We start from the raw sequence: 72,089 nt of genomic DNA, 5'->3' as shown, positions 1-72,089 counted from the left end.
GCCCGGAGATGATGGGATTCATGAAGCTGGTGGACGCCCTGAAGTATTGGATCATCAAGCTTCGGCGTGGTGCGAGTTGTCGGAGCTCTAGCAACGTTCTTGAGGTATCATTCATTTTTTTCACTTCTACCATTTGTTTTATTTTGCATTGTTGACACCTTTTGATTTTGCATTTTTCAGGAGCGACGGAGGTCCCGCTCGCGCTCGAGGCCTAGAGGCTCGGACGAGGAGGAGCTTGGTCGTGGTAGACGATCTCCTGAGATTCGCCGGCGTTCTCATTCTCAGCGAGAGCCTCAGACTACTCAGCCATTTCAGGAGGCTCAGTGGCAGCAGCCTCAGTCCTCCCAGCGCTTTCCGGGCCAGAGTCAGGGGCAGCGACAGTCGTTTTCGCAGCCTCCGCAGCCTGAGTTTGGGTCTGTTTTGACTCCCTTGGATCCTGGTTCGTTTTCAGCTCCATTGTCCGGGATTCCTCCACCGGTGTCGGGCTTGTTCTCAGTTCCGCTGTATGGGACGATGCCTTCACCGACGATTCCAGTGTCTTTGGGCCAGTCTACATCGTTTTCCGGCTGGACGGGTCCTGCCTTGAGCTTGGCTACCGCTGGGGTTACAGGGACTAGTAGGGACACTACTCCCCGTACTCGGATGGTGGAGGGACTCTTCGGTTCGCCGTTCCCATATGCACAGGGTAGAGACGATACTGATTCTGGCTCTAGGGACTTTTGACCGAGGGATTTTATTTGTACATACTATACTCTTAACATATTTATGTATTATGACTCTTTGTACATTATTCACGGTTTATATATTTATTATTGTGTGTTAGTGTCTGTTTGAGACTTCTTGTGTGTGATTGTGTATTTATTAACGACGCGACGAAAAACATAAGTGGAGTAATGGAGGGTACCGACCTTCCCCTAAAGAAAAAGAAATAAAAAGAAAAACAAAAATAAAATTATTATCCCCAAAAGAAAAAGAAATAAAAATAAAAATATCTTCCCCACAATAAAAAGACAAGCGAAAATAAAAGAAATAAAATAAATAAATGAAATTACCTTCCCCCAAAAGAAAAAAGAAATAAAGTGATGAATAAATAAAGATAATAATAATAATATAGATAAAAAGGTGAGAAGTTTATTAGCAATAAAACTCTAAAAAAAACTGGAAAATAAACGGTGAAGGTAAAATACTATAAAAAATCCGGATAAATACGGGAAAAGAAGAAGAAAAAAAAAACGCGTGAAGTGCCGTGACACGACACTATACACCGTGTCACGGCAAAACTTGCCGTGTCACGGCAAAACTTGCCGTGTCACGGCAAAAGTTCCCGTGACACGGTGGAACTTCCCGTGTCACGGGACGCGTATTAGTCAGCGGTTTGTTTTACTTGTATGAAAAGATAAATTCTGGGCAGTTTCGAGCGCTTTTGCTATAAAATAAGACCATATTATTCATGATTTGCATAATTACGAAACACAAAATAATTTAGAATTTTATATTTCAATAATCATGTCTCGGAATTTTGATAATACATTGCGCGACTGGTCTTATTCTTTGACCAATGCTGAAAAAAGAGAGTTAGAATTATTTCATGTCAGGGGTCTGCTAGCCCTGCGACACGTAGCTATTGAACATGATTTTCTTAGGGCAGCATTAGATTATTGGAGTCTAGAAACGCACTGTTTCAAATTTGATTATGATGAAATCTGTCCTCTGTCGGAGGAATTTGGTGCAATTTTTGGATTTCCTGCTAGAAATCTTATTGCCATGCCTACCCTACGTGAATATTATTACCAAGATTTTGAACGCCATCTGAATCTAACAGATCCAGATTTGAATAGAATTGTTTGTGGTAATGAAGTAGACTTAGAAAAACTTGCTAATTTATATTTTAATCGCCCTATCTCTGAGTCTTATCATGTATATCGTAGAAGGGCATATTTTTTTTGCATGTTTAGCAAGCTCTTATTTGCAAACGGTAGGGTAGGACATGCTTGTCTAGCGTCTGTGCTTGAACATGTCGAATATGGAAGATCTCCTATGCCGACGTGCCTTGGAGAGATATTTCGTGGCCTCGACGAGGCAAAAGCTGACCGGAAAGCCATCAGGAAGGGCTCTCTGGTACTACTGCAGGTAAAAATACGCTCCGAGTAGCCCTCGTGACACAAAACAGGCACCGTATCACGGTGGGTGTCTGCCGTGACACGGCAAAACCTGCCGTGTCACGGGAATCTTTTTTTTTTTTTTTTTTTTGCTGCCGTGACACGGGAACTTCTCCCGTCAGACGGGATGAAATCCCGTATCACAGGAATATCTTACACTTTTTTTTTTTTTTTCTTTTGACTGATTTTTTCTTTCTTTCTTTCTTTCTTTTTTTTTTTTTTTTTTTTTTTTTTTTTTTTTTTGCAGATTTGGTTGATGGAGCGTTTGGAACTATTCGAAGCCCCCGACGATGTTGAAAAATATGGCCCTAACGACCTAGTCCGCAGGAAAAAGAATTACTCTGCGAACATGTCGTATGAAGATTGGAAAAATTTCTTTGCAAGGAGAGAATTTTCCATTCGTTGGGTGGTGCCTTGGTGGAGGCTTACTAGGATGGTTGGCACGAATGATACTCCATATTGCCGTGTTCCTAGTATCTCAAAACTGACCTTTTATTGCCCTTCTCGACTGATGCGGCAGTATGGACTTGAACAAGTAATTCCACGCTATAACGATAGTCCTCGTGAAGTATCGTTGCATGAAAGTAACGTTCACAAGTACGAGACTTATTGGATTGGAAGACCTTTGTGGACCGTTTCTGCAAGTGACCAAGATCCTCCTCCGTTATCTAGTGCATACAAGGCATGGTTGAACCCTAGAAGTAGGAGGGAACGATTCGGATCACGCAAGACTGATGTGAAGAGTCGTCTTGGAAATAAGAAAGCTCCTCCTAAAGATCGTCTAGGTCCGAGAACACAAGGGATTGAGTTTAAGACTCCTATAATGCCGAGAAAGAAGAATTATGTGAAAGGGAAGGGTAAAGAAAAGATGGTGTATAGGGAGAAACAACCGAAAAAGTTCAAGAAAGGTGAAAGGGGTGAAAGTTCGACTAGGGGTGTGACGGTTCGGGCTACAAAAGACACATTAATGGTGAAGGCCGACCTAATTGAGCAAGAGAAGGATGTTCCTAAAGAGAAGAGAGATTAGATCAATAGTGCTTTGCTTTTTATGATTTATAATTTTTATTTAAAATAAGGCATATGATGCCAATACTTGTAGTCGCATTTATTTTAATAATAGCACATTTATTTCAGCCTTAAAAATAAAAATTACAATGACTTTTATTTATTATTTATTTATCCGAGTCAAGGAGTCGGACGCAATGGAAGAACGAAAATTAAAAACTCGAACAATGAATTCGCAACGAATGCGCCAATATTCCAAAAATAAAACGGAAAAACTGAAATTCCACCGTGTCACGGTGAAAGGGTCCCGTGACACGGTAAAAATTCCCGCGTCACGACAATTTTTTTTTTTTTTTTTTTTTACCGAAAAGGTGTCGTGGCATGGGAGTTAATCCCGTCAGACGAGATACAATCCCGTGTCACGGTAATGTTCCTTCCTCTTTTTGGTCATTTAAGCCCACCGTGTCACGGTGGTGTTATTTTTCCAATGATGTCAATGCCCCAAGTGGAGAAAGGCCATGGAGAAGTATATGTGTAGAGAAGCGAAGGTGGAACATGCTGTAAGTTTGCATAGACTTGACACTTCATACATTTCTTGACGTATTCGTGACAATTTTTCTCCATAGTAGTCCAATAGTAACCTTGTCGTTGAATCTTTTGGACTAACATCTTTGCATTCATGTGTGTTCCACATATACCAGCATGAAGGTTTTCCATGGTTTTATGTGCTTCTTTCTTGGCTATGCATAAGAGATTTCTTCCCATTGCAGTTCTCTTGTGGAGTTCTCCCCTGATGAGCACATACTGTGAGGCCAGGAGCCTCAAAGCACGGCGTGCCCTTTTATCAGTATTAGGAGGGTATTCTCCTCTTGTCACATAATTAAGGATGTTCGTATACCATGGCTCTTCATCTTCTTCTTGTGGTTCTTGTTCATCGTCAAGTGCATGAACATAAGCCGGCTCATATCTTCTTTCTATGGTTAGTGGCATTCTGATTGTATCTGTTGGAATTCTCACCATTGATGCTAATTTAGCTAGTGCGTCGGCGAATTGGTTTTCTTCTCTTGGCAAATACGTATACTCCACTTCATCTAGTTGCTCCGTGAGAGTTTCTAAATGAGCTTGATACGTAGCGAGACTTTCACTTCTCATTTTCCATCTCTTGGAGATTTGGTTAATGATTAGTGAAGAATCACCTTAGATTCTGAGTTTCTTAATTCCCAAGGCGACAGCTGTTTCTAACCCCAAAATGCATGCTTCATATTCTGCGGCATTGTTGGTGACATCAAAGTCGAGCTTCATGGAAATTGGGATGTGCTCTTCATTGGGTGATACGAGCAAGACTCCTACACCACATCCCTTTTGGTTTGAAGCTCCATCGAAATAGAGTGTCCAGCTATCATCTTCGGTCATGAGTAAATCTTCGTCAGGGAAATCATACTCATCTTCTTCTTTTTCAGCTTCTTCTAGCGGAAAGTCTGCTAAGAAGTTAGAAACTGCAGAACCTTTGATGGCTTTTTGTGGCACAAATATCAAGTCAAATTGAGCCAGATTGACTATCCACCTTGATAATCTGCCGTTGAGTGTTGCTTTCTCGAACAAGTATTTGAGAGGGTCCATCTTGGACACGACATGCACTGTATGAGTGAGCATGTAATGTCTTAGTTTCTGTGCGGCCCATACAAGTGCAATACACAACTTCTCAAGTAGTGTGTATCGCGTCTCATATCCTTGGAGTTTCTTGCTCAAGTAATAAATTGCATTCTCCTTGCTTTCGATTTCTTATGCTAGCATTGCCCCCATCGTTTCTCTTGTGACCGTAAGGTAAAGTCGAAGAGGAAAGTCAGGTATTGCTGGCGCTAGCACGGGTGTGTTTGCCAAATACTCTTTGATTTTGTCGAAAGCCTTTTGGCAATCATCATCCCATGTGACTGGGAAATTCTTCTTAAGCTTCTTGAATATAGGTTCACATATCGCTGTGAGCTTTGATATGAACCTACTTATATACTGCAACCTTCCAATGAAGCCTCGAATCTCCTTCTCATTTTTGGGTGGTGGCATGGCCATGATCGCTTTTACTTTCGAAGGATCTATCTCAATCCGTCGAGAATTGATCACGTATCCAAGTAATTTGCCTGACGTGACTCCGAATGCACATTTTGCTGGATTTAATCTCATGTTGTACTTGCGGAGTCTTTCAAAGAACTTGCGAAGGGCAATAATATGGCCTGGGAGATCTTTAGACTTAACGATCATATCATCGACATAGACCTCCACCTCTTTGTTCATCATGTCATGTAATAATGCTGTAGCTGCTCTTTGGTGGGTGGCACCCGCGTTTTTCAACCCGAATGGCATTACCGTATAGCAATATGTACCCCATTGCGTGATGAATGTGGTTTTCTCCATGTCTTCTTCGGCCATCAATACCTGATTATATCCGGCGTAACCATCCATGAATGACAGGAGTGCATGGTTTGCTGTATTATCGACCAGAATGTCAATGTGAGGTAGAGGGAACCCATCTTTTGGGCTTGCTTTATTGAGATCCCTGTAATCAACACACATTCTGACCCTTCCATCCTTCTTTGGAACTAGAACCACATTTGCTATCCATTCCGGATACTTGGATACTCTGATGAAACCTGCGGCCAATTGCTTCCTGATTTCTTCCTTGATTTTGAGAGCCACATCTGGTTTCATTCGGCGCAGCTTATGTTTGACAGGCTTCATACCTGGAATGAGTGGTATTGTATGCTGAGCTATATCCCTGTCAATTCCTGGCATATCTTGGTATGACCAAGCAAATACATCAACAAATTCACTAAGCAAGTTAATTAGCTCTTTGCGTTCATCTTGACTTAGTGTTAATCCAATTTTTACTTCTTTAACAGTCGTATCATTGGAAATGTTAACTGTTTCTGTATCTTCAATAACTGCTATTTTATTTTCGTGTTCTTCCATTGCTTTTATTATTTCTTTGTCATTTTTATCATTAGCAAAGCAATATTGATCAGGGCTAGGGGAATGGCACGCATCGTAAGCAAAGGTATTCATTTTATTGAATTTACTGGCTAATACATCAAGAGAGGCGAGGTCGTCTGCGACCTCACCAGAATTATTAGGACTAGAAAGAGAGGACTCAACAAGAGACTTAGGGTTGAACTCTATAGCAGAAAGAGGGTCGGCCTCAGACTCTAAGGACTCGTCTACAGACTTAGACTCAGACTCGGACTCGGACCCAGACGACTCAGACTCATCAAACATAGGACCCTCGCCAGCGGTTATTTCCAACTTTTCTCCACTCGGCGTAGTGATCCTCAATGTCTTGCGCCATCCTCTTGAAATGTTGTCAGCTTGGACGATTAACTCAGAGGGGTCAAAATCCTTGTTCGCTATGACAGCTTGAACGAGCTCGGAGTTATCATTGCAGACCGACTTGGATTCATTTTTCTCCATTCTATAAAGAAGGTTGATTCCCAGATCATCAGAGTTCAGGCTAGCTGGCTTCTCGGCTGTGGAGAGCTCTTCGTCTTCATCGATGAAGTCAAAATCGAGAAACACCTCGAATCCCGGTTCACGGATCCCATTATGGACAAATGGTTCAGGGAATTCATAGCATGGGAAGTCTTCCCCTTCTTTGATGTACTGGCCATTGAGGGTGAACGGATATGGATCCATGGCCATTTCCGTCTTCGTGATTCGAGCGTTGTTGCGAGCCTTCATTTTCAATGCATCTTGTTTCAAATCTTCTTTTGTTGGCTTGAATCCCAAGCCGAAAGTATCCTTCTTAAGCGCACCAGGATGGCCCCAAGATTTAGCCATTTTCTTCTTGAGCCCAAGGGTCATTCCAGGGAAGTGACCTTGCTTCTTCAGAATGGCATTGATACTGGTGTTTGAATAGGGATCAAAGTCGAGATGGCACTTTTCCTCCTCTTCGATCACGAGAACATCATCTAGTGAAAACCCCTCAAAGATCTTCATCTTCTTCGTCATGTTCAACATGGACGATAGGAGTATCAATAACTTGAATGCGCATAAGGGAAGCATCGATAGTAATCGGAACCCCTCCAACTATGGCTTTCACTTTCTGGTGAAGCGATGACGGAATCGCCTTTAGCTCATGAAGCCAAGGGCGTCCTAACAACAGATTGAAAGAGGCCTTAATGTCCACCACCTGAAATTTGGTGCGACGTTCAATGGCCCCAGTAGTTATATTCAGTATGATAGTACCCACGGCTTGACGGCGAGTATTATCGTAAGCTCGAATCCCTTGAGTGGAGGGAGTCAATTCTTCATTCTTTATACCCAAATTCTTGCAGTACGGAGTGGGCACACATTGATTGCAGAGCCATTATCAACCAGGCTCATGGGAACATTCATCTGCCTACACACTACAGTGAGGTGTAAGGCCTTATTATGTTGGTCCCCTTCCGGGGGTAGATCCATATCAGAAAAGGAAATCAGATTGCTAGTACTCTACAGCTCAGTAGTGAGAAAGTTGACCAATCCTTGAGGAGTCATGTCATCATCAACTCGTATTTTCACTAGAGCATTCATCACAGCCTTTCGATGCTCGTGGGAAGTGGCCAAAAGCTTCCATACATTCATCTCCACCTTGGTCTTTTGCAGTTGTTTGACCACATCGCTGTTCACAGGGTCGATGGGATCAACTATCGGATGTGATTGTGGTGGAGGTGGAGGTGAAAGTGGGTTAGGTTGTTGCAACCATCCACTTCTGGTGAGAACCTTGACCTCAAAGTCCCCCCAAACATCTTTACTGGTGCCAAGAGATGAACAGGCTATGTCTTTGAGATAGACGTCTTCATCATCACTATCCCAGATCCCATTCACTTCTTCAGTACTTAAGATAAATACAACTTCCGGCAGAGGTTCATTCACAGGTTGAATGAGTATTGACGGATCAAAGGAGACTTCATCTCCCATGATAGCCAAAGCATCAGAAAGAGGACCTGTTTGAATGTTAGGCTTCTTGCCCCCTAGAGGGATAGGAAGTTGGTTAGCATCAATTAGGTCTTGGATTGCATCTTTCAGCCTCCAACACTTCTCAGTGTTATGACCCTTGCCTTGATGAAACTTGCAATAACCATTAGGGTCATAGCTAGCGGTACTATTCTCATGTCGAGGTTCCGGAAATGGTCCGATTGGCATAATCAGTCCCTGACCATGCAAACGGTCATAAGCAGCATCATAAGTCATCCCCAAAGGCGTATAAACCCTCCTTTGCCTTTGGAATCTTTGAGGAGGAGCATTAAGGGCCAGCACATCATTGATGTTGATATTGTTGGTAGCATTGTTGGGCTTAGAAGACGAAGAAGAAGGAGTGTCGTTCTTCTTGTTTTTCCAAGTGCTGTTGTTATTGTTGCTACCAACAGACTTCATCAGTTCATCTTCGATATTGATTCCAATATCGTATACAACTTCAAAGGTACTTAGGGGCAGAAACTTCAAGTGTTGCTTGTACTTATGAGTCAGATTGGCAATGAACAAGCGAACCATTTCCTTCTCCTTGGGAGGATCCACCAGGAGCGCAGCTGTTTCTCTCCACCTGCTTAAGTAAGTGGTGAAGCCTTCATTCTCTTTCTGTTTGAGAATGGAGAGTTCACGTTCAGAAGTCTTGGCCTGGATGTTACACTTGTACCGATTCATAAAGCTTTCAGCAACATCCTCCCAGGTCGCGACATGCTTGGATTCCAAAGAATAGAACCACTGTTGACAGGCATGCTCTAAGGAAAGAGGAAACACCGTAGGGAAGAGTGTCACATCTACTCCCTTAAGAGCCATAGTTGCAGAAAAAGCCTTCAAATGGAAAAGCGGATTATCAGTAGGCTTGAATTTGGGAATCTCGGCAGTGGAAAACTTCTCAGGAAGTTTCTCTCTTATGGACGAAGAGGTGACAGGCTGTTCCACATAAGTGAACTCTTCAGAAATCTTGCTCATCTGTTCCTTAATCTTGTCCATTGCAGCAGTAGTGAAATTGTTTTGATTGTCTTGCTCTACAGTGCTGACTCTAGTGGTGAGTGTCTGCATCATGTCAGACAATCTTTCGATTGTCCTGTTGAGGTTCTCAATGTCTTCATTAGTGGCCATTGGTTGAAAGTAGACTGGAGATGGATCTTGTGGAGATGATTGAGGTGGTTTCTTTGTACGCCTCTTTGGTATAAGAGGTTGTTGAGGTATGGACTCGAACCATAACAATCTACCCCTGCTTCTTGTCCAAGTGTTGTGACACCGAAACAAACACACCTTTAATGACCAAACTTAACCTTAACCTATCCGGATTAAAAAGAATTTTTTTTTTTTTTATATTAAAAATCTATAATTTTGAAACTCTACTTATTATTTTAAAAAAAAAAACATGGGAGGATACCATCCGACTTACTCCGAAAAAAAAAACGACACAAAAACGAGACTTCCCTAAAATACGGTCAAAAGGTGGTGCGCGACTTAAAAAAAGTGTGTGAACATAATGTGTGAGTGATTAAGTGAGGTTATAGACGCGTGTTTTGACCGTATAGCTAGACACGACACAAAACTGGACACAGCATTCGCACAAAAATCGAAAAAAAGACTGACAGGACACTTTCCTGGGCACCGTGTCACGGTACAGATTGTCGTGACACGGTGCAGTCTACCGTCAGACGGCAGGCAGCCCCGTGTCACGGCACTGTTCACCGTGGCACGGCAGAAAATATCGTGACACGGTGCGCAGTTTCAAGTCAGTTTTGTGATTTTTTCAGATTTTAAACGATTTTAGGTCCGTACTAATTACTATGTGAGAATAAAAACCCTCGGTCATGGGTTAAACAAAAGAGCAAACACATGAGGGTTAGCACCAAACAACCACATAGCATTTAGGCACGATGATGTAAAAAAAGTTCGCAACCTAGAGTCGAGATCTATGTTCAACTATTGGTCAAGCTTTGGGTGTCAAAAGGGTACCATGGTTAAGAGTTTGGACGCGTTAGCAAGGCAGCCACCCTTGAGGGTGTATGCCAACGGGCGGCTCCGCGAGTTCGTGATGAAATCGAACTCGACTCCATGGTTTGGGTGGATTTAATAACTCGGATGAACCCTTATTGCCATGAGCGTTTTTGGGTTGATAGAGCTTAAATCCCCCGGGGCTAAGACGCATGTAGAACACATACGTTTTTTCAGAAAAATCAAAGGAAGTCGACTGTGAGGAAAGAAAATAAGCCACCGGACTGATTTTAGGACTGCCGTGACACGGCAGAAATTCCCGTGTCACGGTACTGTGCTCCCTCAGCACATTTTCCCTATAAATACCGTGACGGTGCACAGTACCGTGACACGGCAGATTCTGCCGTGGCACGGCAGTCAGAAAATCTGACTGGTGCCCTGTTTTCCTTCGCGCGCAACCAAGTTATCCAATTTTTCCTACGGGACAGACCTGAACGCGACGTTAAAACGTCTATGCAGATGCAAAAATGCCAAATTAATCACAGGAATATTTTTTCAAGAATCTTTCAAGTCTCATCCACTCATCTTAATTAAATACCGATCACTCAAATCGATAAATAATTAAGAATCCTCCCCAGTGGAGTCGCCAAATTGTAGGCGTCGCTCGAAGTGCGCCTACATTAAAGCATGTTATGAATATGCTTGGCACTCATAGGAAATGGGAATTGACATATACGATAAGGGACACGATTAGGGACAAGGAAAGTAGGGAGTCGCCAACAAGTTTTTAAGGAACTTGTAAACCGTTCACGGATCATAAAAAGGCAACCACGATAAGGGACAACGATAGGCAACAACGATTGACCCGTGAAGGTTACACCCCATTCATAATCCATGAGATTACTAACTCCATATGGTTCGGAACCACGTAAGGAGGATCGGGGATGATGGTACGAAGTGAGTCATGGAGTCACATTCGCCCGTATTGGCCTCTACTCGATTCTTATATTGAAAAGCATTCCTGTGATCTCAAAGGCATACAAACAGTAATTCAATTCGCTCCAAACTATTATTTAACTAAATTGGTTTAAGATTAATGCACACATAATTCTAAAAATTTGGTGATCACTTCAATTAATAATAAGATTAAAAGGGATCCTAAACCGGTTGTCCAAATTATCTTATTAGTCGTGATTTTCAATTACATATTCCCTTTAACCATGCAATATAGTGATCAAAATAAATATAATAGAACAACATTAATATTAAAACCAATTTAATCACAATTCCAACAACATAAAATCGTTAGAGAAATAATAATAATAAAAAGAGCATGATCCTTACTTTGATTCTGTTTGTTTGCAACTTTCACGCCTTGGCTTAAGGACAGAACCTCGAGTAAAATATGGACTCCTTTGAGTGCTTGAAGAAGGAATTTTGAAGTGAAAAGGGTAGGCTAGTGTTAAGGCTAATAGCATAGAAGAGAGAAAATAAAATAATAAAATTCTCGGTGCCCCGTACATCAGAAATGAGGGGGTATTTATAGGGAAAATGTGCTGAGGGAGCACACGGAACCCTAAAATGATAAAAACCCTAAAAAAGTATCCCGTGACACGGTCAAACTGTATCGTGACACGGGAAGCCCCACCGTCAGACGGTACACTTTCCAGTGACACGGTACACTTTTGGAGTGACGCGGGAAATTTTCAGAAAACGAGATGAAAAACGCGTTAAGGGTTTACGCGGAAAGGACGCGGAATGTCCCGTGTCACGGCAGACCTCCCGTGTCACGGGAAGTCCCACCGTCAGACGGGAAGGATTCCCGTGACACGGTGGCAGTCTGCCGTGGCGCGGGAAATTCCAGTCCATTTTCCGTCTAAATTCATTTTTAACCCTAATTTCTTTCGGCTTTTTAAGTGCCGATTGATAATTTCGAGCCTTTTTTGACTTTTATTATTCGGGCTAAAATAAGAAAATAATTTAATAAAAAATAAATAAAGGGTTTGGGCCAAAAAATAAATAATAAAACAAAAGGTTTGGACTTAAAATAAGTTGGGCTGAAATTAAAACTATGCTTTTACCAAACATCAAGACTAATCCATAGACTGTTCAAAAATATGAATTTAATAAAATACAATTTTTTAAGCACTCTGGGGATTAAATATTAAACCCGACCAATAGTGACGGTGAAAGGTTATTTATCATCGGGTTTGGTTTTGGGGAGACATTTTTAGGTGTCTACATGAGGCTTTCTGTGAAAATTGTGGTATTGTAGGTCATTGGGAGCAGGATTGCAGGAGTTCCGTGGAGCAAGTTAATGCCTTCCAAGCTTATAGGCAGAATAACCCATACTCCAACACTTACAATCCTGGGTATCGGAATCATCCATACCTTTCCTACCGGAGCACTAATGTTCAAAATCCACCACCACAAGAACCACAGGCGCCACAGCAACAACAACAGAAATATTATCATCCCAATGCTAGCCAGAAGAATCAACCTCAACAACCCTCCTCATCTTCCAACCCTTCTCTGGCGGAAATTAGAGCAATGTTGGTCAATATGCAAAAGCACATGGAGAGCAGAGATGCGACAATTGATCAAATTCTAGCGCATAATAAAATTGTAGATAATCAAATTGCGCAACTCTCCGCTACTCTACAAGCACGCCAACAGGGAGCCTTGCCAGCACAGCCGACTAGGCCTACGGATCAAGCATTTGCAATTACTCTAAGGAGTGGTTCAAACTATGAAGGGCCCTCTATGCCCAGAGTTGATGAACCTGTTTTATCAAATAATGCTAATCTTGATTCCATTAAACCAAACAATGTAGTTGATAGCCCTGCAGGGCTAAAAGATAATACTAACATATCTAATTCTACATTGCAGGGTACAACTCCAGAGAAGGTGGCTACTCCAGACAAGAATAAGAATGCTCCAAAGCCAATCATCAAACTTCCTTTCCCCAATCGTCAATTGAAGACAAACTTGGATAAGCAGTTTGGTAAGTTCCTGGAGGTGGTTAAAGATTTGAAGGTAACAGTTCCCTTTACTGAATTGATCACAGAAATCCCCTCATATGCAAAATTTATGAAAGAAATTTTGACGAGAAAAAGGTCTATTAGTGAGGTAGAGACAGTAGCTTTCACTGCAGAGTGTAGTGTCGTACTTCAAAATAAGTCTCCACCTAAATTAAAAGATCCGGGTAGTTTTTTTATCCCTTGTCATATTGGAAATCTCTTGATTGATAATGAATTATGTGATTTGGGTGCTAGTGTTAGCGTCATGCCATTATCTGTGTGTTCCAAGTTGAATATGGGTAAGTTAAAAGCTACCAATATAACTCTACAAATGGTCGACCGTTCTTTCAAATACCCCTTAGGTGTTTTAGAGGATGTCCCCGTTAGAGTAGGTAAATTTTATATACCTGTGGATTTTGTTGTTCTTGATATGGCTGAGGATATGCAAACCCCAATTATTTTAGGTAGACCATTCCTTAACACTGCAGGAGCAGTCATAGATGTAAGAAGTGGTAAGTTAAAACTATCAGTAGGGGACGATAAAGTGGTTTTTAATCTGAATAATGCTCCTAAATGCTCCATGACTGAGGAGAAATGTTTCAGTGTTAATGTGGTTGTAAATTATTCTAACAAGCCCCAAGATCTTGAAAAAGATCCCTTGGAGGCGGTATCTTGTGTTGCATCCTTTTCAGGTGAGATAGACAAATGGCAGAAGGAAGTCGATGCAATAGAAAGAGCACTCTACAATGTTGGTCTTGGTTTCGAGGATGAACAAGTGGAACCGATCGAGCAAGTTGTGCGAATCGAGCCTACGGTAAGTGTTCCGCCGGATCGAGTTGCAAGTGTTGAACGCAATGACAATTTGAAGCAACATTCGATCGAAGAACGGTTTTTAGTGCGTAGCATTGAAGATCCCCCAGTCCAAGTCAAGGAGGATCCACCAGATAAGGCCACTTGGCGTCCCACAGGTTATATCAGGAAGCCGCATCGCAGCCTAAACATCGCCGGACCGGGTGAAAAACCACCCGATCAAGCGTTAGGCCAAGGGTCCTAGAAATTGTACTTGGTAAGAGGGTCGTGCGGGACCTAGATAAACCAGCGCTTTGCGGGAGGCAACCCGTATTTCATGCTTTCTAAGCTAGTTTTTCCCTTTTATTTATTTTCTTTTTGAGAGGCGAGGAGAGTGTAATTTTACCGTTTATAAGTGTTTTTGTACAGGTATAGGTTAAAGAGATCGAAAGACTTAGAAAAAAATTTTGAAGACGAAGAAGAGCTAAGAAAACGACTGGGCACGGGCCCGATCGGGCGCGCAAGAGAAAGTTTTATCCAGCCTATAATTCGCCCGATCGGGCGTGGTTGCCCGATCGGGCGCGAGAGGAGAGCTGGAAACGAGCTTTTTTCCGCCCGATCGGGCGCGAAAGTTCAGTCACAAACTCGAGCAAATTTCGCCCGATCGGGCGCAAATCGAGTGAAGGAAAAGATATGTCGGGCGAAGCTCGCCCGATCAGGCGAACCATAGGGCAAATTTTTCGTTTGTGTTCGCGCCCGATCGGGCGCGCAACTGAGATTCCGGAATAACAATTATCCGCCCGATCGGGCGAGGCTTGCCCGATCGGGCGCGCCTAATTTTGGCCGTCCCCTATAATTTTCTTCTCCTTTCTTTCCTCATTTCCTCCTTACTTCATCTTCTTCTACTTTACTTTCTCTCTCTAAAACCTCCATCTTTATACCTTCAAACCACTTATTCTTCAAGATCCTCTTCAATTCTTCCATCAAAACTCAAATTTTTTTACATATTTCTAATCCTTTCACCTTTCTCTGCAATCTAAACCCAATTTCTACCATTCTCTCTCAACTTTTTCTAAAACCTAAGAGAGAGAAACCACTCAATTCCTATTCTTTACACCATCAATGGCTTTCAAGAGATCAAGAACGGGGAGGGGCGAAGGCTCAAGGAACCAAGAGGCGAGAATTGACCCGGACTTGCAAATTCCGGAATGGGAGAGGGTGGTCATCACCACCCAAGAGCAAAAACAAAGGATGCTTAACCTCATCACGAGGCAGGTAATTCCCACTCGTTTCATTCATCACCCTACCCTTATTAGACTAGGTATTGATAAGCATGTAGAAAAATTATTTAAAGGAGTTGGCATGAGCGGTTTCTTTGACATGCATTACGATACTTATGATTATTTAACCTTAGAATTCGTCTTTAGTTTTAATGTCATAAAATCAAATGCCTTAATTTCTCATGTTCAATTTCGGTTATTCAATAATGATATTAGATTGACTTTGAAAGAGTTTGGTAAAATTTTTGAGCTAAAATCGGATAGGCCTCTTGAACCACCCCAAGACAACATTGCCGTTGTCTATCAATCCCTTACGGGGGTTCCTAACTTGAACCTCCAACATGCTAAAGGTACTTGGATACAACATCCCGTGCCAAAGATTTGGCAACGGTTTGTTGGCCTTACCATTTTTGGTAGGCATGAACCCGCCAATGTTAGGCGGGATGAGCTTGAATTACTAGGGTCATACATGATCCCTAGGAGTGAAAAGCTCAATATAGTCCACAAAATGGCCAACCACTTCCAACGGGTGGCCAATGCGGCCGAGGCGGGTAGGTCTAGGGTGCCCATTTACTTTGGTGGCCTAGTTACACATATAGCGGTCAAACACCTTAGCTTTGTCCCTAACGATGATGGTAAGGTAGTCGGCCCAACTCTTATGGACCTACCCTATCTAGGTAGCCTTAATTGGGTTAATGTCATAGGAGGGGATACTTGGTGGGTGATTCAACGGGAATTGGGTAGGAGGGATAATGCTTTCACTTTACCCCACCCCACCTTGACCAAATTTGAGAAGGGGAAGCCTTCTTACACTTTTGCGCTTGACGGTCAAGGTGAGGTGCAACCGCCTCACCCTTCACCCCAACCCCAAAACTCACCAATTGACCACTCACCTCCTCACCATTCACCACACTATCCACCACCTCAACCTTTTACATACGATATCCCCACTTCCTCTACCAACTACAACATAGACCCTAACGCCCCTTATGACTTCTCGGCTTTTAGGAGCCAATTGGATAGGATTGAGACGGGGCAATGGAGAGTTGAGGGTTTGGTTAGGGATTTGGATGCTAGAGTAGGGTCTCTAGATAGAAGGGTAGGTCATGTGGAGAGGAACCTAGGGAGGGGTTTATACCCCATGTATGATGACTACACCCGTCGGGGGGCTATTCCCCCCGATTCACTTGTCCCTGATTGGTTCCAATATCCGCAGGGTGGATATACGAACCCAAGTGCCTTTGGCACCTACGTCGACTACTCATCGGTCCATGGTTATGGGACCGATGTACCTTTTGGTGGGCTTGGGGGGAATACGGACCCTAACTACTTTGCAGGTGGTTCGGGGTATGGAGGTGGTGGCTCTAGCCATGGAGGTGGTGGTTCTAGCCACGGCGGGGGCTATTCGAGGATGGATGAGGATGAGGAGTAGGCTACTCTCCCAAGTCAATGAGGGCATTGCTTGATTTGGCTTGGGGGGTGTTCTTTCACTTGGTAATTCTCTTCCTTTTCTCTCTTTATTTGCTTTCTAGTATAGTTTTATTTGCTTTCCTAGTGTAGTTTTTATTGCTTTCTTATATATGAAAAATACAAAAAATTAAAAAAAATAAAAAATTCAAAAATACGTTCCAATGAATTATGAATCATACTTCCCTGTGCCCCATACTTGAGAAAAATTTGTTTTGATTCTTGGTATTTGATGATGAACATTGTGGATTTGTCGGTCATGATTTGAAGTTTGATTGCTTGGATTCCTAAACATGAGTCAATTTTGTCCAACTATTTGTGAATATAGTGCTTGACTAGTTGATTTGGTTAGGAAATGTGTGATAGTTCCATAATTCCTGGTATGTCAATGAATTTGAGTATTGATTTGCAACTATGAGTAGTGTTTCATGACTTATCATTATGCACATGAGGAGATCGAAGGCGTTCATTCTTTTAGGTAGCCTTCAGAGTATTAGATACATTTGTTCCCTTCTTGTTACCCATGTTGTTGCTTGTGCCCTTTTATTGTTTATTTAGCCACATTACAAGCCTATATGAGCCCCATTGGTTACTAGTCCCAAGCTTGGCTTGGGGGAGCTATTAGTTGGTGAGGTGAGGGAGTTGCGGTGTGCATATTACTTGCACAATGTGGGAATAAAAGAAGAGTTATTGTTCTTTGATTTTTGATTGGAAAATATTGATATTGTGTTTCAAAGTTGAATTTTCCAATATGAGTTAAAAAGAAAAAAAAAGAGCAAAAGAAAAAAATTTATTAATGCTCAAATGTTCTATTTGAAGGTTGTTCAAGGAAAAAGAAAAAAAAGAATGAGTTCAAAGTTTGTTTTTCACTCAAAGTTCTACATTATCATATTTTTATGAGTGATTATTGTAAGTGTTGGGATTGTTTATATTGTTTGGAGTATATTTGGTGGATTGTTGTTGGAGTTGGTTATGTTGGAGATGTGTATGATCATTATTTTTTATCATGGGTTTATTAGGATTTGGCTCCCTTTTAGCATAGCTTTTCTCTCACATAATCCCAAATTTATCCTACCTTTACCCTAGCCTTACATTACAAGCTTAAAAGACCTTCCGACCTTGTGCATAGAAGTTATGTAAATGTGAAAGTGTTGTTTATCAATGCAAGTTATGACTTGGCATATTTCGAGTCGACTAGTAGGATGAGCGTTTAATGTTTTTATACACACGAGAGTGTGAGTTGGGAGGGCATTGTTCACATTAAAGGGGTTGGTTGGAGAGCGATCGAGTACATTCTTTACTCGCCACATAAATGAGAGTTGAGTGTGTGAGCACTAGTCTTGAATTCTATATGCTCTTGTGGTTTGCTCTACTTGACAATTGTTGGGGAGGAAGGGTGATTAGATGAATAAGATTGATTGATATTGAAGCGTGTTCACTAGATTTGCCTTGAATCGTTGGTTTTTGATTTGATTATTGGGGTGAAGTATGTTTTATGTGTTCATTGATGAGCTTTTTGCTTAGGGACAAGCAAAGGTTTGGCTTGGGGGAGTTTGATATGTCTAGTTTATATAGTGTTTTATCCCCGTCCCTTGGTCGTTATTAGTAGTGTTTTTGGCTCTTTCGGGCCACTTTTATTACTAATTTGTGTGTTCTAGTGTTTTCGTAGTCTTAGTTGTATTTTACAGGAAATTGCACTCTTGGAGCATTTTCCCGGGCTTTATTGGATCGACTACGGAAGCTAGAAGGACACGACCACTTTTGGAGCCCAAGACCGGTGAGAGCCGGTGATTAAGGGCTCGGTAATCGGGATACCGAGGTATATGGACCGAGTGATCAAGACCCTAAGTGGATATCTGGATTGGGCCGAAGAAATAAGCCCAATCGAAGCTCCGAGCCTCGAGGTGAAGCAAGGGCCCGATCGGGCAAGGCGCGCAAGAGTGTGCTGGTGCGTGGCCAAAGGCGCGCCCGATCGGGTGAGCTGCTAGCTCGATCGGGCGCGGCTGTGAGAAGAGCAGTGCGAGAAAAAGGCGCGCCCGATCGGGCGGCCTCTAGCCCGATCGGGCGCGTGTTTCTGGAAGAACTCTTTTGTCGAGCAATTAGTTTCTAATTAGGAAGTTGTTTTAGTTTTGTTTAAGTACGGTTTTAGGGGGATTAATTTCACTTACCCTTCTTTCTTAGACTCTCTCTCTCTACTTAGTATTCTCTCTCTCTTAAACTCTCTCTAAACCTTTGTTCTTAATTCTTTCATTAATTCCAGATTTATTTTGGTAACGATTTCTCTTCCCTTAATCTTAGTTGTTTATTTTATTCCTTTCATCATGATTTATTTTATTACTTTGATTAGTTTAGTTTCTATTATGTGTGAGTAGTTTAATTTCTAGGGTTTATGGGAATCTAATAAATAATATGAAGGGGTAAATTATTGTTGTTGATTATCAATGTTAGATTAATTTCCTATTGATTGATTTAATGCTTTGTGACTAGATTAGGCCTATCTTTTATGCATGAGTTTGACAATATTGATTCAAGAATCGAGAGATGAGAATTAATGTTTAGGTCTAGTTTCAACAGGCAGGTTAATTTATAAATGGTTAAGTCAAGATTCAAGAGATGAGATTTAATACCGGTAAATTAATTGTGTGATTGTAATAAGTAGCGAAAGCCCTTCACAATCTGGTTAATTGATGCATTGATGATTGACTATTATTGATTATTGGTATTGCATGATAATTTCTTATTGGATTGTTTTAATGTTTTACAATTGCGGCTTGTAAAAGTATAGCAATATTAAATTGATGAATCGAGCAGATGTTAATTTGATATTAAAGGCTATTTTCAATAAGAACTTAGATCTAGTAAATTGCGAGAGCCTGTTAGATCTATGTTGATTAATAAATTGCGAGAGCATGTTAATCATGTTATTTATGCAATGTCAATGATTGAATACTATGTTTTACCCTGGAGTATTATTTATTGGTGAACCTATGCCCTAGATCCTTTCATATATTGTTTTCTTCTTATTCTCAACCTTAGTAGTTTAGTTTCTTACTTAATTATAAATATTGGTTACTTAAATAATTTAGATTATATTAATTAATTAGGAGTAAAAAGACTTGTTTCCCTGTGGAGATCGACCCTACTTCCCTATCTACTTTAGTTAGAGGACTTAGGAATTATTTTTTATTAGGGGATACGACTTTACCCTGTCAGTAACAATTATGTTATTTTAGCTCATTCTTGATTTGCGAAATATAATATTTAACAAAATAAGAGATAATGATTTTAGAACATGGTACGAGTTGGTGGCAACAAGGTCCAGTAAATTCTTTGATCTTCGAGATCTATGGGGAGAAAGAATAGAGTTTCCCAAAAACTCTAAAGTTGCATCATTGCGAATCTACCCATATCCTCTTAATCATAATGCTCCATTCATTAGTATACATTACAAGGCTTGGGATTATGGAATGGTACATGATTTCTATGAATTCCCTACTCCTAATGACTCTTTCTTTCCAAGACTTACAAAGTTCCAACTAGGGATGTCAATGGGGCGGGGCGGGGCGGATGTTGGCCTTCCCATCCCCATCCCCACCTAATATTTTCATCCCCATCCCCATCCCCATCCCCGCGGCGGGTCCAATTTTCATCCCCATCCCCGCCCCACCGGGTACAACTCCAAAACCATCCCCGCCCCACCCCCCACTTGGATATCCATCCCCACCTAATCCCCACCAAAGACCCGCCTAATCCCCACCCAAGATCCACCTAATATCCGTATCTCAAATACACAATCTTACATGATTAATACGAATTATAAAATAAAACATTCTATACACATTTTGTGTTATAATACAAGTGTCGTACAAAGTATTATAATTAATATTGTATTTCATGTAATTATTTTATAAATAGTAGAATAAAAGTATGTAATTTTGCTTTAAAAGATATATAGATGTGGGTATGAGGTGGGGATGGGGCGGGTACGAAGTGGGGCGGGGCGGGGATGGGGCGGGTACAACTTAAAATCCACCCCCGCCCCATAACCCATGGCGGGTATGATTATCCCCATCCCCGCCCCACCACCCGCCAAACCGAGACCCATCCCCGCCCCAATGGGGCGGGGATGGGGCAGGTCTCCTACTTGACCCGCCCCACTGACATCCCTAGTTCCAACAGTACTCATTCAACAAGGTTCGGAAATATTGTGATGACAAAAAAGAAGACTTTCAGCTAGGAGCAAGAGTGCAATGTGCTAATATTGAAGTTAAAGAAGGAAAAGTTAGTCCATCGCATTACTTGATAATGTTTGGAAAAGTGAGGTGTTGCAAAGATCTCATACTAATTTGTCAGAAGATTGTTAGAAATCCAACTGAAGCCAAAGCACTGGGATTTTTCTACATTTCACAAATATCTTAACGATGTTATAAAAAGGAAAGAAAATCCTCCTGTCATATTTCATGTTAGTAACACAACAATTGTGGCGCCTAACGAGATGAAAGAATATTTAGTAGATGGCATAAACAACACCGAGTCAATCTACATATATTTAGAAGATATTGAAAGTGGGAAGTTTCTGTCATTTGAAGGCCATGAGTATCTGTTTGAAGCATTCATGAGTTGGGATGAAGAATACACAGCCAAATGTGTTGTAGACCTTGGCATAGGAGAAGAGAATCCTATGTATGAAGATAGCAAAGATAGTGAGGGGAGCCTACAAGAAATGATGATGGATGAAATTATGAATGCTTGAGCCCACACCAGCAATAATTCAAGGAATCTTCACTGTAGCCACGTTTGACTATAGTGAATGATAATTGTTGAGTATCTTTGTAAAAAGCAATGGTTGTAAATTTGCAATAATTGTAGCCACACCAGCAATAATTAAAATCCTATGTAACTTTGCAATAATTGTAGCCACACCAGCAATAATTTTGTCTCACACCAGCAATAATTCTACACCAGCTAAATCTTCACTGTGGCCACGTTTGGCTACAACAATAATTTAAGGAATCTTCACAGTAGCCACTTTTAACTAATTGTTTCTGTCTTAAAGTATCTTTGTAAAAAGCAATGGTGTAGAGTTGCTTGCTGAGTCAGAATTAAAATCCTATGTAACTTTGCTTCCCTATATAAAGGGACTTAGGCCAAGAAGTGAAGGCAGAGTTGGAAGAGTTAGCTAGAGAATTACTCTGAAAGATTTAGAGAGTCCTCTAGAGAAAAATACTCACCTTAAGAGAAAGATTGGTTCTCCATCTCTCTTAAAGTAGAGAAAACTCTAGTTCAGCTTATGTTTGTTTAACCTTTCAGTTTGTGTGTTGTAAATATGAGTGTTGTAATCTATTCAAATTAATTAAAAGTTTCGTTCAAGAAGGGAACGTTATCCCCTTGAACCTTATATATCAAATGAGTTATCTTTCTGTTTAAGATTTTCCATCATAAACACAGTAAGGGTTGTTTAATTAGAGATTACGGTCTAAGGTAGGAAATGAATTAGATCTGTGCTGAGCCTGATCTAAGGAAGACAGGGATAGAGTTAGCTACCTTGGTGAAGCCGGAAGCTCAAAACGCCAGAGGTTCCATTGTCGACTAAGTTCAGGTATTGGTCAAAACTCTCTAGTTAAAGAATTATTATTGCGAAGCATGGTGGGCTGTTAAACTGCTAAAATAATTTATTTTGATGTATAAGTAGTAGAGTTGTGATAACTAGTACCGATAAAAGTCATTAATCAAGAAACAAGTAAAAAACAAATTGATATTAATATAAATAGGTTCATTGGTATCAAAGAGGTGTTCGATAGTATCAAAAGAAATACCATCTAAGAGTTTGTTGGTATCAAAGAAGAGTACCATCTAAGCTTAACTTGGTTGTTGTTGGTATACCATCGACGTTAAAATTACTAGCAAACCACTCACGATAAAAGTGTCGGTTATAGTACATTTGGTCCCTACTTGGTAGAGACCAAAGTGGTCTTAAGTAGGTAGAGACCAAGAAACGCTCAGGGTAATTTTGGAAGTACAAGGAATGATGTTAAAAAAGTAATGGTATAATAATCTTTACATACTATTCAAAAATAGTAACAAGAATAACATTTTGGATCTCCAAAATAGGAAAACATGAACTATGTTATGGGACGGAGGAAGTAGAACTTTCGATTTGTTTAATTTATTTGGATCCAAACCCTTTTATTAAGACTCAATTCGAAAATCTAATTTTTCATGAAAAAAAAAATGTTTCTTTTTGTAAAAAATTACTAACCAAATTACAAATTTAGTTTAGATGAATTAAAATTCAATTTTTATCCCAATAATTGACAGCTCGACACCCTATAAATATGAAGTAGTGATGGGAAGGAAACATCTATACTAATCTATCTATTAAAAGGCATTCATAAAAATGTCCATGTGCCACGTAAATCCTTTTATAATATGCCACGTCGCTTCACAAATAATTCGTGATGCCACATCACCTACTCAACATCTCTTTATGCCACATCACCACCCAAGCAATCCACATTACTTCAATACTTTTATATAAAAATGTAATGTTAAGAGGATTTTAACCCCTAATCACTTATAACAAAAGTGGCTTATTAACCATCTTATCCCATTATCAAGCGTGCTATAAATATTAAAATAAAATGTACATAAGTGTAAAACACATGATTTAATTATTTAATAAAAAAACACATTCAATAATATAGATTTCATATTTCAAAATCCTTAAAAAAAATGCCCCAATTGCATGATTATAAAAGTAGCAACCCGGGGCAACACCCGGGCTACTCACTAGTTAAAACCTAAAAGTAGTGGTTGTTAAAAAAATTTGACTCATACCATATCATGTCCAATTCTTAACACAACCAAACACTTGTTATTAAGTGTAAGTTCTAAATGTAATTATAAAAAAAAAAAAAAAAAAAAAAAAAAAAAAAGTGTAAGTTCCAACTTTAATTCATACTACTCTAATCTCAATCCTGATTTCAAACTCATACCTCTTTGCAAACCAACCACCTTCTACTTCATGTTAGAATAGAGTCCAGTTTGAACATTTTTATATCCTAGGATGACTAATGCACGCACCATACGTAGTATGTTCGAGGAGCTTGTTCATCTTGACCTTATACCATAAGTTTAGTTGTTAGCAGTTAATATTAATTAGGGAAAATACAGTTAAAATTATTTTTAGAGATATAAATATTCTATCTTCACACTAATTTTAAGAGTAAAATGGTTAAAATATTTTTTAATATAGAGTCCAGTTTGAACATTTGTATATCCTAGGTGGCTAATGTGTGCACCATACGTAGCATTAGGGCTGTACACACTTTGGTCTGAACCGTAACCAAACTATACCAAACCGTATTTAATATTAGCGGTTTGGCTTGGTTTACGGTTTATAAAAATACGGTTTGGTTTCAAAATTTTGTAAATACGGTTTACGATTTGGTTTGGTTTTTCAAAATTATGAACCAAACCAAACCGTAAACCAATAAACTGTATTTTAATGTTTGTATAATTTTTAAATAAATAAAATAATTATTAAAAAAAAAAATAATTTTTAGTTTTATTGAAAATTTGTAATACAATTTAATTCATTGGGCTAATTATTTAAACTTTATTATAAGTTAATGATGTATTATTTGGCAATTTTTTTAAAAAATGTTGTCTCAACAAAAACCGCAAACCAAACCACACTAAGCTGTTAATGAAGTATATTATGGTTTGGTTTGGTGTGGTTTCAATACTATTTGGTTTGAAAATTGACCAAATCGTATTTTTGGTTTGGTTTGGTTTGGACTCAAACCGCACCAAACTAGACCATGTTCACCCCTACCTAGCATTTTCGAGGAGCTTATTCATCTTGACCTTATACCATAAATTTAGTTATTAGCAGTTAATATTAATTAGAGAAAATACTGTAAAAAATATTTTTAGAGAAATATCCTCACACTATTGAGTTAAGGTAAAATACAATCCTTGAATTTTTGTATTTATAGCATTTTAGTCCCTCAACTTTTAAATGAGGCAAAATGGTACCTCAACCACCAATGATTCACTTTTCAGGTACAAATTAGCTAACTAAGCATGGTTTAGGGACCTCAGTGCACATGTGGCAATAAATTTAATGATTTTAAAAGCAAAGTTTAGGGACCTATAGTGTGAGGTGGATAATGTAATTATTATAAACCAAAGTTGAGGGACCTATAGGGTGAGGTGGTGCTCCCATACAAGAATGATTAAAATGTTTTAACCCATAAATGTAATATAGTTCTATTTTTTTGAGGGAAATGTAATATAGTTCTATTAAATTAATTTGATTTCAACAAAACCAAATTAATTTTAGTAAAAATTATTAACTTTATAAAAATATATAAGTGAAAGATATTTTAAGTGTGAAATTCATGGTTACAATTTACTTTCTCTCACTAAAATATGTTGATAAATTTCGCTAAAATCTAGTTATAATACGGAATTTGTTTGTGAAAGAAAAATTCCTTCTTAGTTCTTACTCATTCAGCTAAACTGATTTAGTTAATAATCTAAGGTAATTATTATTTTCTCCTAGAAATTGACACAAGATAAATAAAAAAAAAACTGTAAAAATTGTCACACAAAATGTCCAGAAAAGAATTGAAAATCATTTAGAAGATAAACACGTAGGAAAAAAAAACCTTCAAAGTTGACACACAAAAACCCAAAAAAATTGTCAGGTTGAAAGAAAAGAGGGTGGCAATTTTTTTTTTTTTTTTATTATTATTATTCTAGTCTTCAATCTTTTCATATTTCAATTTAGTTTTATATTACGAAATTTGGGTTTTGTCTTACTCACTCACTTTGAAAATTACATTACATATTTTTTTTTTTATTATTTTTTTTTTATTTTTTTTTTGGGGGTGTGTGTAAAATATATATAAGGGGTAAGGACCTAGGATTGAGGATGTATGGTTAATGAGTTTAGATGAGATATATTGTAAAAAATTTGATTATGAAACAAATGGAAGAAGAAAAGAAATGATAGAAAATAATAAATATATCATGATTATCAAATTTTATTAGGAATTTTTATTCTTCAACTCACTTTATATTTTATTCTAGCCAACTCACTTTATAGATATATAATTGGTAAAAAAAAAAAAAAAAAAACTTACTTTATAAATCCCTAAGCTTTAATTTTGTTTTTAATTAATTGACGTGTGATCTAACAAGTCCTTAAACTTTTGCTTAAAAAACATAAAATAAAAAAAATGACACATCATATTAAATGGTCCCTAAACTTGCTTAGGTGGATTAAAAGTCCCTAAACTTTGCAAACTAAACTTTTCCTCCACTAGTAATGGTGAGGCTTGGGTGGTTGAGGGACCGTTTTACATCATTTGAAAGTCGAGGGAGTAAAATACTACAATAACAAAATTTAGGGACTGTATTTTATCTTAGCTCTATTTATAGAGAGGTACTACCTATAAAATTGATGGCCAATTGACCATATTGGTATAAAAGTTAACACCCTTATGACAGATTGGTATAAAAGTTATTGCCGGCGACATATTGGTATATAAGTCAACAAATTGCGACATTTACCCCTATTTTCTCGTCGGAGGATATGCGTATGATACACGCGCTTAATTTTAGTGCTAATAACTTTTATTTGACATTTTTTTTGTACTTTTCTCTACTTTTTATATTAATTTAAAAAAAATTATGAAGTAAAAATCCAAAAAAAAAAAAAAAGTTGAAAGCCCAAAAGTGATGAGAAAGAAGCTAGGGGAAAACGAATAGGAAAGCTTGAGCAAAGGGATATAAGCTTGAATGTATTGAGAGCGTTGGTCATTGAAGCATCACAAGGGTAGATTTTTTTTTTTTTTTTTTTTTTTTTTTTTTAAAAAAAAACACTCATATATATATATATATATATATATATATATATATATATATATATATATATATATATATATATATATATATATATATATATATATATATATATATATATATATATATATATATATATATATATTTTCTTATTATATTGTTGATTTACAAAGTTGTGGGTATAATACAAATGAAGTAATAATGAAAGTTAGCGTCTACTAGTAATTGGTTTTGAAATTAAATAACTAATATTGAGATTTTGTCTATTGTTTATTAGTTCTTTGGGATTTTATCGTTTGATTGATTTATCAAAGTTATTGTATTGGAAGGGAAGAGGAAAAAATTATTATTTGGTGTAAGTATATTATGATAATAAATAAGATTGCAAAAGTAATTAAAACAAAATTTTGAAGTATACAACATGTTCTTTCATCCGAAGAAAAAATAGGGTAAATGTCACAATTTGTAAATTTATATACCAATATGTCGCCACATGTTAATTTTTATACCAATATGTCGCCGGCAATAATTTATATACCAATATGTCATAAGGGTGTTAACTTATATACCAATATGGTCAATTGGCCTAAAATTGATCCTACACAAGTGTGGTCATACTCTCACACTATTTATAAGATTAAAACCGTTAACATTAATAAATAAATGTAAATAATTAAACAAACAATTTCAGAGGGTATATATAAGCCTTTGCTTGAACTTTGTGAAGAAAAAAAAAAACCTTGAACATTTTTACATTTCATTAATTTGGTACTCACACATTTTAGGGTTTACAAAAATCCCAAATCTTAGGATTACTTATCTATTTGTGGTGCGAGAGCATGCATGACTGAAATGAAGGTGGTTAGTTTCTCTTTTCATCTCTCTTTATTTTGGTCTTTTTATTCATTCTTACTTATTTCTGTTTTTTATGGAATTATTTGACTTTTGATGTTATTAATGGTAGTGCAACCTAATATATGAGCATTTTTCTTATAAATTTGACTTAGAAAATGTAACCTAATTTATGAGCATTTTTAGTTCAAATTTGATTAGGAAAATTGATGATTTAGGCCAATTGCAACGTCAATTTCTTGCCATTGGTTTCAAATTGGAACCTTAAATCTGCTGATTAATTTGATTGTAACAATTGTTGGCGCAATCGTTGTGATATTTATTATGGATTGGCATAATTAAGAGGGTAATTTGATATTCTAGGTATTTTATGAAAGAACTCATGTCATATTACAAAGAAATTTTATGAGTTGGGATATATGATGGGGTTAGTTGATTAGCAGTGATTGTATTCCCATTTCGTTTTCGAACACTATTAACAAGAAAATCGGAGGATATCGAACTATAACAATCAGACCGGCGCTAATCTTATTGATAATAGCTCAAATATTGTTTATGAATAGCTTTTAATCATCGAGTTATTTATGGAATACACTAAATTAGTTGTTTAGAAGATCTTTTTTTTTTTTTTGGTTTCATTTGTAATTAAAATATACACTAGTTAAGCTATTGTGAAAATTAGTATACATGAAGGACCAAGATTATCTAAACCGATTTTCCGTGATGTAGCTACCCAAGCAAATGGAAGTAAAGGGTTCAAACTTCTTGTTTACTTACATTATACCTGCAGAAGTGCAGAGGATAAGATACAAGATTCAATTGATTCTTTGGGAACCCTGAAATTTACTGACCTTAGAGTAATTTATGACTTACCTTATATCACATGAGGAACTTTAATACATGAGGTTTTCTATTTTTCCTTTATATATGGAAGTTAGTTGATTTAGTTGCAACACTACGTTTCCTTCTAGAGCCCTCTTGACAAAATGAGAACAAGATATAAAACTTTCTTCTACCTATTAATCTATTATATTCATCCCAGACCTTATTATTAATTTACCCTCGTTCTTCTACTCTATATTTTAGTCTATATTAGCTGACTATTACTTTTATACTTTTTGGAACATTTTTTACAGGAGGATAAACAAAGTAACCGGGGTGAAAACCCAGCTCGGTTTCAACGTACAGATCAGTGGCGTCCTGTTTATTCTTGGTTGGAAGCATTGGATTTGGATGAGGTTATTAAGTCTAAAGACATTTCTGACTGGCTGGCTGCAAATCCTGAGGTCAATGAAGAGTTGGGATCAAGACATTCTCGTTATCATTTGATGCACTACATCAAAAAATGTCATATGAAGATACTAAAGAAACGGAATGTAATTATATCATTTTTTGCTTCCATTTTTTTTTATCAGCTTATGCATGTGCAACCTTAAGCTATTTGCTCATGTGTGTGTACTTGTTTTTGAAATTTGTTGTATAGGGTGGGCTGCAGAAGCCTAGTGAATCAGCTTCCTTGAGTGTTGAGCATCCCAATGTGCCAAAACTGCCAGCCACGATTACTTGTATGTTTCTGCTAGTTAGCACATATGTTTTCTTTTAGATTGCTTCAATTATATTGTTTGAGGATGACACTGTCATGATGTTGATGTCATCCATGATTCATGTCTCTGTTTTTTTTTTTTATCAATTACTTGAGAGTTAACAGAATGAGGATGGATTGGGAACTTGTTATTCCATTTCTGATATATGCTCTTGGATTCTATGTTCCTCCCATACTTTGATCATCTCTAATAAACTAATGTTATTATAATTTATTTTTCTAATGATTTAAGATTGCAAGGAAGAGATGGATTATTTCTCCTCTGTATGTTTATCCAAACATTAAGGCATAGAGATCTGAATGCAGTAGATTATGAATGCCAATTCCCCTTTTTCATCTTCCTCAGCCCCTACAGATCAATCAATCAAAGGTTTCGAATTTAAATATAATTGAAAATTTATACAGAGCTTTCCTTTAATCTTTGTTATGTCCATTTTAACACTTCTGTGGCCATTTGGGTACCATTATACATCATTATATTATGTTAACTTTTATTGTTTGCTATATTTTTCTTTTTTAGCTTGAGTAAAATTTGTTTTTCTTCTGACACATCTGGTAGCAGCAGCAACCAACCTTCCAGCTATATATTTATCTAAGATATTGACTGTTGCTGCAAAGTTCTGGATAAAACTCTGGGAATTGACTCTTGTGAATCAGCATTGAAAAATTAATTTGTCTGTCAATGTGAGCAAGCTCATGGAGAGTTGTTTGTTTGTTTATTTTGTTTTTTGTTTTTTTTTTTGTTTTTTTTTTTTTTTTGAGAAAAGGAAATGTTTTATTAATCACACCAACAACACATTACACAGAGGCTGCTAAGCCCCTAAGCATTTACACTTAAGCCAAGCTGAATCTCTAGCCTCAGCTTTACAAGAAGCTAAACTGCTAATCCTATGATATACATCAAAACAATTTCTACTAAGTACAACTTCAGGTCCATGAATTCTAGCATTCCAAATTGCCTCATTTCTCTGTTGCCATATGCTGTACATAAGAGCTGTGCTCTGCATCACAGATTTTTGAAACCTGTTCTTAGCCTTCCAGCACCAATTATTACACTCATCTAAGCTCAAAAACTACAATTGCACCTGAAGTCTTCCTTGCAGAAGCTGAATTAATCTCCGACTGTACACATCATGTGGAGTTGTTTTATTAGACTAAAAATTTATGTCCTTAATTAAATGTTGCTCTTGTGCTTTAAGATTTTTAATATCAAACAACTTTACTGCTGATATTATTAACTATTAAGGTGTTTTTGGTTGTAGCTTGTAGGTTTTTTTTCACCCCCCTTTCTTTCATATAATATATTTTACATATATAGTGACAACATTCAATACAAGACATGAGCTAGATTTATATGAAATAGAAATTCTCTTCTTCCACATCTTACTGCTAGCTAACGGGCACGATTAACTTGAGACCTTTGCACTTTGTACACCCCCACTCCATTGCAGCTTCTTTGCTTGAATAAGACTAATCAATAGTCCGAGAATTATTCAAGTCTGCTGGATTTTTAAAGATGTTGATCAAATTTCTTTCATTATTGACCTTGTAGGCATTAGGCAAGCAAGAGCTTCTTATTAATTTCCTTAGACTGGTGATTGCTCAATAGCCCTTTGTTAAATGGCAATCCTTGCTTCACCTGCTGGCTGCTTGAAGAATTTTTTTTTTCCACGCTCACTCTTTTTAATTTTTTTGCTTGTCTGAGTCCAGGAGGCTTATAATCATCTTGCCTCTTTCTTTGGTTTGGGAGTCTGCATTAAACATCTACCAGGACTACCACTGACATCTTCTTGCTTTCTCATACTGCAACTCTGCTAAGAGGAATTATGGAAAAATTCAAACTCTAAGTTTCTATGTTGGACACAATTTGCTCATCTCTAACACCTCTGTGATAATAATAAAGTTCATCACAGTTATGAACTGGGCAAATCTAGCTAGGATTATGTACAACTGATTCTTTAAGCTACTTCTTATCTATGCTGATTATTTTTCTTCTTGTTATCATTTGACAGCTAATCCATTGACAAATGTGCCTGAACACAGTGACCTTTATCATGTGAAACGACTGGAAGCTTTGCGCAAATATGAGATGTTAGTACTGTTGCTTGTCTTGCTTGATTGTTATCATTCATGTGTCCATCTGCACAAAGTATTGTGATGTTCAGTGTATAATGCATTTTCTATACTCACCCCTTTTCTCCCTGTATATTGCAACATTTCTGCAGTCTGGTAGAATTTGAGAAGCAACTTTCTTCCATGATTGCAAAGCAGAACACTGCTCAGGAGTCTTGATCAAACTGGATGAATCCGCATTTGTTTTCTCCTTTTGAGCACAAATTTAACGGATAACGTGGAGCGGATCCTTGGAAGTTTGTGCTCATCAGTGCTATCTGCTATGTCTGCATTCAACAATTGGGGCCTTCCTTTTCTCATGATATTTCTGTAAAAATTATGGTGACAAAATGTGGCTGTACTAGAGTTTAGACACCTTCACCACATTCTATTTATGAGGCTAAATCCATGTATAGATTAGAATTGCCAAATTTATTTTTCTATGCTTTACTAATATACGAAGTATGTAGTATCAAAATTTACATTCTAATGACAAAAGTTGTGAGAGCTAACTTCTGCTGTTTCGATGGTAAGATAGTACAACCACCTGATTTTAGGAGATGCCAAAATTCCTAATTTTTAAAGTTGAAGCTTATCAATATAGAGTATGTGTAGTGGTGACAAAATGGTCAATTAAATTCCTAAAGTGTGATTATCTAAAAGTATGTCTAATGAAAATTCCCCAAAACCTCAGCTATACATATTAGTGAATTTTTTATTATTTTTTTAATTATACAGTAATTTTAAAAGAAATTCAAATTTAACAAATACATAATGTCTTAAAACCAAAAATTTCCTTCTCAGAAACTACAATTGTCAAATAAATCTTGCACGGTTAAACATGGTCGTTTAGATTGTTGGATCGTAGATGGACAACATAGTACAAGATATTGACAAATTCTAGTCCACGCTTTGCACATTCCTAATTTCCTACCTACCACTAAGACACTAATCATTGTTTTATTTTTTTTGGCTCACGTGTAGGAATGAATGTTAATGGCTATCCTTTTACCACGTTGGATCACAAAACAATCATAAAACAATAGATATTTGTAGGTGTACTAAAACAAAAACAGTCCTCATATTCGAGCAAAATTGAAGAGAATGAAAATTGGAATAATAGTTCTAAAAATGGAGAATAATAATTACAAAATAATCCAAGTTTTTCTGCTGACAATCTTACTCTTGAAATCTCCAAACTATAGTTATGGTCACAAGCATGGTGACGGTGTACAACCATTGTCTCAGATTAATATTCTCGGCACAACTCTTGATCTTCACAAACAAGTTCATGTTGATGTTTCTCATGCTCTTTTGGACTCAAAGGTAACCATTTTCCTATTATTCTTAATCTTAGTATATACAAAGTACGTGTTAATTATTATTACTATCTTCGTTTCTTATTATTTGCAACGATTTGATATAAAATAAAGAGAAAAAAAAGTCTAATGGTGCAAATAATATGTAATGGAGTTAGTATATGAAGTTTGTCACTCCCTAGAGTAGACAGAACAATTAAAGTTGGATATGAGGATCATGGAGTGGTTGGACGGGTTTGTACCTTCATCTCCGATCCCCTAGGAGTTAACCTGGGTTCGATGTTCACCCCACCGCTCCTGTGATAGAAGGGCAATCCAGTATCTTATTGTGTAATATAATTAAGGTTGGATATTACATGTACTTATGAACAAGTATAAAAAAGTTTGTACGGAGGAATAACCCGTGGTAGTCATTTCTTGGTTTCACCCCTACCTCGTATCATAGTTATCGTTTGAATTAGATTTTATTATTTACGAGGGATCATTAAGTAATTGAATAATTTTTGTGTAATCCATGCCTTTTTATTTGTTATTCCTTAATATTCTAATATAATTTATAGTCATATTTGCTTAGTTAATGGTATTATTATGGGTTGGTTGATCGTTGACAATTTTTCTTAAACACTTTTGTTAAGTCTCCAATGTATTCAATCATGACATTTTAGAATGGAGTAATAATTCTTTTTCTATTGAATTTAAAGAATGTAGTTTATATATTCGATATGTAATATACTCCCAAATTTGTTTTGTCTAAGGAAAATGAGGCCGAAATTAAGTTACCGGCGGTTCAAGAAAAGGAGAAGATCAAGCTGAACGTCCTAAATTATGAAGGAGATGAAGAGGTAGTTTTGCAACTGCAACTAAGATACTTCTAAATTACTATTGAGATATTCTTGACCATATACGTTTATTTATGACATGTGTTGGGTATAATGTTGGTTTTTTGAGTTTAATATATGACGGTCCAAATGGTATAACACCTTCTTATGTTAGGACATTCTGCCTAAAATTCTATAACGAGTATCTGTTTCTATGTGAACTTTTTCCTTACTAGCAAAATACATGTGGTAAAGCAATTACACAAGGACAACTTAGATGACAACTAACTTGGTTGATTATAGTTTTGAGGATTGTAGTTATTAGTCAAAACCTGAGATCAAATCCTGTTTTCATCACGGCCTTTGATGACTATTTGTACGCTTTGAACTGTTAGGAACTCTTAGCATTTGTACACATTGGCTTATCAGCTAGCTGGACTGCAAAGCAAGATTAGACCTAGTATGACTGTATGAGTGAAGAGATTAAGCCTCTACTATAAGCATCTAAAATGAGCTGGATTGTGGGAGTAGTGTCCTTTTTCAGTTAAAAGTTCTGTACTTTTGTGTTTAATACTGCACAGTACGAGTATATATGGAAGGCCAGGTTGGAAGCTGACTTTGATGTATACACTGATAAGTTCTTCAGAAGGCTTGAGAGTTTTTGAACAGACAGTTTAAGAGAATAAATCAGGAATCAGAATATTGCGAGTTGAAAAGAAGATTGAACCATTTTGCAAAATCTTAGTATTCCTTCTTAACTGATTTGATTGTTTCACCTCAGGACTATTTCAACTGTTAGTTTTTTTTAATGCAATCAACTCAGAGACTTCCAACTTTCTAATCTGTTTATACTGGAGTTCTGTTGTAACATTAAGCTTATTACTAAGGTGAATAGGAAATTAAAAAAAAAAAAAAAGTGTAACAAATTTCAATTGAATTTTTGTAATGATTTTACACAAACTGAGCTTTGAGACTTGTTAGACTTGAGTTTTGAACTTGGAGCCATATCAATCATTCACGGTTACAATAGACAACTGTCCTACAAGTTCTGTTCTACTATAACACGATCTTATTAATTTAATTAAGCAATAATTTATATCACAATAGTTTGCAGATTGCAATGTAAATTGTACAACAGACTGTCCAACACTTCTTTTGTATACTTTTAATATGCAATATATATTCCCAAATTTAATCTTTCGTTACAACTTGACAGACTTATGGCCATCTTGCGAGGGCAACTGTGAATATCAACACCGATCATCCCTCTCCAGATGATTGGGTTGCAGTTTTCTCCCCTTCAAATTTCAAGTAAGGCAACAAACATCCAACTAAAATTGGATAGAAAGTCTTATATAATAATGTAAATTTGAAACTTATTAGCTCGAGAGCACAAGAACTATGAAAATGACACTAACAAGAAGGATAAAGCTATACTTTTAATGTAGTTCAAATAAAAAAAAAAAAAAAAAAAAAGCTATACTTTTAATGTAATACTTTCTGTTTGGGTCCAATTTATCCAATTGGGCCTAGTCATTAAATGATTCAATGTTCCAAGGTCAAGGCCCAATCCTCCAATCAAGCCAAGTTAGCCATGAGTCATTTGGTCCAAATTGCTATGGTCAGCCCATGATTATTTAAGGGCCCAATTGCTCTCCTCTCCTCATATGCAAAGGTATAAAAGCCTTCAATTCATTCATTTATGAGACATACACAAAAGCCTCAAGCATCAAATCTCTTGCATAGCTCCCTCTCTAATACACTGTTTGACTTCGGCATCGGAGGGGTCTTCCTCGGATCCACCCCCGAGGCCAGTTTACGTGTGTTTTGCTGTGCAGGAAACCTTCGGCCCAGCATCTATTGGACCGGACAAGTCTTCATCCACCTCATTGGACCTTCGGCAAGGTCCCATTGTTTTCATCCGAAACAATTTGGCGCCGTTTGTGGGGAAGACTTTCAAAAATCTTTAAGCCAATCAAAATCATCTTGCAATCATCTTAGTAGCAATGGCTAAGAACCGCAAGAACAAAAGCCTACGTCAAGGAGCGGGCGAAAGACCTAAAACTCCTACACCATCACCTTCGCCGGACCGGAACTCTTCTGAGGGTGCCAGTCCGGGGGGAGGATCATACCGGGAAGATTCCCTTTCTCCCGTAATTCACAACTCTCATCATAGACCGAGTCCCCCTCGGTCTATCAGAAGTCAGTCCGATCATAGGACTCATTCAGTGCCCCAAAGCTAACCTTTGACCATCCGCTCACATTCTCACACTCAGCCGAGGACCCCTTTGACGGGGCCCAGCTCGGAAGAGGTGGCGAGAGCGCTGGCGGTGCTCATGGAGGCAATGAGGGCACAAAATATGCCTCCACCTCGTGATCGAACTCCTCCGCATACCAGGCATCAGCGGAGAAAGCTAGACCACGAAGGGGGGAAGCCTCCCTCCTTCCGGGAGCTGGAAGAGTGGGAAGAGGATACTTGGAGAACTGAAAGAGAGAGGAAAAAGAACCCTTAATTTTTCAAAGGATCCTCAACCTCTCGGCCAGAAACGCACAAGAGCAGCAGCTCAGCCTCTCGGCCGGAATCTGCCCACCGAGAGCGACCTGAGACTGTCCGCCGAAGCGTACTCGACCGACTCGGCGGCAGGGAGCTGAGCGTGTACAGTCGCCTCTCGTTCCCTGTAGCCGAGGCCCAAACTTCCCAGCCAGGGACGAAAACCACTCCTACCTCTCTAAGAGGGCGGAGCGCGGTCCCTTCGGCCAGGAACAAAGGCAAGGCCGTTATGCTACCCACCAGTTCCCCATTCGAGCAATGGATTCTGGAAGAGCATGTGCCTACGGTTAAAATACCGTCGCACATCACGTATGATGGGACTTCAGATCCGAAGGACCATATCGCCTCCTACGAGGGGCACATGCATCTCTGCCCAAGGTCCGAGGCGACTTGGTGCAAATATTTTCCCACCACTCTCAAGGGGGTCGCGCAAGCGTGGATCTCCAAGGGGGTAAAGGAAGGCTCTATAACAGGGTGGGACGACCTGTCCACCAAGTTTAAGAGAAAATTCTCCACGGCAAACCGCCGAGAGAAGACCACTGCTGAGCTCATGGGCCTGCAGCAGGGGGAGACCGAGAGTCTCCGGGACTACCTGACCCGTTTCAGCAACGAGTCATCCAGCGTTTCTCAGCTGGACCAAGGGCTGGCTGTTTTTGCAATGCAGAATGGCCTTCAGCCCGGGAAGTTCCTAGACTTCATGGTCATGCACACCCCGCAGACCTTGGAGGAAGCTCTGAACGCCTCGGATAAATTCATCCGAGCCGAGGAGTGGAACAAAACAAAATCCCAACCCCAATCTGGAAATGGGAAACAAAAACAATCGTCCGAAGGCCAAGGCCAGAAGACGAAAGGAAAGGCGAAAGCCTCGGAACAATCTTCGGCCAACGAGCCGAAGAAGGAAAAATCTGCCCCATTCACAGGCAGATATGAGTCCTACACTCCGTTAGCCCTTCCACGCGCTAAGATCTACAACGTGACGAAGGAAGAGCAGAGTTATAGGAAGCCGAGACCACTCCCCGAGTGGTATCAGCGCAAAAATAAAAATCAGTGGTGTGAGTTCCACGAATCACCAGGACACAACACTGAAGAGTGTACCCAGCTGAAGGACCAGATCGAAGACATGGTCCGGAAGGGATACTTGAAAAAATACATCGCGGATCACCGCGAGAAAAAAGAGGCCGAGAAGTCTGAGAAGGACTCTCGGTAGGACCTTGACTTCCCCCGGAAGAACAGTAAAAATGCGGAGGGAAAATTCCCTCCAATCAATGTTATCTCGGGAGGAATATGTTCTTGGAGGGAACACAAGCGACACCTTAGGGCTCTGACCCACCAGGTGAACAACGCTAGCACGCAGCCTCCTCAGTCGCCGGTGCCGAACATGACGTTCACAGCCGCCGACTGCCGGGGGGTAACGTTCCCTCATGAGGACCCGTTGGTGATCATCGCCACGGTGGCCAACCATGACGTCAGCAAAGTTCTAATTGACGGTGGTAGTGGAGCAAATATTTTGTTTCGAAAGACCTATAACCAAATCAAGCTGAAGCCCAAGCACCTCACGCCGGTACCCTACCCAGTATCCGGATTCAATGGGGCTTCAACTTATCCTGATGGGAAGGTTCTGCTTCCTGTCACCATCAGCTGCGATGAAGCAGCTAGGAACGTCATGACTGAATTTTTGGTCATCGACGCTCCTTCAGTGTACAACGTGATCTTGGGGAGACCCATAATTCACGAGATCCAAGGGGTCGTCTCAACATATCATCAGCTGATGATCTACGTTTCAGACGCCGGCTTCCCTGAAAGGATCCAGGGCAGCCAAAAGGAGGCCCGAAGGTGCAACTACCTCAAGCCATCCACTTGTCGCCCAGATGACGACGATGAGGATGAGGAGGAGAAGGAAAAAGAAAGAGAGCCGAGTACAAAAAAGCCGAAAGGTTTAAGTGCTTCGGCCCAAGGTTCTGTGCCCAGAGAAAAAGGGCAAGAAAAAGAAAGGGCTAGCTCTTCATCTGAGCCGAAAGACTCAGAGAGCCAGCCGAAGAAGAAAAAGTCTGGGACGCCTGCCGACATAGACAACAGGCCAGATTGTGAAGAGTCCAGCCCATCAACAATGGACCTGGACCAGCAGACTGAAACGGTGGAGTTGACCGAAGGAGATGCTGAGAAATGTGCCACAATCGGGATGGACCTTGATCCGAGCACCCGTTGTGAACTTATTCAACTCCTTCGGGACAACAGAGATGTGTTTGCTTTCTCGGCAGCTGATATGTCTGGGATAAGTCAAGACCTTATCTCCCATAAGCTTAACGTCGATCCAACGTGTCGGCCAGTTAAGCAAAAGAAGCGGAATTACTCCGCAAATAAGAACCGAGACATCGCAGCCGAGGTCAAAAAGTTGCTGGATGCAGGCTTCATCGAGCCTTGTCAATATCCAGAATGGCTGGCAAATGTGGTGATGGTTCAGAAGGCCAATGGTACTTGGAGAATGTGCGTTGACTTCACGGACCTAAATAAGGCTTGTCCAAAGGATTTCTATCCCTTGCCGAGGATCGATCAGTTAGTTGACTCGACAACTGGCCATGCCTTGCTTAGTTTCATGGACGCATTCTCGGGGTATCATCAGATCTTCATGCACCCCGACGATCGAGCAAAGACGGCATTCGTCACGAACGCTGGGGTGTACAATTATAAAATGATGCCCTTCGGATTGAAAAATGCGGGGGCAACTTATCAAAGGCTGGTGGATCAAGTTTTTGCCGATCAAAAAGGCCGAAACATGGAAGTTTATGTTGACGATTCAATCGTCAAAAGCAAAAAATCTGAAGATCATGTTAAGGACCTGGCTGAAACCTTCGCCACCTTCAGAAAGCATCAAATGAAGCTGAATCCGAAGAAATGTGTCTTCGGCGTGAAGTCAGGGAAATTCCTTGGGTTCATGGTCAGCAAGAGGGGGATTGATGCCAATCCCTCCAAAGTCAAAGCAGCGCTCGATCTTCCTGATCCGAAAACAAAGCGGGATGTTCAGCGGCTCACCGGAAGAATGGCAGCCCTCTCAAGGTTCATTTCCAGAGCTTCGGACAAGGGGTTACCTTTCTTCAAAGCCCTAAAACTCCCAAAAACAAAAGAGCTCGTGTGGGAAGAAGAGCAAAAAGAAGCCTTCAAGCAGCTTCGGGAGCATCTGGCTCAACTCCCAACACTGGCCAGCCCAACAGAGGGAGAAACTTTGTATCTGTACGTGGCTGTTAGCCCAGCCACCATCAGTGCAGTGCTGCTGAGGGAAGAAAATAAAGTTCAGCAACCGATCTACTTCATCAGTCACACTCTGACAGATGCCGAGACTCGATACCCTCTACTCGAGAAAGTCGCATTTGCAGTAGTGGTAGCTGCTCGGAAGCTGAGGCCCTATTTTGATTGCCATCAGATAGTGGTCCTAACTAATCAGCCGCTGGAAAAAGTTCTCGGCAAAGTTGAAAAATCTCGTAGGTTGGCCAAGTGGGCTTTCGAGTTCACTGAATTCAGCATCAGCTACCAGCCGAGAGCAGCCATCAAGGCTCAAGCTCTAGCAGACTTCTTGGCCGAATGCTCGTACCAAGAGACGTTAGACGATGAAAATAAAATCTGGACCGTGTTTACGGATGGATCCTCCACCGTAAATGGTTTGGGGGCAGGGGCAGTAACAACCTCTCCCGAAGGCAAATCCTTTGAGTATGCACTGAAATTTTCTTTCAAGGCTTCGAACAACGAAGCTGAATATGAGGCAGCAATCGCTGGACTAGAATTGTGCATCTCTCTGGACGCCGAACATGTCTTCCTGAAAACAGACTCTCAGCTAGTTGCATATCAGATCGGTGGCAGCTACGAGGCCAAAGAGCCCTCCATGATAGCCTATCTTGCCAAGATCAAATCAGTCATTGCAAAGCTGAGAACCTTTGAAGTTCAGCTGATCCCAAGGGGTCAGAATGCTCAAGCCGACGCACTCTCCAAACTTGCTAGTTCAACTCTCACTGAGATGAACAGATCTGTATATGTGGAAGTGCGCCGAGAAAGAAGTGTCGACGAAGCACCGGAAGTGTGCTGCGTTGACCCAGAGCCCAGCTGGATGGATCCCATCCTAACTTTCAAGCTTCGGGGAGAAACTCCCGAAGATAGAACTTTGGCCTCCAAACTGAAAAGAACCAGCTCAAGGTTCATCGTCTTCAGAGGAGAGCTTCTGAAAAAGTCCTTCTCAGCCCCATTGCTGAAATGCGTGGGACCAACAGATACAGATTACATCCTTCGGGAGATTCACCTCGGCATCTGTGGGAACCACATTGGGGGAAGGACCCTAGCCCACAAGGCATTGAGGGCCGGATATTACTGGCCCACCATGATCTCAGACGCTAAGGAACTGGTCAGAAAATGTGAAAAATGTTAAAAATTCGCACCAGTCATCCATCAACCAGCCCAAGAGCTTCAGCCTGTGCTGAACCCGCTACCATTCGCCCAGTGGGGACTGGATATCTTGGGCCCATTTCCGGATGCCGTATACCAAAAAAAATGGCTGATAGTCGGTGTCGACTATTTCAGTAAATGGATCGAGGCCGAAGCAGCCTCAAACATAACAGAACAAACTGTCAGAAAATTCATCTGGCAGAATATTATCACTCGTTTCGGCATCCCGAAAGTGTTTGTCTTCGATCATGGGAGGCAGTTCGATAACTTACCGCTGAAGCGGTATACATATCACTTCGGCATCAAACTGGCATATTCAGCGGTATGCCACCCGCAAAGTAACGGACAAGCCGAAGCTGCAAATAAACAGATCCTGAACGCCCTCAGAGAGGGTGGAAGATCATAAGTCCAAGTGGCTGGAGGAGCTCCCAGGAACCCTCTGGTCCCTTCGGACAACCGAAAAAGAGGCAACAGGCCACACACCCTTCGAATTGGTGTATGGCGCCGAAGCCGTTCTCCCCGTGGAGATCGGTACATAGAGTCTGCTAGTGCACCACTTTTCGGCTGAGAATGAAGACCTTATGAGGGAATCCCTGGATTTCCTCGATGAAGTTAGAGACTCAGCCCGAGTCAGAATGGCTGCATACAAGCAGAGAATCAACAAATTTTATAACCGAAGAGTCCAAGCGAGGCCTCTCAAAATTGGAGACCTCGTCCTTCGGAATGCTGCGACAGTACAAAAAAACTAAATTCACGGGAAACTCTCAGCGGCCTGGGAGGGACCCTATGAAGTCTATGATGAGCTTCAGCCAGGAACATACTGACTTCGGCAGTTGGATGGAACTGAGTTGAAAAATCACTGGAATGCTGATGTACTTAAGAAATATCATGTGTAAACCCTTCGGGGCAGAGCAATCTTTGTAAGTACATTTTGAATTATTAATGAAAGGCCTCAGAGCCACCATTTCTATAATTATTTGCAACTTTTTATTCTTTCAAGTTTTCTTTACTCTATCTACTCTTTAAGGGTTTTTATTCAGCCTCGTCTGAAACCTTCGCCTCTGGGTAACTGGGTTTCAGATTGCTGACAAACTCGTCTTTTTAAAGAACTCTGGTCTTTCAGCTGAAGTCAAATTTCAGTAAGACTTGTTCTCTAAAGACATGAGTCCATGGACAAGTCTGGGATATTGCCTTAACTGAGCCTTGTATCCCAAAAAGCCATTATCCGAAACATTGCCTTCAGTTGGCCTTGTGTTTCGGATATCCATTTTTAAAAGATAGATAGAAAATCAAGGATAACAGCAACTGTTAGAAAATTTTTATTCAGCTTCGTCTGAAAGTTAAAGAAACAAAACCCAACTCAGCAATCCAAAGACTTGAGTCTTCAGATTTCTGGGAGGGGCAAGAGGCACTATCAGTGCAAGTTTATCTTCAGCAGAATTCTTCAAGCTGAAAGCTTTGTACTTAGCAAATTTTTGCGAAAATTTCTCAAGTTCAGAAACAGTAAAGCATTCAAAATAAGACAAAGCAATTGAAGAAAAAGCATCAGATTAATGAGAGTAATGCTCAGAAAGCGAGCTACAAAGTTAAGTGTTCAAATAAACTAAAAGATTATATCGGCAGCCGCCCACAAGCGGAAAATAACAGCTGCCGAAATACGTACAGAAACAAAAATAAACTGTTTGTACATCAAGGCAAGCTGAAGCAAAAATAAGGCAAAAAGAGATTCAGAAAGCGGCAAGTCTGAAGTTAGGCACATGTTGATCCGCAAGACTCTGAAGACGACTGCCCGATTTCCTATGCTTCAGCCGGTGCATCAGGCTGGTTAGCTGGGTTTAGCCCCGGGGCAGTCTCGGTTCCAGCAGCAGAGGAGGCGGGTTTGGCCCTTGCCCGAGCTTTAGCGGCTCGCTGTTCAGCCTCCAACTCCTGCCGCTCAGCTTCCTCCTCGGCTTGTTCAGCCTAAAGGATTTCATGCTCAGCAGGAGTAGCATACAGCATGTGCGGATCCTCGGGGTCCTGAGCCCAAAGCGCACACTTAGCCCAATCTAGCGAAGGTTCAGCATGAAGAGCCAACCTCCGAGCCACCTTAAACCCATTTATGTAGCCCATTTCGTACTCTTCCTGGGTATAAAGGCGGACCTGGAGCAAGGCCTCAGCGTCAGCCAACCTCTTTTGACTCTCCTCCAAATCCTTTTTAGATTTTTCTTACTCCTCTGAGAGTTTGGAGGAAGAAATCTTCTGCTCATTGAGCTCCAGCTGGACGTTGGAAGTCTCGGCCTTGGTCTGGGTCAGCTCATCTCCCTTTGCCTTCAGCTGATCTTCTAACTCCTTCAGCTTCTGGTCCTGGCTTTCAGCAGCAGCTTGAACAACAGAAAGGTGAGTATCCCTGGCCTGTTGAACCTCTTCAGCAGCCATCCTGCTGGACTCCAGACCCTCCAGCCTCTGCTCCATCTCCTGAACCTGGCCAGCAGCCTCGGCAGCGATTCGGCGAGAGATAGCCGCCCTGAAACTGGGGATGTCAAAAGCCCCCAATTCGTTGATGACGCTCTCCCTGGCCATCAGAGTAGGGAAAACCTCAGTCTCCATGGCGTGGCAGAAGGTCCGGAGGGTCTCAGCAGCCTGCTTCTCGTATCTTTCGGCCGCTTCCTGCCTCTCTTCAGCAGCCTGCTGTTTCAGCTCAGCCAGCTTCGCCTCCTCCTGGGCAATCTTCGCATCCTCCCAGGCATGCTCCAGCTTGTCTTGGAGGGTGTCAATCAGCTCTACAGTAAGAGTCTGATTGTGCACAACCTGTTTACAAGGGCACATCAGTAAAAAGAAAAAAGAGAGAAAAGAGCCAAAAAGGAGGAGAAGAGCTGAATAAAAGCAAAACAAAATAACTAAACGGTTAAGTACCTGCATCAGCAAACGCTGGTTGTCTCTTGCGGGGTCAGGGACCCTTCGGCTGGACTCTCCCATTCCAGCCATGGCCTTCAGCGACCACACCCTTGCTCGGTCCACCTCCGACATACCAGATAGGTCGCCGAAGTAACCTGCAGCCCCTTCACGGTTCTGGCCCCAAATTCGTTCCCAAACAGGTTCTGGGACTGTGATGCGGGGGGCCGAGAAACCCAAATCTCCAGAGTTCAGCGTCTGGAAGGACGGGAAGGAAGAAGACGGAACCTCCTGAGCCTTCTCGGGCTCAGCATGACCTTCCCCTTTGGCGGAGCCCAGCTGGTCTCCACCAGGGTCAGCAGCAACGACCTCCTCTGCTTCCTCCCCCAGATCAGGTTGACGAAGTAGAGCGTCAACCTCCCTATCAATATCATCTGAGAAACCTCCAGCAATTGGTTTCTCAGAGTCTTCAGCAGGGCGTCCCTGAACCCCCCCTTTTGGATCAGGAGTTCTTTGGTCCACCTCCATCTCTTGAGTTTCGGGAGGTGGAGGGGGGGTTTGAGGATGCGGAGCTTCCGGCGGAGGGGGAGCCCTCGGCGAGCGTCTACCTTCATCAGGCTCCCTTATGTGGATGCCCCCGGTAGGCCTCATCCCCGTTTGAAACTGACGAGGCCCCAGCACGGCTAACCTCCTCCTCCTCTTTGCTAAGGGCTGCTCGTCCATTTCTTTAGATTCTGACGAAGATGGATCCTCAGAACGAGCAGGCGCTTTCCCTTCTCTCCTTCCGCTCCCTTCCTCAGACTGCAGAAAGGGGGGGCAGCAAAGTGTGAGTAAAAACAAAACGAACAAAAAAAAAAAAAACGAGCAAGTCAGGAACTTACCGGAACCCTCGGCTGAGCTCCAGATGCAGGGATATCCCTCTCAGCGACACCAGACGTCCCAACACCTCCTTCCAAGGAGTCGATTGCTCGGGACACGTCCTCAGCTGTCTGAGCAGCCTGTGCTTCCTCGGGTAATAAAGGCCTGAGGGGATCTCGCTTCTCCCACCAAGGCTTCTATTTGGTGTAATCAGCGGCAGCCTCGATCTGAAGGCCCGTTTCGTGCAGATGCAACGGACGGTTCTTCGGAGCCGTGATCGCCGGAGCCCGATCTAGAATGACTCGTTCGGCATTCACCCCAAGCCGATTATAGTCAATACCCGAAGTAGCTTCGCTCAGCTCTGAAAAGAACAGATGAAGGTTAGACTGAGAGAATAAGCATCAAAAATAAGCATAAAATTAAACAAGTCAAAGTCCTCGGCCCCAGCCGAACATACTTACCATCCCTGTACTTTCGGCTGAGGCCGACAACCGCCAACATCTTCTCTTGGAAGACGTAATGGTTATCCGGAAGCCATCTGGCCGGGAGAAATCTCATTCGGCCAACTCCCCCAGGGTTATTCTGCTTCCCAAAGAATCTCATTTGTTCGTAGCTGGGGTGACGAGCGGCATCAGGGTCCTTAGGGCCCAGATCCTGCATGTTCGGATCAGGCCTGGAGAGGTATCGGGGAGCTCCAAAAAAATAAGGGTGCTCCGGATCAGCGGGAACTCTCACCCAGACCCATTGACCTCTCCAATCCTTATCCGAAGAATCGTTCGGCCACATAGTCAGATATTGGGGGCGGCTCTCTATTCGTCACCAGCCTGAAGACCCGTGTTGGCCGTACACGCTCTGGATGTTCTACACTAGTTGATGCATCCTTTGGAAGCAGTGCAAATTCGGCTCAACGGCAAAAAACCGGCACACCTAGAGATAAGTCATTACCCGCCGAATACTAATGGGTGTTAATTGGCACAGGGAAATCCTGTACTTTATTATAATATCCCTGACGAAGGGATCCAAAGGGAACCGAAGCCCATATTGTAATTGCCGAGTGTACACCCCTATATATCCAGGAGGGGGACGGTGAATCCTGTCAGTCGGCGAGGGCATTCGGCACCAATACCCATCCTCTTCGAAAATACCGTAGTGCAACTCTATTTGCTCGGCGAACCGGTAGGTTTCGGCATGCCGAACCCACCACGAGTAAGGGGTATTTCTCACCATGGCGTCCTGAGCCTCGGCGTCTTGCCATTCAGCATGCCCAGGGAGCAGTTCCCAGAGCACATGGGGCAAATCTTCGGCCTGCCCAGCCCGTTCTCTCTGCTCAGGCTGCCCCGCCTCGCCGGCCCCGGCGTCCTGCTGAGGCGGCGCGACATTTAAAGGAACGGCCGGAATTCCCCTCTCCGAGTCTTCCCCGACTCGTTCCCCGTTCCAAATATCGGCGCGGTCACGGGGATCCCCAGCCTGGCCCTGTCGACCCGGTTGACGCCCTCTTCCTCGAGCCATAACCAAATTCGAAGAAGAAAAGTAGGGAGAAGAAGAATTCTCTCAAAAAGGCAAGAAAATCAAAAGAACTTGAAGAAATTTACCTTCAAATAGGCCGGAATGCGCCGGTCAAGTCAGTGGGAGCGACGGATTTGAGTGTCGAACTCGGATTCGGGGATATCGCGCTAGAAATTCGAAGCGAAAGTGGGTTTATGCGAGAATTCGAGTGTAAGTCGGTGAAGAAATGAGGCGAAAATGCGAATCAGACCTTATAATTCTGGGAAGGAGAATCCCAAAGGTCGAAAAGTTCAAATTTCTCTTAAATGCCTCCTTAATTAACCGGTAAACACTTTCTCATTTGATTAACCGCCCACTATCCACTCAACTTCCCATTAATCATCCTAATTACAGTTATTTAGTTAATAACTGTTCAAAAATTTTAATCTGTTGATTTAATTAAATCATTTACTTCCCTCCATTTTTATTGGATTCAAACCCAACCCGTCATCCTTCCAAATCGGGTCTGGGGGGCAAGTTGTTTGGGTCCAATTTATCCAATTGGGCCTAGTCATTAAATGATTCAATGTTCCAAGGTCAAGGCTCAATCCTCCAATCAAGCCAAGTCAGCCATGAGTCATTTGGTCCAAATTGCTATGGTCAGCCCATGATTATTTAAGGGCCCAATTGCTCTCCTCTCCTCATATGCAAAGGTATAAAAGCCTTCAATTCATTCATTTATGAGACATACACAAAAGCCTCAAGCATCAAATCTCTTGCATAGCTCCCTCTCTAATACACTGTTTGACTTCGGCATCGGAGGGGTCTTCCTCGAATCCACCCCCGAGGCCAGTTTACGTGTGTTTTGCTGTGCAGGAAACCTTCGGCCCAACATCTATTGGACCGGACAAGTCTTCATCCACCTCATTGGACCTTCGGCAAGGTCCCATTGTTTTCATCCGAAACACTTTCATTTTAGTTCATATCTTCTCTGATTACAATTTTTTTTCTTCCCAAACCAGTAATTCGATTTCCATAAGACTCGGCCTGCTTAACAATATATAATTGGTTTCTGTGTTTGGTTAGTGCATCTGCATCTTGTCAAGAAGTTGGTAGCAAAAGAGCTGAGGAGCCATATATATGCACCGCGCCTATAAAGGTTAGCAATATGTAATTCTACAAGCCTTGCATGAGGTACATTAACCAATAACTTATTGAGAGACATAAGATTAAGACCATAATATGTCACTGACCTCTCACAATAAGTTATTGGTAAGTTAGCCTTATACAAGATGATGCCAAATGTGTATAAACGTTGGACTTTTTGTTGAACAAGGCGACAAAATAACAATATAATTAATCTCTCTGTCTTTCAGTTTAAATATGTAAATTACTCAAGTCCTAATTATCTCAAAACTGGAAAAGCTACTGTGGATTTTGAATTGATCAATCAACGAGCTGATTTCGCATTTGCAGTGTTCTCTAGAGGATTGTCTAATGTAAGTTTAATGTATAATTTTTCAATATTTACCACTTTGCCTATCATTTTTTGTTTGACAGATATTTTGCCTATCATACTAATGCATCAAATTTGATTTTTGAAGCCAAAACTTGTGAAGATTACAAAACCTATATCACCTTTTCCAAATCCTAAAGCGCCGCTTTACCCACGCCTTGCTATGGGAGAGACTTGGGATGTGGTAAGTTTCAATCAACCTATTGCATTCTTGCACATATAAGGCAATCAGAATTGTTTCTATTGTCGTTGCATGGTAGTTAAAGGCAACTCGGGCTATTCATTTCACCTCAAGTACCTATGTTAGATTCTTAACATTTCAACATCAGTATGGATACTTGACACACTTTGTCTTGGACCTAAATCATGATGAAGTATATATAATACAATAGCCAAGTTTTACATGCATACTCGATTTTTAGTAACATGGTACTACAACATGTTGTGACTTTCATTCATCACTATTGTTTGTGTGTATCAATTTCTTAGATGATTCACTCCTGTTCTGTAATTGATCTTCTCAATCTCAAGATTCAAATTTAGTCTTATACGAAGTATATCACTCTTGTATTTTTACAGATGACAGTAACATGGACAAGTGGTTATAACATAGATGAAGCAGTCCCTTTTGTGGAGTGGGGGCATCCTGGTGGCGCTACCATGCAATCACCTGCTGGAACTTTTACATACATTCGCAGTCAAATGTGCGGTATGCAATTTTCATCTATAACAACATCACCTTGATCTAATATCTTCTTGGTTTATACTTTGTTGTGCTAATACTGATACATAAGTTACTCATGTTTTATCACCCTACTTTTTCTGTTTAGATTTTGTCTGAGTTTTCTTATCTTGTAACATTTTCAAAATTTGTGCATTCTTATATGTTGTTACTAAGTTTTTTGGATGTAAATGTGAAGGTTCACCTGCACGAACTGTTGGATGGCGTGATCCTGGATTTATACACACTAGCTTTCTTAAGGATTTGTGGCCAAACACAGTGTAAGAGTTGATGAATGCTATGAACTTCAACTGAGTTATAATACTAAAAGACGTAAAAGACTAGATAAACTACTATCAACTCTCACTTTCACTAATGATTATGTTCATATGTTATATTTCAGATACACCTATAGGATGGGCCATCTCATATTATCTGATGGTTCATATGTTTGGAGCAAAAAGTATCAGTTCAAATCCCCTCCAGTTGCCGGAGAGAGCTCTTTACAACGTGTTGTTATCTTCGGTGACATGGGAAAGGTACAATACATTAGTTCAATGTAAATATAAAGTATCTAGCATAGGGATAACAGTCAGGTATAGTGGACACTTTCCTCCTGCTCTAATTAAGTTAGTTGGAGTTTGATCGACGAATGAATTAACTGCATAGTTTCTGTCTTAGGGTGAACGAGATGGATCAAACGAGTATGCTAACTACCAACCAGGAGCATTGAATACGACAGATCAACTCATCAAAGATATTGACAACATTGATGTTGTTTTCCTTATTGGAGACTTGCCTTATGCCAATGGATATGTCTCACAGTGGGATCAATTTACTGCACAAGTAGAGCCTATTGCATCCGCCGTACCCTTTATGGTTGCAAGGTTTGTGTGCTGTATCAATTGAATTTTTGTATGATTTGTCATGTGAAAAAAGGTATTGTACAGCAGCATACAACAAAGAGTGCTAATGTGCTTAGTTCATGACTTTTTCAGTGGTAATCATGAACGCGATTCACCAGATTCAGGATCATTTTATGCGAATGATGACTCAGGTGGTGAATGTGGTGTTCCTGCAGAAACAACATTCTATGTTCCTGCTAAAAACAGGGCAAAATTTTGGTATGCGAAAATAATAGAAATGGCTTTGTCACACAAGATATGGCCTATTCAAGTCATTTGAAAGACTGAAATAAAGTTAGTCTTGCAACAACAATGACACTTCTTATGCACTCATACAGGTACTCAGCAGATTACGGAATGTTCCACTTCTGCATAGCTGACACTGAGCACGATTGGAGGGCCGGCACAGAACAATACAAATTCCTTGAGGAATGCCTTGCATCAGCAAATAGGCACAAACAGCCTTGGCTAATCTTTGCTGGTCATCGCCCCCTCGGTTACTCCTCTAATAAATGGTTTGGCCAAGAAGGCTCTTTCGAAGAGCCCATGGGTAGAGATGACCTACAAAGACTATGGCAGAAGTACAGGGTTGATATTGCATTTTGGGGTCATGTCCATAATTATGAGAGAACATGCCCTATATATCAGGTACGTAATTCTTTCTTGTTTAGCATCACATTAGTGCACACATGTTAAGATGGTTTTAAAATTTCGGTCATTTGTTGAGTGCAGAACCAATGTGTGAAGAGCACAGATGAGACATCTCATTACTCAGGTGTGGTAAATGGTACCATTCATGTTGTTGCTGGTGGAGGCGGTGCTCACTTGAATGAATTTAGTCCTATAAAAACTATCTGGAGCATTTACAGAGATTACGATTTTGGATTTGTGAAGCTCACTGCATATAACTACTCGCATCTAAAATTCGAGTACAAGAAGAGCAGTGATGGCAAGGTTTATGATTCCTTCACTATATCTAGAGATTACAAAGATGTACTGTCTTGTGTTCATGATAGTTGTGCACCGTATACATTGGCTAGTTAAGATGGAAGGAAAATTCTTGGACGAAAGTTGGCTGGACAAGAATTTCCTCAGTGCATAGTTGATTGTTACGTATATAACGATAGTCATATAATCATATTACACTATCAACGTGACAATCAATGTTAGACTTAAGAAATATGATTTCACTTCTACCATTTTGTAATTTTCTTTTGGATTGGCTCGTTTGTTAATCTATGTAGATATATTCAATGTTCAAACATTTATGTAGGTTAAACAAAGCATCACAATCAGATGTCAAAAAAAAAAAAAAAGTATATTATTCTTAATAAACTTGCTTATGCCTTTAACTTCGATAAAACTTAAGTTATGCCTTTCACTTCGATTTAACTCTAATAGCCAATTGATAGCCAGTAATAGATGGTGTTCTTGGAAGTATATACTATATATGTACTAATGTTTAGCCAAGCATTTTGTTGAACAAATTAGGGACCTAGTACTTGTTCTCTTCAAATTAATTTAGATACTTAGTAGATTTTTTTTAAATAAAAACTAATCACACTAGATAAAAAATATTCAGATTATAATAGAAAAATTCAGATCAAATAAAGTAGACATTTTAAACAATGACATTGTAAGAAGAATCAAACTAGATCAAACAATTTCATACCAAATCAAATCAAATCAAATCTTAGAATATTCAAACCAAATCACCTTATTTCAGGCAAAGAGAACAAGTGCTTCTACGTACTTAGTACTTAGTACTCCCTCCGTTTTAAAATACTTGCTCCATTTTTATTTTTTGCACTATTCATTTGTCCTACTTTGACTAATGTTTGTGATTTATACATAAGAAAAAATATAGTCTTGTGGGTACTTGTTGGAATCATCTCAATGAATAAATTATTAATTTTCAATTGTTAGAATTTATATTTATTGATAATTAAAGATATTAGTAATCAAAGATTAACATCGGCATGCGTGTCTAAGAGAAATGGAGCAAGTATTTAAAAACAGAGGGAGTAAGACTTTTCACCAAAGTAGTGACAGCCTACACATTTGGTGAAACACTTGGTTGTAATACTTTGGATTATAGAGCGGGCCTCTAAAGTTGACATAGTATTTGTAAATAATTGCTGGATTTACTTTATATATACAAGCTGTGAGACACACGCAAATTGCGTGTGCAACATAAGAAATTAATATGCATGACTTGATTTTTTTTTTCCCCCTAAAATATTATCTACTTTATTCTAATAAAAAAAAATATTAGTGGGTTTATAAATTGATGAAATCATAAAGGTTAAAAGGTAAGATATGAGTACATTATAATGTTCATGCAAAATATGATTTCCCTAAAAAAAAATTAAAAAAACAAATTAAAGGGTGGTAGTTGTTTTGTTTTGTTTGTTTGTTTTTTTTTTTTTTTTTTAAATAAATGATAGTTATATTTTTTAAATTATGGTAGTTTTCTTTTGAAAATTATAAAAGATGAAAGGAGTATTTTGGGAAAGTGAAATTTATCACCCAAAACCCCCTTCCACTTTGTGAATATAAGCATCATGGTTTGTGAATATATTAATACACATTATTGCAAAAATATCAAACTTTACTTTGATCATTACATTACACTGTGCTTTTGTCAAAGAGATCAAGTGGATGCCCACTTTGGTCGATTGCTAGAAAAGAACAGCACCACCCTCGTGATTCATGCTATATTGCTAATTTTAGACGTATTTCATTTAGCAAGCGTTATTATGTACTTGGAAAATTTCGACAATGGAACGAATATCGCTTTCATATTGAATATCTAAAAATCAATAACGTTGCAAAAGATAAAGAGTGATTAACTGATTTTGATGCATCGAATTAATAAGTTCATAGACCAATTATAATAACTCAAATTTTCTAATCAAAATGTACACTTTTTGTTTCAAAACTAGCTTTTTGGCCCGTTTAATGCACGGGTTGTTACCTGGGTTAATTATATGAAATAATTGCTTTATTTCTAAAACTTAAAGGAAAAAAAAAAGACTGTGGATGGTAAAACTGTGAAAGAAGATGAAGGAATTTATTTAGATATATATACATGAAGATTGTGAAATATGAAAAGATATACCAGTTTAAATTATATTTAAAGTCTAGGAGATGAAATATTATTTTATTATAATTCATATGTTTATGTAATGAGTACTAATTAATTGAACTTTATTTTACACAAGTACTAAATGCAGTACAAAATAACCTAAATGCAGGTTGTTATTTATTTATATGAAAATAATAAAAGACTAAAATACCCTTATTCAATTTTTAGAACTCAATATATCATTTTAACTTGAACGTAAAATTCAACTTAAAAAATTCTCCATTTCTACGATCTACCTCTGCTAATCCCACGACATTTTGCTAATCCCGAAAATTTTTGCTAATCCCACAAATTTCTCATTCATTTTTCCTCCCATCTAAGGTAATTTATATGTGTAATTTTGTTCTTATTGTATAATATTTCATTCTTTTTTTTCGGGATTAATATTGACCCCCGGAAATCTTATCCGGGGGGGTATTGTTGACCCCTGGAAATCTGATCTGGGGGGTATTGTTGACCCCCGGAAATTTTATCCGGGGGGTACTGTTGACCCCCGGAATTCTGATCCGGGGGTATCGTTGATCCCCGAAAACACATCCCAACACCCTGAATTGTCCTAGAATAGAATTGTATAATATGGAAATTTTATTTTGTTTGATTGTTCATCTATAAATTAGATTTTACGGGGAAAAAAAAAATAAAACACATAATTTTCATACCTCAAACAAATCGTCATAGTGCACTTCATTATTGTCCATCAATTTGTATAGTATTGAATATTACATAGGATAAGAGGTTAAATAACGGTAGGGATGATTATATTGTTAAGAGTGTAAAGAATTAAATAAAAACAAGGGCAAAATTGGAATATAATCATTTTTTAAAAATTAACTTATTCTGCATTTAGGTAAAATTCTTCCTGTATTTAGTACTCCCCTTATTTTATTATGGTGGAAATGGAACATTTTATTTTCTTACTTGAATATAATATATTAAGGGAGGTGACATGTGTTATATGGAGTATTGAGTGACTTGTGATGCCATGTGTCATATAAAAAAATTGTGGTTTGTGTTTTTAAATACTAAAGTATAGAGTATAGATAGATGATTGAGCTTTTATATATACTAGTTTTGTGCCCCGGGCCCGGGTTGTTTATGAAGTCGATTTAAATCTATACAATCAAATTTTATTTTATTGAAAATAAAACTCTAAATTAACAATTTTATCCTAAAATTCTATCCAAATTTGATTCATAATAGAATTCTAAACTAACAACTTTTAAAAAAATCGGGTGTACAATAATTATTGTACATTCATTATAAAGATAGCTTAAAGAGATTAAAAGTTACCTCTGAAATGAATAAAAGTTACCCCAATATGCATAAAAGTAACCCAATTCAAATAAAAATTATCTACACTTTATTTAGTAAAGAATCACATTTTAAATGACTAAAAATCAATTATTAATGATTGAATGTAATTAAATTATCTTTATAAAAATCTTCTTATTGTCTATTTATATAAAAATTGTATTATGTTTAAAGTTACCCAAAAACAGGCAAAAAGTTACCCTAAAATTAGCTAAAAGTTACCCTTATATATACTGCTCGATGTACACTAATATTAGTGTAAACCGGATGTATACAAAAGTTTTTTTTTATCTTATGAAGTGTATTTAAATCTATCCAACGTGGCGCGACACTGCCTTATGACCTGGCTAAAAGTTTAGCTTTATATATTAGTTATATGATATGATATATTTTTTTGAGGGAATAGTTATATGATATATATTATAAAGTATATTGTTGAATTGTTATTGATATAAAGTTTTATAATATTAATTTTTTTTATACTAGTGTTTAATTATATATATATTAGGTCAAATTAGTGCATTAATATATGTGTCAAATTTAATTATATCAATTATCAAGAAACAAAAGAACTATGTTGATATCATGAGTTCATTCATGACCATATCAATAACTCGCAATTTTTATTTTTTTGGAAATATTTATCCATCTCTAAAAATAGGTAATGAACCCGTAAAAATAATAAAGGGTAGTGAAAAGCATTACTACAAAAAAATGATATTTGTTGAAAAAAAAAGGGTAACTAAGAATTAAAAAAAAAACCTAGCCTCCTCTCTCTTCTCTCTCCTAAACTTTAGCCTTTATTGTCAATTTTGAAGGGGCTTCCATCGGATTTCACCGGTGGAAAGCTCCAATCTTTATTTTCTTTTAAGTTTTTTGTTTCTTAGGTTATAATAATGTCTCCCTCGAAAGAAAGGGTTTATCTCCTTCGAAAGACAAGGTTTTTTCGATCTCCTTCGAAAGACAAGGTTTTTCGCACTCCTTCGAAAGACATGGTTTTATTTGCGCTTAATTTGGTCTCTGGTTGTGTGGGGCTACTATTGATTATGGCTCGGATTCGGGTTACGGAATCAACACAAGAATTTACTTTCTCACAAAATTGCGAAGCGGCGGCGGATCCACTCAAAAAGTTGTATGAGACAACGAACCGAGAATGTGCCGAATTGTTATATTTATGTATTTGGATTCTTAGCCCTTCCTCGATTAATTCTTATTTGATTTTGTTAAATTCGTTTTCATTATCATTAATTGTCAATTGTAGATGTCGTATGGCTGTTATTAATGAAATTTAACGTCCTTTAAGAGCTTTTTTAAAAAAAAAATAATACACAAAATGATTTTCTTCAAAAAAAAAAAAATAATTAAATAAAAAAAAATATATATATACAAAATGATACCACACGTTTTATATTGCTATATAAGATTAATACAAATCTAATATATATATATATATATATATATATATATATATATATATATATATATATATATATATATATATATATATATATAAAGGGAAGTTTTTTCCCAAGTTTTTAGAGAGCCAGATCTAATTTTCTCAGCGCGCCATATAGGATTATAAATAATTTAAATGTCATGTAAGCAAAATTGGCGAATGATATTTTTAAGTTTAAATTAATTAAATATTATATATTATCTTTTAATATTAGGAATTTTATCTAAATATATAACAAATTTTAGGCTCATAAATACAAAAAAAAAAACATTATTTAAAAAAAATCAAACAAACCGTGCATCGCACGAGCTTCATCTAGTGTTAAATATTAGGAGCACTTTTTCTATAAAGATTGATTTTTTTTTTTTTTTTATTTTTATTTTTATAAAGATTGAATTTAAATATTCTTGGTTCAGAGCTTTTTTGGTGCAGCAGGCCACACCGTGTGGCCTGCTGCCAAATCAGTGAAAATAACGGATTATACAGCATAACGGGGTTACTATTTACTCGCATAACGGGGTTACTGGTTTTGTCAGGGTTACTTGTATTTTTTTTTCAGGGGTTACTTGTATTTTTTTTTTCAGGGGTTACTTGTATTTTTTTTCAGGGGTTACTTGTATGGATTACTTATTCAGGGGTTACTTGTATTTTTTTTTTCAGGGGTTACTTGTATAGTTGTATGGATTATTTATTCAGGGGTTACTTGTAATTTTTTTTTTTCAGATGTTACTTGTATTTTTTTTTCAGAGGTTACTTGTATGGATTACTTATTCAGGGGTTACTTGTATTTTTTTTTCAGGGGTTACTCGTATTTTTTTTCAAGGGTTACTTGTATGGATTACTTATTCAGGGGTTACTTGTATTTTTTTTTTTTCAAGAGTTACTTGTATTTTTTTTTTCAGGGGTTACTTGTATTTTTTTTTCAAGATTTAGTAGTATTTTTTTTTCAGGGGTTACTTGTATTTTTTTCAGGGGTTACTTGTATGAGTTAATTCAAGGGTTACTTGTATGAGTTATTTATTCAAGGGTTACTTGAATGAGTTACTTATTCAGGGGTTACTTATATGAGTTACTTCAAAGGTTACTTGTATGAATTACTTATTCAAGGGTTACTTGTTACTTATTCAACGGTTACTTGTAAGCCCCATACCAAAGCAGTAACACCCTACAAGTAACCCTTGAGCAAAACTAGTAACACTCTACAAGCAATCCCTAACCAAACCAGTAACACCCTACAAGTAACTCTTGAACAAAACTAGTAACACCCTACAAGTAACCCCTAACCAAACCAGTAACACCCTACAAGTAACCCCGGACCAAAACTAGTAACACTCTACAAGCAATCCCTAACCAAACTAGTAACACCCTACAAGTAACTCTTGAACAAAACTAGTAACACCCTACAAGTAACCCCTAATCAAACCAGTAACACCCTACAAGTAACCCCGGACCAAAACTAGTAACACTCTACAAGCAATCCCTAACCAAACCAGTAACACCCTACAAGTAACTCTTGAACAAAACTAGTAACACCCTACAAGTAACCCCGGACCAAAACCAGTAACACCCTACAAGTAACCTTACCAAACCAGTAACACCCTCACTAAACCAGTAACACCCTACAAGTAACCCCTGACCAAACCAGTAACATCCTACATGTAACCCCTGACCAAACCAGTAACACCATCACCAAACCAGTAACACCCTACAAGTAACCCCTGACCAAACCAGTAACACCCTACAAGTAACCTGACCAAACCAGTAACACCCTACAAGTAACCCCTGACCAAACCAGTAACATCCTACATGTAACCCCTGACCAAACCAGTAACACCCTCACCAAACCAGTAACACCTGACCAAACCAGTAACATCCTACATGTAACCCCTGACCAAACCAGTAACACCATCACCAAGCCAGTAACCCCTAACCAAACCAGTAACACCCTACATGTAACCCCTGACCAAACCAGTAACACCTACAAGTACCCATAACGAAACTAGTAACACCCTACAACTTTTGACGTAGAATGTTTGATTTAAGATTCCACGAAGAAAACGAGCTCACATTTCTTTGGTTCTCATCAATTTCACTATTTCAAATGTTGTTGATGATTTTAAGGATAATTAATCACAATTTTTCACAGCAATTTAACACCCAATTTCTACAATTTCCGGCTTTAATTGCAGCAATTTGACAAAGAGGAGAGAAAAAATGGGTGGAGTAGATATATGGTTGTTGGTGATGTGTGATTTGGCTTGAAGAAGAAGCTAAAAAAAGAGGAAAGAGAAAATGGGTATAGTAGAGATGTGGTTGTTGGTGATGTATGGTTTGGAGAAGAAGATAAGAAAAGAAGAGAGAGAAGAGTTGTGATATTTTTTTTTAAAAAAAACTAATAATAATAATTATTGTGGCTGACCACACCGTGTGGCCAGCCACATACAAAAATTTGTCTTCTTGGTTAGGTAGTTGTAAAGTAGCTTAGGTTTACTCACGAGTGCGCATAAATCTTGTAAGACATGAGCCAAGAACAGACGAAATTTGGGCGTTACAACTTATAAACAGGGTGAATTAGAACTTGTAGCAATGTGAGTATGTGACGATCATATATGGAAGGAATATATGTGTAATAACTAATAATAAGTTCAACTTAATCATTCTTAACCAACAGTGTGAAATTGAATAGTAAGCACGTACATGTTCTGCTCAGCTTATTTTTATTTTACTTCGGCTCCAATCACTTCAGTTCCTATTTTCATTCTCTTATAAATATTCAATTCAGTTCAGTAAATTAAAACATGCCCTAAATATAAGATAAATGAGCAACTAAACATATATAACAGCTAACAAGAACTAAATATTGTTCACAATCTAGTGTGGTTTTTACTGTTTAGTCAAGTCTAGGAAGGAGGTTGAGGTGTTACAGTCACAAATAACGTGTATCACACTTTTTGCTAAAGCTAATTTTATTTTAAGGGTGACAAATAATGTAGAAGAAGAAGGTCCTTAAAAGTCTTGAAAATACTTTTTTTTAAACATATGTCATCAAAATTGATGATTAATGTTTGTTTCTTCCCCTCAAACAACTTTATTTTTATTTTTTTTACTCTAGGTTAAAACAAATTACTGGTATCTTTATAGAAGTAAATACGCAAACTCTTCATCATTAAATTTTCACCCAAATATTTGTCCTTTTATTGGGAATTTTTATTTTTACAATAAAAAACAAAAATCATTTATTATAATTGATAAATAATAACACCATATAAAAATATGTTTAAGATCAATAATGCTATTCCAATTTTCAACTTACTTATGGAAATACACAAAGTCTTATATGTGGTTGGCCAGACGGTGGTGCCATCCATCATGAGAGTTAGTACGTTGAGACTAGTGATTGCATCAATATCAAAAGTCAATAAAAACTCTTAAATAAATCAAGTGGTTCACATTAATTTATTGTGGACCAAAAGTAGTATAGACACTATGGTTGTCTTTATTAATAAAAAAAAAAGATCACTATGCTAAAATAAAGGTTTTTACATTAAAAAAATACTTTCTCTTTTTTTTTTTTTTTTTTTTTTTTTTTTTGTAGTTGCAATACTTTCTCTTTTCACGCTTGCTGATGCATGTTTTGAAATGTCAATATTTTTTATTATCACTATGTGAAAATTATAAATTTTAGATATTAAAATTGTACAAATCGAGACGAATCTAACAAGATCCTAAATGACTATATTTTTACTTATGTATAAATCGTCAAAGCTAGTCAAAGTGAAACACATGAATAGTGTAAAAGTCAAACTATTGCAACTATATAAAAACAGAGGAAGTAAAAATTATTATGTTATTATAAAGGTCTAAAGAAGTTCATTTTTTTTTATGAAATTTTTACGGCTATTTCACCAAATACCACTGAGCAATTTAAAAATTTACCAAATGCCATCAGACTTTTCAGAATTCACCAAATGTCACCCAGTTTTTAAAAAATTTACCAGGTGCCATTAATGACCAACGACCGTTAACTCCGTTAGTAATTAGGGGTTAATCATGACACGTGTCATGATATAATTGGAACATTTATCTTAATTTATTAAAAATAAAAAAAAATTAAAAAAAAACCCCAAAATTTTCCCAGCCACCGCCAAACCTTAGCCCCTCCCCTCATCTCGTCGGAAAACGGTCGGCCACCACTTTACCAACCAACAATCGGCCGACCGACCCTTTATCTCCCCACCTGACCCACCCCGACCCCCAAAACCACCCACGCAGCTCGTCCCGACCCCAAAAACCACCCACACATCCGCCCCGACCCTAAAAAACAACCGGTAAAAAGCCCCTCCTCCCTTTCCCCACCCTCGAAATCGGTCGTTTCGACGGTGGGAGAAGGGAGGAGGGGCTTTTTACTGGTGGTTTTTGGGGTCGGGGTGGCTGCGTGGGTGGTTTTTGGGGTGGGCGATGCTCGTGTTTGCGGTTTTATGGGGTCGGGGCAGTTTGTGAGGGAGGTTTTGGGGGTCGGCGGTGGGTCAGGTGGGGAGCTAAAGGGTCGGTCGGCCGATTGTTGGTGGTTAAGGTGGTGACCGGCCGTTTTCCGGCGAGATGAGGGGAGGGGCTAGGGTTTGGCGGTGGTGGAGGTGGCTGGGAAAATTTTGGGTTTTTTTTTTTTTTTTTTTTTGTATTTTTTTTTAACTTTTTTTTTTAATTTTATGAATTAAGATAAATGGTCTAATTATATCATGACACGTATCATGATTAACCCCTAATTACTAACGGAGTTAACGGCCGTTGGTCATTAATGGTACCGGGTGATTTTTTTAAAAATTGGGTGGCATTTGGTGAATTCTGAAAAGTCCGATGACATTTGGTGAATTTTTAAATTGCTCAGTGGCATTTGATGAAATAGTCGAAATTTTTAATATACTAAACAATATGAATATTAAAGGTTACTATGTTAAATTTAAGGTCACTATGTTTAACATAATATCACATTTTAGGTTCACAATAATTTTAAAATTAGGCCACACAAGTTTTAATAAAAGTTACTATAATAAAATTAAGATTACTATATTAAAAGTAGGGTTATATTATATATAATAAGACGTCAATGGTGCGAGTATGGACCTCACGTTCATACAAGTTATTCTACCTTAAAGGGTTGTATAAGGTAGGTGGAAAGAAGTTTTCATCTTTGTAAAGTTTATATCTTTTCCTTTTTCAATTCATTCCCTTTTAACTTTTTCCGATTGTTTGCATATTACATTCCCTTTTTAAAATCATTTTCAGATTGTTTGCCACATTTCATGTGCTTTTTATTATTTTTATGGGTAATGCTATACATAGCCCTTAGGGCTATATATAAGCATTGAATTTACTCTTGGAAAATGTATAAAGTTAGGAATTCATGACAAAAACACGCGCAAATCGGTGTAATTAGTGTGTTTTTGTCATGATTTTCTAAATTTAAACAATTTTCAAGAGTAAATTAAATGCTTATATGTAGCCCTTAGGGCTATGTATAGCATTTTCCTATTTTTATAATAAGTTTTTTACATGTGTCTTTTCTAAAGGTAGTTATTTTTCATTTAAAAAAAAATAAAATAAAAAATACTACACTGAAGTTTTTATATTCGATGAGGTTCATCAAACTCTTTGATAATTAATATCTTTAATTTTAGTTGAAAATTATTAAAAAAAATTAATTTATAAAAAGTAAACATTGTGCAAACAATGTACTTCCTCTATTTTTTTTTATTTTTTTTATTTTTTTTTTTTTTGAAGTGTCTCATTATGATAAATTTAAAATTTTAGGCAAAAGTGTAATTAATTTCAAGCTAGTGTAGGTGTATATTTTCAAACTGAAGTTCCAATATTACAAAATAAAGGAACATGCACCTACTTAATTTTTTTATTCATTGATACAAAAAAAATAAAGAACTTGTAACCCTTTCCATTTTTATTAACAGTGTAAATTTTTTTATATACTCTGTAATAAATTTAAATTATTTACTTAATTTTTAAATTCTTTAATTTTAATTAATTAAGACTTACTTTTTACTAATTCATCTATGCATTTAGTTTTTGAGGCTACTGATCAAATATTTTTAATTTTTTTTTAATTTTTTTTTAATTGATGTTGCTCACAAATTCTTATGTGTAGTTGGTGTGGCAAGCTATCATGGGAGTTACTTCATTATTAGTGTTATAGCAGGGATTACTCGTTCAATGTTACAGGGTTACTTCGTTATCAGTGTTATAGTGGCTACTTGATCAGTGTTAAATTATATGGATTACTCGGTCAGTGTTACACAGGAAAATCAATAAGTGTTATGTGAGTTACTTTGTTATTTTATAAGTGGTCAAAGTGCTCATTTTTGCTAAATTGAGACAATTTTAACTTATTTCACCAAAAAAAAGTTTTATAATTTTAGCTTAACTAATCTGAAATTAGTACTCCAATATTTTAATATGGAAGCAAGTCTTATATAGAGCTAGTATAGTTAACACTATAAGTACATCCAATTACTGTCTTTTAATATAAAAAAAGCTAGTGTGTGGCCCAGGCGATGTCTGAAGTTCTAGTTTTTAGTTCTTTAATTTGATAACTATATATGTTATGTTGTTTGTATAGTAAGTGTGTGGTTCGGGTGTTTTTTTTTTAATATATATATATATATATATATATATATATATATATATATATATATATATATATATATATGTATGTATTTATTTTCTAATCTCGTGGTATATAAATAAAAAATATAACCTCTAATTTACTTAATATGTTAAAGGAATATATAATGTTAATTATGTAAAATTTAAGACATTAATCAAAGTTGAATGAGATGGTAAATGTATGACCTTTGTATATTTTGGAAGTTACAGGTTCAATTCTCGCCCAAAGCATAGTTTAATTAAATGAAATGACAAGCTTACATGGCGCGCCATGTGGCACCATTCCTTTGAAAGGTACGCTTTTTCATATATAACTAGTATTTAGCCCGGGCGATGCCCCGGATCTATACGTTAAATATTCTTTACATTGAATTATAGGTTTCTTGTATTATAATAATCTTAAATACTTTTTTTTATAGATTTTGATGAAGAAAATAATTTGTATAATAAAAAAACTCATGCCATACATTAACTATATTTAAGAAGAATAAATAAACAAAAGTATTAGATAGCAAAGAATCAAAGATGGTATGGCTTCTTATCCATTTTCTAATGAACTTGAGTTCGATTCTTAGCATAAACATTTTTTAAGTTGATATGTTCCAATTCTTCTTGGTGACGTGGCATCTTCTTAAAATAAGAAAGGTGTGCCACGTGGCGTGTATCCTTGATTAGGAACGCTTTTTAATATATAGTATAGATCTATAGATAGAGATATATACAGTTTAGACACTTACACAGTTACACCGTAATAAATTAATAACCGTATAATGGATGACCCATATATAACTTATCATTTGCTCTTATCAAGCTTGCTAGTTGTAAACATGTAATTGATTAGGGATTTGCCTTATAACCTTGAGGTCATAAAGCTGAATCTTTCTAAAAGCATTACTTGAGGAAGGTGCAGATCTCTTACAGTCTTTCTCCTGCAATTTCAAGTGTCTGACCTCTAAGTATAGAATCAAAAAAACTATGAGGGTAGAGGTCAGATCATTCTCCTTAGTCCTTACCATAAAAAAAAAAAAAAAAAAAAAAAAAAAAAAAAAAAAAAATGGAAAATTTGCAAATTGCAGCCATTTAAATTTCGTATTTTGCAAATTGCAGCCATTTAAAAATAAAATTGCAAATTGCAGCCCAAAAGTTCATATAAATTGTAAATTGCAGCCCGATTTAACTTTTTCTTCGGTTTACAAGTTGAAAAATCTTTGATTAAGGTTTTAGGGGCCATTTTAGGCCTTTGGGATCCGAATTGAGCTCGTAATTAGCAAAAACATAACACAAGTATCTCGTTTTGTGTAACAAAAATGTATCGATTTGTGGGAAATTTTAAATATGAGACACTTACGTTATTTTTTTGCTAATTCCGAGCTCAATTCGGTTCCCTAAGGTCTAAAATGACCCCTAAAACCTTAACCGAAGATTTTCTCATGTAAACCGATGAAAAAATTGAATCGGGTTGCAATTTACAATTTATACGAATTTTTAGGCTGCAATTTGCAAAAAAAAAAAATTTAAATAGCTGCAATTTGCAAAATACGAACTTTAAATGACTGCAATTTGCAAATTTTCCATTTACAAACTTTACAAATTTATTACTGACACGTAGCGGCTCTGCCACTAGACATAGACATAATGATTATTTAAATGTACGACAAATCTATAAGATTCACATGCACGTAAAAGCATACAATTACATTTATTTATTAACAAGAGATAATACTTACTTCTTATTTTTTTTTAGTTGACCTGTTTCTTTTATCACGCTTGTCAATGAAAAACTTTAACGGTTAATAACTTTAATTCTTCATAATTAAAAAATATAAAAGTTATATATTATGATAGTTCTTATTGAGACCAATTCAAAATGATCAACATAAATATGTTTTTCTTTACATATTATTCACAAAACACAGTCAAAGAAGGAGTGGTGAATAGTGTAAAAGTCAAAGTGGGTCAAGTAAAAAAGAATGGAGGAAGTATTAAATATCTAATACAAAATGAAGGACGTGTGTATAAATAAAGCTAATAACAAGAGCTTGAACACAGCCAATTAATCACTCTATTATTATCAATAATCATGGAGAAGAGCTATTCACTAGGGAAAGCTCTACTAATTGTCACAACCATATTATTTTCTTCTTATTTTTCAAAATCTTTGGCTAAAAACCATGCTCATCATGGTGTGCAACCATTATCCAAGATTGATATTCTAAGTACAACTCTAGCTCTTCATAAGAAAGCTTCCATCAAAGTTTCTCCTTCTTTGCTAGGTTTGAAGGTATCATACATCAATCTTCTCTATATTCATGCTTTTCAAATTTTCAGCTAATAATCCATTATATATGTAAGTCCTTATATTCTTTGCACTGATCTTTATGTGCAGAAGTGTAATACTCTTACGTCCTAAACAAAATAATAAGGCGCGATCACTTTCATCAGATTATATTATACTTCATCCATCCTAAAATTCTAGATATACTCACTTTTGCATAAAATTTACGGTGATAACTTGATAAGTAGATTAATGATTTTATATGGTATCTTATTAAAAAAAAAATAGAGATTTTATTTTATTTATTTATTTTTTTTCAAAAAAGAGATTTGATAAGAGTAATTGGAGGCATCCTAAAATTCTAGTTATACTCACTTTTGCATAAAATTTAAGGTGATAACTTGATAAGTAGATTAATGATTTTATATGATATCTTATTAAAACAATAGAGATTTTATTTATTATTTTTTTTTTCAAAAAAGAGATTTGATAAGAGTAATTGGAGGGAGTATATTCATAATTAAATGAGAGAGTTATTATTAAAAAAAAGAAAGGGGTTATTACAATAATGGTGGGGCCATTTCTAACGGAATCGAAGGATAACAAACCAAGTACTGTAATTTTTTGTACATAATTGTTGGATACTTGAACTAATGTATAGATTTTTTATACTAAGTGTACATAATTTTTTTTTTGGTGCAAATTTTGATGCAATACTCCTTATTTGGTAAAAACTTTTATTTATAAATACAACTTCAAATTTAATTAAACCGAGTATAATTGATATTGAATAATTATTGATACTTAAATATTATTAATGGGTCGTATAATAATTAAGTGTTTCCAATTGGTTGCAGAATGATGATACTGAATGGGTAACTGTGAAGCTCCGATCACCCAATCCGTCTTCAGATGATTGGATTGGAGTTTTTTCCCCGGCTAAGTTCAAGTATACTATAATTCTTTCTTCCCTTTAACAATACTTTATAATATTACTTGTTTTTGTTTACATAAAATCGTTTTAATATTATGCAAACTTTTCTCACTAAATTAAGTTCAAACTTGATGATTTGTAATTTTTGTACTTAAGTTTACTATTTTCAGAGCTTAGATAGTTAAATTTTGGACTATTGAGGGAACACCTACATATAATCTTGTTTGGACCATGTCATTTAATTTGAAAGCAAATATAAAAGGAAAAATTGATGGGAATAATCCCACCTTTTGAGCGTTGAAGATTAATAATCCCACCTTTGGGATTCTTTTTAATAATCCCACCTTTGATATCAATTCACTTTAAATAGTCCCAACAGGTCAAGTAACCTGTTATAACAGGTTATTTGACACGTGGCGGCCTATGAATGGTCAAAAAAATAAAAAATAAAATAAAATACATTTTAAAAAAAGTTTGATATTTTATTAAAAAAAAAAAAACCACCCACCACCCACCACCAATCAGCTGCCCAGCCCCTTGCCACCCTCCCCGCCACCAATCAACTGCCCAGCCCTAGCCACCCAACAACGCCGATCGCCCAAATCGACTCCCCTAGCGCCGATGCCCGTTCTCCGCCTTCCGTGAACCACCAACCTCCCTTCCACCGCCACAAAACCATCGAAAACCAAGCATCCGACAACCCTTGAAAATCATTTTTCCTCCACGATCCCGAGCCCTCCCCTTCCTCCGTCCCGATCTCGGCCTCCTTCCCTTTTCTCCGGCTTCGATTTGGTGGATTTTCGATTATTAAATTGGAAGGTAGTTTTGGGTTTATTTGGTGGGTTTTTGACATGAATGGAGGTCAGGGGAGGAAGGCGCGGTGGGAATGGGGGACAGGTAAGATCGGCGCGCCGGAAATAGGGGACAGAGAAGGTCGGAGTTGGGTTGGGGATGGCTGGCCGGAGCGGCGTGGTGACGAAGGTTAGTTGCGGGGAGACGGGGTTGCTTGTGGGTTGATTTTCGAAGGTGGTTTTAGGGTCGGGTTGGCTGGGGTGGATAGCGGTACGGTGGTTTGGTTTCGGGTCCGGTTAGTGGTGGCGGTGGTTTTGGGTTTGGGTGGTGGGGTGGTGGGGATGGTGGTGGCTGTGGTGTAGCTTAGGTGGTGTTTTTTTTTTAATTTGGGACAAATCAAATTGTGACACGTGTAAAATAAACTTAATAAAAAAAAAATTACCTCTTCAACCGGTCACTGGTCACCCGAGACTATTTAAAGTGAATTGATATCAAATGTGGGATTATTAAAAAGAATCCCAAAGGTGGAATTATTAATCTTCAACACTCAAAAGGTGGGATTATTCCCATCAAATTTTCCAATATAAAATTGAATAAGTTGAACTAAACATAAGTTCACGTGAAAAAACAAAAAAAGTGGAAATAAATGAGAGAAACTATAATGGGGTAAAGAGATTTTGGTGATTAAAAGTCATTATAAGACGTATTTTATTACGGATCTAGAAAGAAATTATGTTTTTATTTTAGAACGGAGGAAATATACTACGGAGAATTTATGTATTTTACAAAAATTTGTTTTAAATTTATAATTGTTGTAACATGAAACATATAAACTACATACTCTTTGAGATCAACTATTTTTTTGAATTTGAATAGTTTTAATTAGCATGTATTGAAATGTCAAAAGCATTCTCATCTTTTTGATTTAATGATTATTTTTATTTTTAAACATGAGCAGTGCATCAGCAAATTGTGAGGAAGTTGGTAACTCAAGAGTTCTAAAACCTTTTATTTGCACTGCACCCATTAAGGTAAATAAAATATATCAAATGAAATTATAGTTAATTAAACATTATCAAGTTTAGATTATAACTTAATCTTTTTGTTATTATTGAATTTCAGTACCAGTATGCAAATCACTCGAATTCAGATTATACAAATTCTGGAACAACCACTTTGAAGTTTCTATTGATCAATCAACGAACTGATTTTTCCTTTGCGTTATTTTCTGGTGGATTATCTAGTGTAAGTTTCTCAATTTTAAATGATAATATGATATAGTTACATTATTGCTACTATGTGTTTATACTGATGTTATGTGTTCAATGTTGTAGCCGAAGCTAGTTGCAGTATCGAACACCATCTCATTTGCAAATCCTAAAGCCCCTGTCTATCCACGACTTGCTCTCGGAGAAACTTGGGATGTGGTATGTTTATACTTCAATGTTACATTCGTGTTATATTCGTATCATCATTTACTTAAACAATCAATCGGGTCAGTGTACTATTCTTAAAAAAAAATGGCTATTATTCAGATATTGTAATATAGTAAGCGTGTCGTGTGACAATAACTCAATAAGTGTCTGATGTATAAAATAGTATTTGTATTTTGTGATTTCATTAATTTTATCAGAGAGACTTTAACATGAATTAGTAGAATCTTAAATTTTTTGAAAGCTAATGTTCTGTAAAATTCATTTTCCTATAGTTTTTGGTACGAAATAATGTACTAAACCATTACTAGAGTGGAAGATTTAACTATCATTCCTGTAATCATGCAGATGACAGTAACATGGACAAGCGGCTATGACATAGATGAAGCAATTCCTTTTGTTGAGTGGGGTATGCCTGGTGCTCAAACTACGCGATCACCAGCAGGAACTCTGACATTTACTCGTAACCAAATGTGTGGTATGGTTCTTCTTCACTTAATTACTTATAATTCAGTATATCTTTGTATTCATTTACCTAGAAAGTGCAAACATTTCAAAATCTCTTTCATTAAGTGAATGCTTAATTAATATTGTTAAAATTTCACGAAATAAGTGTATAAGAAGTGTCTTTGGCTATCATGTAGCTGCACCTGCAAGAACTGTTGGTTGGCGTGATCCTGGATTCATTCACACTAGCTTCTTGAAAGATCTGTGGCCCAACATCAAGTATGCAAACATTGGTTTAGTATACACTACTATCACGATTAATGATTAATTATATGATCATTATAACAACTTTAATCCTTAAATATGTCATTGATTTTATGTTTTCCAGGTATACATATAGGTTGGGTCATCTCTTAACTAATGGTACATATGTATGGAGCAAGAAGTATCAGTTCAAGTCATCTCCATATCCCGGACAAAGCTCCTTGCAACGTGTTGTTATTTTTGGTGACATGGGGAAGGTATACATGTATACAATGTATAAAAAGTTGGTTAAATGTTTTGAATCTACCCGTCAGAACAATACTATAAGCAACAAATAGATTTGCAGAGTGCAATGCCTGAAATCAATTTTTGCTTCTTTTAGGCTGAACGAGATGGATCAAATGAGTATGCAGATTACCAACCAGGATCATTAAACACCACAGACCAGCTAGTTAATGATATTGACAACATTGATGCCGTCTTTTTAATAGGGGATATGCCATATGCCAACGGATACATCTCTCAGTGGGATCAATACACTGCACAAGTAGAGCCAATAGCATCAGTTGTACCCTTTATGGTGGCAAGGTTTAACCTACTCTTAAAAGCAGATTTGCTATCTGCTTTTTAGTAATAATATTATTAGTGTTCTGTAAAGTTTAGAAATATCTATAGCATATTAGTATACTAACAAATAGCTTTTTCATCAGTGGTAATCATGAGCGCGATTCACCAGATTCAGGATCATTTTACCAAACTGATGACTCAGGAGGTGAATGCGGTGTTCCTGCAGAAACTGAGTTTTATGTTCCTGCTAAAAATAGAGCTAAGTTTTGGTAAGTACAGACGGCGCAATTTCATGGTGGCCTGGTGTTTGTTTGTTTCCTGTAATCTCTTGTAAAAGAACACTTACTCACCAACTATGCATATACATACATATATACAGGTACTCAGCAGATTACGGAATGTTCCATTTCTGCATAGCAGATACAGAACATGATTGGAGGGAAGGCACTGAACAATACAAATTCCTGGAAGAATGCCTAGCATCAGCAAATAGGCACAAACAACCTTGGCTTATATTTGCAGGCCATAGACCCCTAGGGTACTCTTCGAACTCATGGTACGGCCTGGAGGGATCCTTCGAAGAGCCAATGGGTAGAAGTGACCTTCAAAAGTTATGGCAGAAGTACAAAGTTGATATGGCATTCTGGGGACATGTCCATAACTATGAAAGGGTTTGCCCTATTTATCAGGTATACATAACAATAAGTTAATTTTGTTACTTCGCAAAGTATTACCACCTAAAACTGGCCTTTATAATGTCATCTGATTTATTGTATGTAGTTATTTTTGTTTACTGATTAGAACAATGATGGGTTCATGCAGAACCAATGTGTGAACAACGAGAAATCTCACTATTCAGGAGTTGTAAACGGAACAATCCATGTTGTAGCCGGAGGAGGAGGAAGTCATTTGTCGAAATTTAGTACATTAAAGACAGTGTGGAGTATATACCAAGACTATGATTATGGGTTTGTGAAGCTCACAGCGTATAACCACTCGTCTTTGCTGTTCGAATACAAGAAGAGTAGTGATGGCAAAGTCTATGATTCTTTTACCATCTCTAGAGATTACAAAGATGTTTTAGCTTGTGTTCATGATGGTTGTGAACCTTACACTTTAGCAACCTAGGAGAGATTTAATTAAGGAAAATGTTTGTACCTTGAAAAAGGAGGCAAAGGTCAATAGCCGCCTCATTCAATTTGTAAAATGGGAAAAAGGAAAATGAAATAATGAATATTCAATTGGATTGATGAAATGGGAAGAGAGCCAATTAGCCCAAAACTCTGATAGTAGTTGTAACACCCTAGAAATTTTTTTCCTTCAAAGTACCTATTTTGCTCTTTTAAAAGATCAAAATAGGAAAATCTAAGACATTACCACCACCGTGAAAACGGCTAAGACAACTGTCAAAGACACACAACGGAAGACTATCTTAAAAAACATTCAAAACAATTCAACTTTAAAAGTCAACCAAATGAAAGTAAAGTCAAACTAAAGTAAAACGAAGTCAACTTACAACTTGGAACCATTGTAGGCCCTTATTAAACCAAACTGTTAGTTGAGACGAACGCTACAAGAGGGGGGGGTGAATTGTATGTGAGTTCCTAATGGCTACTTGTTGAAGCATGAAGGTTTTGATGATGAGGAACTTAAACTAAAGCAAACTCAACTAATAAAGGTTTTCAAGTGTGTGATTAGTTTAGGTGAAGTTGATCTTGGTGATGGAAGAAGTAACTGGAACTAAGAAGACATGAAGAGATCTTTATTGAAGAGTTAAACAAATCAGAAGAAGAGTTCTCTAACAAGAACTAAGTTCCTTAACAGGAACGTTCCCTAACACGAATGTTCCCTAACTGGAACTTGAAGACAACAAGCTTAAGTTCTTTGGTGGAACTTAATAACCTTGGAGCCCAAGTAACCTACCTGATCAAAAGCGCGGCGCAACAATAATATTTAGTTAAGGTTTTTATCTTATAAATTATTGTTAATATGTTAAGTAGGTTAATGCACGAAATTTATTAGAAGCATGACAAGTTTGCTTGGTAAATAAAATAATATGGAAAATTATAAAAGATAGATTTTAGGAAAAGATTATCTAAAAAGATTATTTTCTTTAAATCAGTTTGTTAAAAAGATAAACAAATATCTTTTTAATCTTATTTTTTGGAAAAGATTTTATTCCACTTGATTTACATAAAACTGTGTTTAAGGATAAGTTAAGTTAATTTATTTATCTTTTAGAAAACCTACTTTCTATACGAGTAATACTTGTATAAATAGTAGAGAGCAAAATGGTTTTAGGTTTTTGTGAGTTTATGCATGGAGAAATCACAGTGCTATGATTGAGGAAGTTTACCAAGCTTCTAACTTGTCACATTAGTTTCAGATTTCGTGCATTTCTTACCTATCATACTAGGTGTCATACATTTGTATTGGTTGGGTTATTTGGGTGAGTTTGTAGTTTGCTTTTTATACAGTTTTGTGTTGGCTTCTAGGTGAAGCTGTGAGTTTTGTACTTAGGTGGTACGAGTAGTTGTACTTTGGCAGTACGTGTAGTACTTTGGTGGTATGAGTGAATCTAAGTGTGGTACTTAGATTGGGTATGATAGGGTCCTATGAAGCAGCAAGTCCAGTGAGGAACTTGTGAAATAAAGGTATGTGTCTAATAGGTTGTAACTTGGTGTTTGCCCTATTATAGTGAAGTTTGTGTGTTTGAAATCCCTGAGGTAAGGTCGAGGTTTTACTTCCAGTTGGGCCCTGGAAGGTTTCCTTGTAAAATTTGTGTGTTCTTGCAAGTTCCTATATGCATTGTTTTATTATTCCACAAAAGTAGTCAATAGGAACTCAATACAGTTCAACCCTCCTCTTGTATTAATCATCTAAACTAACAATTGGTATCAGAGCCTGGTTCTCATGTGTAAGCAGATAACTTTGCTGAGTAAGTTCCTGGAGAGATGAATTACAAGGAGAAACTTGAAGAAGGGTATTCCACCCAACGTCCACCCATGTTCAATGGTAAGTTTTACACCTACTGGAAGAACAGGATGGAGATATTTATCAAGGTTGAAAATTATCAGGTTTGGTGTGTCACTGAAACTGGTGATTTTGAAATAACTGCAACCAATGACAAGAAAGAGGTAGTTCCTAAACCTATTTCTGATTATTATAAAGAAGATTATCAGAAACTTGAATTAAATTCTTTAGCTATAAAATATTTGCACTGTGGACTTGGACCTCATGAACATAATCGTATCATGGGATGCAAGTCTGCTAAGCAAATTTGGGATCTACTAGAGATAACTCATGAAGGTACTAATGAGGTAAAACGTTCTAAGATTGATCTATTGATGTCTAGATACGAAAGGTTTGAAATGCAATCAAAGGAATCTATAGAGGAAATGTTTACTAGGTTCAATGATATTATTAATAAATTGAATTCCCTTGGCAGACACATTCCTATTGATGAACAGGCTAGAAAGATCTTAAGGAGTCTACCACAAGATGAACAATGGAGATCCAAGGTTACTGCCATGCAAGAAGCCAAGGACTTCACGAAGTTTAACATGGAACAACTAGCTGGATCATTGATGACTCATGAACTACACCTGAGTTCCAACTCTGAAAGTTCCAAGAACAAGAGTCTTGCTCTTAAGGCTCAAGACTCAGAGGAATCGGAAGCTGATAAGGAAGAAATGGAAATGCTAGTTAGAAAGTTCAAAAGGATGATGAACTACAAGAAGTTTGATAGGAACAAGAAGTATGCAAGTTCCAGAAATACAACTTGTTTCAAGTGTGGGTCTAAAGATCACTTCATTAAAGATTGTCCATTACCAGATGGTGAGAAAGGAAAGACAAATGGCAAGGAGCAATCCAAAGAGTCAAGAGTCTATAAACCTTACTTCACCAAGGACAATGTGAAGAAAGTCATGCTAGCTACTACTACAAAAATTGGCAAAGAGACCCGTTAAAATATGCCTGAGAGACCGCCTCATAACGAGTTTCTAGCTCAGGGGTCTGTTTGATAAAGAGACCCGTTCATTAGGGAGGGTTTGTTTATAAGGTCAAAAAGACCCATTGTAAGTGATAGTGGGTCTGTTATGTTAGTTATAAAATAAATAATTTAATAGAAAAAGAAACCTATTATTCAAGATATGGGGTCTGTTTAGTGGGTATCAAACAGACCCCTCATGTCAAATAATGGGTCTTTTTGTTC

General features: G+C 37.8%; 3 protein-coding genes across 4 annotated transcripts; all 3 read left to right on the top strand.

Annotated features, from left to right (window-relative positions):
* Nucleotides 1–27,238: 27,238 nt before the first annotated feature.
* Nucleotides 27,239–31,635, top strand: LOC145586773 (uncharacterized). Of its 2 annotated transcripts, none has more exons than XM_081643694.1 (5): nt 27,239–27,396; nt 28,524–28,763; nt 28,871–28,952; nt 31,003–31,081; nt 31,216–31,635. In XM_081643694.1, exons 1-5 carry the CDS (start codon nt 27,379–27,381, stop codon nt 31,280–31,282), a joined length of 486 nt encoding a protein of 161 aa, XP_081499820.1. In that variant the 5' UTR covers nt 27,239–27,378; the 3' UTR covers nt 31,283–31,635. The 2 variants fall into 2 exon arrangements, with proteins under 2 accessions (XP_081499820.1, XP_081499830.1); XM_081643704.1 differs by having other exon boundaries at nt 27,241–27,393.
* Nucleotides 31,636–32,169: 534 nt separating this feature from the next.
* Nucleotides 32,170–49,838, top strand: LOC145600071 (nucleotide pyrophosphatase/phosphodiesterase-like). The gene is made up of 13 exons (XM_081655925.1): nt 32,170–32,428; nt 33,177–33,263; nt 34,456–34,550; nt 46,519–46,591; nt 46,809–46,931; nt 47,037–47,132; nt 47,528–47,657; nt 47,869–47,950; nt 48,073–48,208; nt 48,351–48,556; nt 48,668–48,793; nt 48,913–49,222; nt 49,307–49,838. The coding sequence occupies exons 1-13, from the start codon at nt 32,207–32,209 to the stop codon at nt 49,616–49,618; spliced, it is 1,998 nt and encodes a 665-aa protein (XP_081512051.1). The 5' UTR covers nt 32,170–32,206; the 3' UTR covers nt 49,619–49,838.
* A 13,383-nt stretch (nt 49,839–63,221) lies between these two features.
* On the top strand, nt 63,222–69,146 carry LOC145586764 (putative inactive purple acid phosphatase 27). Its single transcript, XM_081643682.1, has 12 exons — nt 63,222–63,445; nt 64,297–64,388; nt 66,124–66,196; nt 66,288–66,410; nt 66,500–66,592; nt 66,947–67,076; nt 67,243–67,324; nt 67,434–67,566; nt 67,692–67,897; nt 68,020–68,145; nt 68,256–68,565; nt 68,699–69,146. Exons 1-12 carry the CDS (start codon nt 63,245–63,247, stop codon nt 69,002–69,004), a joined length of 1,875 nt encoding a protein of 624 aa, XP_081499808.1. The 5' UTR covers nt 63,222–63,244; the 3' UTR covers nt 69,005–69,146.
* Nucleotides 69,147–72,089: the final 2,943 nt, after the last annotated feature.

The sequence above is a fragment of the Chenopodium album genome, chromosome 2 (genome assembly GCF_948465745.1).
Source record: "Chenopodium album chromosome 2, dcCheAlbu1.1, whole genome shotgun sequence".
NCBI classification, from domain to species: domain Eukaryota; kingdom Viridiplantae; phylum Streptophyta; class Magnoliopsida; order Caryophyllales; family Amaranthaceae; genus Chenopodium; species Chenopodium album.
The sequence above is the reverse complement of the archived record's forward strand: the minus strand, read 5'-3'. Positions and strand labels throughout refer to the sequence as shown.

Coding starts and splice junctions, on each gene's coding strand:
- LOC145586773 (XM_081643694.1), top strand. Junction 28,764..28,870: donor AGATACTAAAGAAACGGAAT/GTAATTATATCA, acceptor TTTGTTGTATAG/GGTGGGCTGCAGAAGCCTAG. Junction 31,082..31,215: donor GCTTTGCGCAAATATGAGAT/GTTAGTACTGTT, acceptor ACATTTCTGCAG/TCTGGTAGAATTTGAGAAGC.
- LOC145600071 (XM_081655925.1), top strand. CDS start 32,207: ATGAAAATTGGAATAATAGTTCTAAAAATGGAGAATAATAATTACAAA. Junction 33,264..34,455: donor ATTATGAAGGAGATGAAGAG/GTAGTTTTGCAA, acceptor ACAACTTGACAG/ACTTATGGCCATCTTGCGAG. Junction 47,951..48,072: donor GATTTGTGGCCAAACACAGT/GTAAGAGTTGAT, acceptor GTTATATTTCAG/ATACACCTATAGGATGGGCC.
- LOC145586764 (XM_081643682.1), top strand. CDS start 63,245: ATGGAGAAGAGCTATTCACTAGGGAAAGCTCTACTAATTGTCACAACC. Junction 66,197..66,287: donor TTTGCACTGCACCCATTAAG/GTAAATAAAATA, acceptor ATTGAATTTCAG/TACCAGTATGCAAATCACTC. Junction 67,898..68,019: donor GTACCCTTTATGGTGGCAAG/GTTTAACCTACT, acceptor CTTTTTCATCAG/TGGTAATCATGAGCGCGATT.